The sequence below is a fragment of the Lemur catta genome, chromosome 3 (genome assembly GCF_020740605.2).
Source record: "Lemur catta isolate mLemCat1 chromosome 3, mLemCat1.pri, whole genome shotgun sequence".
NCBI lineage: Eukaryota > Metazoa > Chordata > Mammalia > Primates > Lemuridae > Lemur > Lemur catta.
In genome coordinates, this window is record NC_059130.1 from 67,041,017 (window position 1) to 67,113,105 (window position 72,089).

Here is a 72,089-nt window from a genome sequence, read left to right on the forward strand (position 1 = left end):
TTTCCAACAGATTTTTTTTGTTCATATTTTATCCAGCCTTCCCAGTTGTTTTTGGCAGGAAAGGTTAGTCTTGTACAAGTTAACATACCATCACTGGAATCAGAAACTCTTATTGTGCTTTTCAAATTATAATTTTTGATGTACAAATTTTATCTTTACTACCAGGTGGTAAATTCCTAGAAGGCTGCTATACCTTTTACTTGTAACGCCCTACCCTATATACAGTATATACACATATGTACTGACTGACTGAATTAATGAATTTTTTATTGGGGATCTTCCAATTAAAAAAATGCAAAACTCATTTTCTTCGGGAGTTAAAATTTTACATAAAATGCTATTGAAGAGTCATTGTGATAAATGAATACAGACTCAGAAAAGTGATCCAGATAAACTACATTAAAGTTTTAAAATAATGTCAGAAGAGTCAGATACAGAAATTCTGAGAACTTTTAACTCCCTAGGATTTATTCATTCTGCATGAAATAGGTGTTCTCCCAGTGACACTTTGATCTCACATCTTCGTGTTGTCAGAGTTCAGAAGCCTTAAGGCCTCAAAGTGCTCCTCTGATTTTGATCCAAAACCGTAATCAGGTTTTGATCCATTTCAGAAAAGAGGTCCGATCTCTATAGTACAGCAGTAGCCACAGCACCAGAGAAACCATCATGCCTAGACCAAAAGCCCAGTGAGGGGCAAACAACTGACAGACGTGTTGCTGAAAATGTTTGTCTACTTGATTCTTCCTTCTCTTTGCTTGCTTGGCATAACAATATTTATTTCTTTTTTCTAGTCTTTTGAATTGCCGTTTTTGTTATGCATTGAAGACATATTTTTAGTGTTTATGATGGACTAACTACCATGCAAAAACTAGGGCTGGGTGGATGCCGAGAGGGATATGAAAAGTAGTAAATAGAACCCTTGTTTCCCAAATGGGGAGACAGAGATGTGTGTGTGGGTGGGGGGGGGGGGTGCGCAGAGAGAGAGAGAGAAAGAGAGAGAAAGAAGGAGAGAGAAAGTGAAAGTAAGGATATATATGATGAAGAGGGTAGACAGCCTAGACCGAATGAAACCAGAGTCAGTTTCTAAATTCCAGATTGAAGGCTTGCTATAGAAAATATATGATTATTGAATGAACAAATGGATTTCAAGAAAATTGTTAGAGTGTGGTTTCTGATTGCTGAAAGTGCTTAGGTCTGAGTTGCTTTCAATTGAAGCCACTTGAAGATGGTAAGTTAGGTTTACAGGATGTGGCCAAGATTATTTCAAAATAAAAACACCTCTGAATTTTTGCCTATTTCTGTCAATGCAGAAAGAGATTTTGAAATTCCAACAGATAGGGAGGTTTGGGAACTCACAATTCCCAAAACAGGAGTTTAAATCTAAGTTGGACAGTCTAGGAAAATATGGGCAGGGGAACTCTCCCTGGGGATTGTGAGACTGCAGCCAGGTCCAGAAAAGAGCTCCACACTTCAGCCCACAGCTGACCAGTCAGTCCTGGAAAACTGAGCCATGGGAAAGTCTGACTGCCTTAAATTGAGTGGTTTTAAAACAGTTGAGTGGGTTATTTGATGGGGCTGCTCCATAGATACAATGGCTGACTTAGTCAAGATGGGCTCAATTAACTCCTTAATTGAGTTACCTGGGAAGAATGATGGTGGTAAACACTTCTCTTTCAATTCACTGGCAAAATGGTTCCAACAATATTTTATAGTTGACCCAACTGGGGAATACAAAGTTTTGATAATTAAGAGATAAAATTTTATTAAATTAATCTTTCTTTGTCCTGTATTTCTTTATTGAGAACATAAAATATGCCTACCACCATTATGAGATTCTTGGAAATCATAAATAAAAGATATAAAATACTATTGTGTAGAATAGTTTTGACTTCTACTAATAGAAAACCCCCAAATAATTAGCAGTCCAGGGTTGGTATGTCACCTATTCCCAGGTAATTTCCGCCATCCATATTGTCATGGTCTAAGTAGCTATTCATGTTCCTAAGACAATGTAGAAGAGCAAAAGGTGGTGTCCAGTTTTGACTTTTAGTTATTATTATTTTAGTTTGCATATAATAAAATAACTTTTGTGTTCAGTTTTGAGTTTTAATACATATATAGATTTATGTAACCACTGCCATAAATAAGATACAGAACAATTCCATAATCCCCCCAAATTCCTTCATGTTGCCTCTTTGGAGTCACCGCCCTCCCAACCCAACTCCTGGCAACCACTGAGTGATATTTCATTTTGTGGATGGACCACAATTAATCTATTCTCTTGTTGAAGGACATTTTAGTTCTTTCCAGTTTGGAGTGATTTTGAACAATGTTGATATAAATATTCATATAGGGGTTTTTGTTCTGAACATAAATTATTTTCTTAAATGTACAGGAGTGAGATTGCCAGGCCATAGGGTAAGTGTATACTTAATAATGTAAAAAATGGTCAAACTGGTTTCAGTGTTGTTGTATCGTTTTGTATTTTTTTCTATAATGTATGAGTGTTCAGGTTGCTACACATTCTCATCTACACTTAATATTGTGATATTTTGTTGTTTTGTTGCTTGTTTTTATTTTTTGTTTGTTGGATTTTTTAGACATTCTAATAGATATGAATGTGATGATATTTCAATGTGGTATTAATTTGCATTTCCCTAATGTGTAATAATGTTGAACATCTTTTCAAGTGCTTATTTCAGTCTACATATTTCCATTGGAGAAATGTCTGCCTGTGATGGTTAATTTTATATGTTAATATCTACATTTAGATATTGCTGTAAAAGTATTTTTTAGGTGACATTAATATTTAAATCAGTAGAGTCTGAGTAAAACAAATTACCCTTCATAATGTGAGTGTGCTTTACCCAATCAGTTGAAGGCCTTAAGGAAAAAGATTACTTCCCCTGAGGAGGAGGGAATTCTGCCAGAAGACTGCCTCTGAATTGAGCTGCAACATTGACTCTTCCCTGGGCCTCCAGCCTGCCAGCCTACCCTGCAGATTTTGGAATTGCCAGCCTCCATAATTGCATGAGCCAATACCTTAAAATAAATCTCTGTCTCTCTAAAGAGAGCGATCCTGTTTGTTCTGTTTCTCTGGAGAACCCTAATACACTAATACTTTTGCCCATTTTTACATTGAGATTTTTGCTTCTCATTATTGAGTTTCGAGGTCTTTGTATATTCTAGATAAAAATCCTTTGTTATGTATGTGATATGAAAATATTTTTTCCCCAACCTGTGGCTCATGTTAAAAATTCTCTTAAGAGCATTTTTCTCATAACAAAAGTTTTCAATTTTTATGAAGTTCAAGTTTTCAATGTTTCCTTTTATGGATTGTGCTTTTGGTGTCATATATAATTGCCCAAATGAAGGTCATGAAGATTTTCTCCTAAGAGTTTTATAGATTTAGGTCTATGATCCATTTTGAATTGATTTCTGTATATCCTATGAGGAATGGTTCTTTGTTTTGTTTTGATATGGGGATGTAAATTGTTCCAGCATCATTTATTGGAAAGACTATCCTTTCTATATTAACTTGCCTTTGCACCTTTGACAAAATTCAATTCACCATATCTGTCTGGGTTTATTTTTAGACTCTCAATTTTGTTCCATTGATCTATATTTCTATCCTTTCACCACCAATACCACATCATCATAGCTTTATAGTAAGTTTTAAAATGGGTAATGTATAAGTCCTCCCACTTTTTCTTTTTAAAAATTGTTTTGTTTATTTTAGTTTCTTTGCCTTTCTATGAAGTTTTAGAATTAGCTTGTCTATATATACAAAAAAATCCTGCTGGATTTTTATTTACATTTCTTTAAATATATAAATGTCTTCAAAAGTATAGGTTGGCACAAAGGGCAGCCAGTGCCCTGTTTGCAAGACATACAAGAATGCAAGACAGCCATAAAAAGAAAAGTCTCCCCAAAATTTATGCCTAAGTATTTTTTTGGTAGCTGTTGTGAATGGTCTTTATTTTCCTTTAGCTTTTTTTATGCCCCTTGTCAGCAGGAAATCATTTAGTTTTTACTTGTTCATTGCTGATATATATAAATACAATTGGCTTTTGTATGTCAATTTTCTTTCCTGTGATTGCTAACATCTCTAATTAGTTCTAGAAGTTTTTGGTGGTGGTGTTAGACTTGTTGGTATTTTCTACATAAATAACCCTGCCATATGGTAATAGGGAAAGTTTTAGTCTTCTATTCCCATCTTATGCCTTTTATTTATTTTTCTTGCCTTATTGTATTGGCTACAACTTCTAGTACAATTACAAATAGTAATGGTGAAACCAGACACCCTTTCCTTGTTATCAAATGTAGGAGGAAACATTTAGTCTTTCATCATTCTATATGGCATTAGGTTGTAGGCTTTTTATAGATAACCTTTTTCATACGTAGATTGAAAGGATGCCTTTCTCTACCTTTTTCCTCCCTGTGATTTCTCTTACATACTCTGGCTTTTAGAAGCACCCTTTTCTGGTGCTCTATCCACAAATTCAGATTGTTAGCCTCCCTGGGTTGCTTTGCACTTCTCCCAATTGGGTCCACCTCAAAGTGGAGAATTCAGAGAAAATAAACTGCAGTGCTACTGCTGCCACTACCACTATGGTGATGCAGCTTCATTACTGTGGCTCCATCCTGAGAAGCCTTCCTTTCTGGTCTTTTGTTTGGAGAAAGAGAGAATTTTTCTTGCAGATTTTTTGACCAGGCATGATGCACTACTCTGGAATTTTTGCTGCCCTAGAGGGTAATCCAGGAGATATGAGAAGAAAAAAACCTATAAAACCCCCAAAGCAGGAATTCACTGCTATATGGGATATTCTTCAAATTTTTGTTTGTATCCCCAGTCTGTTATTATTTATTTTTCAGAGTTCTCAGATGGTTCCTTTTATATTTTTGTCTAAGTATTTTAGCTGTAATGAATGGGAAATAGGGTGGATTGTGCCTACTTCCTCTTAAATGAAATTGGAAAACTGCCAGCTATCTCTTAAGGAGGTTCCAGCTTACACAGCACTCATGCTTATACCTCATTGATCAGAACTTAATAATATGATGATATCTACTTGCCATGTGCATGACTATATGTCTGGCCAAATAGTATAGGCTCTGTCATGATGGAAGAATGAAAAAAATAGATATTAAGGGACAGATTAGCACCACTATCCTTCAAAACTCTCAAGGCCTAATAGCGGAGATAGGTGTGCAAACCATCTGTTACATTATTATGTTGTAAGTGCTATACGAGAGATTTAACCTTATGAACATAATTTCTACATTGGGGGTCTCTGGAATTGAGGGTGCTCTAAGGGACGTCATGTAGGTCCCCAAACTAGTATAATATTTAGAGAAACTTTACGAAGTCATATTTACCTTTGATTACATTATAAAAGTTAATAAAGCATTACACTTCTTCCCTTTTGGCTGGAATTCTATCAATTCAATTAGTAATTTTAGTTTTCCCATCCTGATTAAAAGTTTGGAATAGATGTAAAATTTCTCAGTTATTAAAAATGTAAAACAAATATTACTTTTTACTTAATAAATGCAACATAGTAGACAATATCTTTCAAAACATAGAGTCTTCATATTGTTTGTAGATTTTTTAGTCCAGATGTTTTTGACAGCAACTAGCAAGATAACAAAAATCCAATTCAGTTTTTAGACAGTTTGGCACAAAAAAGAGAAGGAGCATTTATTGGCTCATGTAATTGGGAAAAACACACTGAAATAGGCATCAGTCACAATTTGCAGGGGAGAGGGTTTCAAAAATATTCTGCAGCTGGCTTTTTGTCTCTTCACTTCTATGCTGCATGGGCTTTTTTCCCATTAAGGGGCCGATAGCTATTGGCCAGATAGGCTGTTAACATATCTATATAGCAACATCACTGGGAAGAGCTAGTTCCTTTCTCCCAGATTTTATACATCAGTCACAGGAAAGGGATCTGATTGTCCATGCTTGGGATAGATGCCCATTCCAAATCAATCACCGTGGTCAATATGATCTGGTACAAAGTTTGGCCCATTCTGGATTATAGGATCACCCTTATTAGCAGGTCTGTTATTGGATGAAGAGAGAGAGAGAGAAAAGAACGTGTATGCTTGAAGGTGCTGACTCGGGGAGGTGGGGGGTGGGGGGAGGGGATGGAGGTATGACTACATGGTGAGTGCCAGGTGTACTGTCTGGAGAATGGACACGCTTGAGGCTCTGACTCGGGAGGATGGGCGGGACATGGGCAATGTATATAGCCTGAGCTTTTGTGACCCCATGATGAGCTAAAATAAATAAAGAAAGAAAGAAAGAAGAAAAGAGAAATAGCATCTACCCAACGTTAATAAGAAGTGCAATAACAAGTACTACAATTGTGGTTATTTTCCTACTTTTTCTTTTAGTTTGATCTTTTATTTTCTATTCAGTGCCATACCTATATTAGCAACCAAGTTTTTCCTTTGAGAGAGGTCATGAGAGAAGTTCCTGAAATTACTATAGTATATTCTAAACTTAACTTTCTTTTTTCTGTCAAGAATTCTGAATTGTCACTTTGTGTCCATAAGTCAGGAATATTTTCTATCATTAGAGCCAGAAAGGAAATCTTGACTTTATTTTAGCCATAGGTGGTGAAGATCTGAGAACCCTTTATTTTTTTCTTTATCCTTTTGCCACATTCCAGCTGTGATATAGATAACCTAGCACCAGGCTTGTGTGTGAATTTGAAATATTATAGTTTCCTACTTTAAAAAATGTTCCAATAGAAATATTACTTAAACTTTCAGCTCTCACTTAGTAAATATTTGTTAAATGAATAAGTGAATGGTTGGTACCTGATAAATATTATTCATTTGGAATATCAAATATTGAAGATATTTTTGTCTTTTTTTGAGACCTTGCAATTTCCCTTCTGTACACATTTATATGCATGTTTCGCTCTAATTTTAAAATGTCATTTCAGCTTTTTGTTCTCTTTTTTAGCCTGTGGCTCATGCATTTCTGGAAACAGTATTCCTGACATCACATCAATTTTAAAGACTTGAATGCATTTCTCATCGGTTTTGTCTTTCTATTGTCTCAGAACCTATCCAGTGCCAATGTGTCTGGGATTCTCCATTCACAATGTGTCTTTTCCTATTTGGGAAGCCAAATTACAAACAATCCATGCTTAGCAACAGACTTTGATTCCTTAACTCTCAGTAAAGACTGAGTTAATACCCCTTTCTTTCATACCTATTCATTCTGCTATCCTTCCTTTCACCTCCACACTAAACACATAATTAGGTGAAATGCCCGTTATCCAAAATGCCTGGGCCCAGAGTGTTTTGGATTTCAGAATTTTGGGGATTTGGGAATATTTCCATTATACTTACTGGGAGAGCATCCCTAATCTTAAAATACAAAATCCAAAATGCTCCAATGTGTGTTTGATTTGAGCATCATGTTGGTGCTCAAAATGTTTCAAATTTTGGAGCATTTTAGATTTCAGATTTTTGCATTAGACATACTCAACCTATATTTGTTTTACCAGTCATCTGTACATTTTTATACATGTAACTTCTCAAAGTCATTTTCCCTCATTGATCCAAATTTTCCTTGCAAAGCTAACTCCATGGGGTTAATTCTAACTGGATTCATTCTCTCAAGCTATATCCTAGGTTCATTACAACTTTGTATGTTTTGGTCAATTTGATCCATGATAAATTTTGACATAGGAAAATATGAAAATTTTGCTAATAAACATCAAGAGAGAAATGGTGTCATCATTATTCTTCCCTCTTCTTTTTACTGACTATTTAGAATTCACATATCTTCCATTGGATACAAGTATCACAAATTTTTATAGAGGCTTTTTAAAAAATCTCTTCTAGGTAAACATGGTGCTATGGTTTGAATGTGTCCCTCAAATTCATGTGTTGGAAGCTTAATCCCCAATGCAAGAGTGTTGGAATGTGAGGACTAATAAGAGGTGACCAGGTTATGAGAGTGGAGACCTCAGGAGTGGATTAATGTTGTCATAATGGAAGTGGTTTAGGTACTGCAAGAGTGGATTGTAACAAAAGGGGGTTCACCCTCATGCTTTCTCTCTCACCCACTGTCTGCCATGGGATGACCCTTGCCAGATGCTCTTGAACTTTCTGGCCTCCAAAACCATAAACCAAATAAACATCTGTGCTTTCGAAATTACTTAGTCCCAGGTATTCTGTTATAGCAACAGAACATGAACAAAGACAGAAAATTGGTACCAAGAAAAGGATTGTTGCTATAACAAATACCTGAGAATGTGGAAGTGGGTTTGGAACTGGATACTGGGTAGAGGTTGGAAGAATTTTGAGAAACATGCTAGAAAAAAAAGGCTGTATTGCAATGAATGAAGCATTAAAGGCAATTCTGGTTAGGGCTCAGAAGGACTACAGAGCTAGGGAGAGCCGAAATCTTCTTAGACATTACTTAGGTGCTCTTGATTAGAGTGCTGGTAGGAATATGGACAGCAAAGGCCATTCTGATGAGGTCTCTTATGGAAATGAGGAATAAGATGTTAGAAACTGGAGTAAAGTCTTTGCCATAAAGTAGCAAAGACCGTGGTGAATTATGTCTGTGTCCTAGGACTTCATAAAATGCAGAACTTAAGAGTAATGAACTAGGATATCTGGTTGAAGAAAAGCATTCGAGCTGCGGTGTGACTACTTTTGACCACATACAGTGAAATGCAAGAGCACAGGAATGACTTAAAGACAAAATTTATAATTAAAAGGAAAGGAAAGCAGAGCAGAAAAGTTAGGAAAATTCTCAGTTTGGCCATGTAAAGAGTAAAAATGTATGTCGGAGAGAATACTAAGAATTTTTCCAAGTGAACATTTCTTAAAGAGATTAACATAGGTAGAAGGAAGCCAGGTACTATTTATTCATAAAGACAATGGGAGAAAGATCCTGAAGGCATTTCAAAGATCTTTGAAGGTGCCACTCCCATCATAGGCCCAGACCTCTAGGAGGGAAGAATGGTTTCAGGGGACCCTCCATGGGCTCACTGCCCAGGGCCGCCTAGGTACTTACTCCCTGAATTCCAGTACGGTGCATATTGACTGTTTTAGCTGCAGCTCAAGCAGTCTCTGTTGTGCTTCAACCTGCTGCTCTGGAAGGTACAAACTGTAAATCTTGGCAGAATGCATATGGTGCTAATTCTTCAGGCAGAGAATGCAAGGGCTGTATGAGCATGTCTACCCTACCTCCACCTAGATTTCAAAGAATGTTGCAGATAGCCTGAGGGTCCAGGCAGAAATCTGCAACAAGGGCAGAGCTGCCACAGGAGTCTCCAACAGGGCAATGCCCAGAGGATCTGTGGGGTCAGAGCTACCACCAAGACCACAGAACTATAGGGATCCCAGCATGTACCTCTAATCTGTGAGGGCTTCTTGTTGGATTGAGCCCAGAGAAGTCTTAGTATCAGAGTGCCTGAGGCTTTGGGGGCCCAACCACCCTAACGTGTCCAGGATATGGAACATGGAGTCAAAGAAGATTATTCTCCAGCTTTAAGAGTTAATGTTTCCCTATTGGGTTTTAGACTTACTTGGGATGAATTTCCTCTCTTTTCTGGTCAATTTCTCTCTTTTGGAATGGTCGTGTCTATCTTATGCCTGTCCCACCATCATACTTTGGAGCACATAACTTGTTTTGATTTTATAGGATCACAGCTGGAGATAATTTGCTTCAGGGTGAATTGTGCTTTAAGTCTCACTCATACCTTATTTAGATGGGACTTTGGACATTTGAGTTGGTGCTGGAATGAATTAAGACGTTGGGGTTATTGGGATGGAATGAATGTATTTGGCATTGTGAGAAAGACATGAAATTTGGAGGCCAGGGAAGAATGCTATGGTTTGAATGTGTTCCCCAAATTCATGTATTGAAAACTTAATCCCCAATGCAACAGTGTTGTGGGGTGAGGCCAAATAAGTGATTGGGTCATGAGTGGATTAACGTCATCATCAAGGGAATGGGTTAGTTATCATGAGAGGGGGTTGTTACACAAGGGAGTTAGACCTCTGTGCTTTCTTTCTTGCACGTTCACTTCCTCCTTCTTCCTTCAGTCATCGGATGACCTTCGCCAGATGCCAGTGCTGTACTTTTGGACTTCCCAGTCTTCAAAACCATAGCTAAATAAACTTCTGTTCTTTATAATTACCTAATCTTGAGTGTTTTGTTATGGCAACAGAAAACGGACTAAGACAGAGTGGTAGGTAGCTTATACGGTAGTATCCCACCCCACAGTGATCCTGCCTATTGGTCTTGTATAATCCCCTCTTCTTGAAGAAATTGCTTTTGACCAATAGAATACTGCAATTTTCTCTTGCTATAAGCTCTCCTTTGGTGAATTTGATGAAGCAAGCTACTGTGTTGGGAGCTGTCCTATAGAGAGGCCCATGTGGCGAGGAACTAAGAGCAGTCTCCAGCTAACAGCCTTCAAGGAACTGAATATGATCAACAATCACATGAGCTTGAAAGAGAATCCTTCCACAGTTGAGCTTTCAGATGAAATGCCAGCCCTGGTTGACACCTAGAATGCAGCTTTGTTAGAAACCCTAAAGAAGAGGACCTATATAAGCCATGCCTGTATTCCTGACCCACAGAAATTGTGATAAAATGAATATGTGTTGTTTTAAGCAGCTAAATTTGTAGTAATTTTTTGCATAGCAACAGATAACTATAGAGATGGCCACTTATTCCTTTGTGCTTTTATGGCATTTCTGTACATAGTTCTATCATAACACTTATCACATCCTATCCTCCCATTGTGCAGATGACTCCCAACTTTATATCTCTAGGCTAAACCTGCTTCCTGAGCTTCACATATAAAACTTCCCTTCAATGTCCTATACATGCCCCAAATTGACCATGTCTAAAATTTCATGGATCTCCAACTGCTTTTTCTACTATATTTCCTACATCAGATAGTAGTAGCAACATCTGCCTGATTATTCAAGCCAAAAACTTGGTGAATTATACTTGATTTCTTTCCCTTCTGTGTGATCCTTTTAAACTGCAAGTCAGATATAATGCACCTTTGTTTAAAACATTTCCTCACTTTCCATGAATTGCTGTTATAATAAAGCTAAAACTCCTTATTATAGCCTGTAAGACTTATGTGATCTGATCTCTGATTTAAATTGCTTGTTTATTTCCAACCACCATCTTCTACCTCTCACTTTTGTGGTTTTCCTTCAACCATCCATACTAGATTTCATTCAGATTACGGAACTTGTCATGTTTTCTTCATCATGACTTCTTACATTACACTATTCCTTGTCTATGCTTGCCTCTTTCACATCCGTTTTGATCAATTCACTTCCACTCTTCATTCTGATCTCAGTGTAAATTCACTTACTCCAGGAAGGCTGTCTCAACAATCTTGAGTTGTTTGCCTACACAACAGTGTTGGGTTGTCTGACTACCCAACCTCTTATTTATGTTAGGACCTCCTCCATCATATGATACCCCTAAAGCACCTGTATTTCTCCCATCCCAGAACTAATTCCATAGTTTGGAAATATGTAATTACTTGTCTGCATCTCTCACTACACAGTAAACTCCATAAAAGCAAGAATTGTGTTGAAATTTTTCACCAATGAATATCTTATGCTTATAAGAATGTTTAGTTTTAATTTGTATTTCCTGTTCACTCTAGAGTTGAGTATCTTTTCTTGTACTTACTGGCCATTTGTACATTTTCTCTTGTGAAGTGTGTTTTCAAGTTTTTTCCCACTTTTAATTGAGGTATTTGTCTTTTTATTATTGAGTTTTAAGAGCTATGTATGTTTCAGGATACAAAGTCCTTTGTATGCTATGTGTATTGCAAATATTTTCTCCAATCTGTGGCTGGTCTTTTCATTTTCTTAATAGTGTCATTCAAAAAGGAGTTTTTAAATGTGATAAAATCTCATTTATCAATATTTTTTCTTTCATGATTTTTGCTTTTCACATCCTAGGAAATCTTTGACTACCCCAAATCATGGAGATTTTATACTTTGTTTTCTTATAGTTTTATCTTTTATATTTAGATCAATCATCCATTTAAGTTAATTTTTCCATATGGTATAAGGTAAAAGTTGAGATTCACTTTTTTTCCCATACAGATATCTGGTTGTTTCAGCACCAAATGTTGAAAATACTATTTTTTATTCCCCATTGAATTACCTTGGCATTTCTATAAAAAAATCAATTGACCAAATACTTGTGGATCTATTTTTGGATTCTAGGGCACAGCAATGACCAGAGCTCATAAGATCACCTGGGTGGGCCATTCAGCTGATACATAATAGAGAAGAACCATTAGGAAAGGATATAAGATTTCAGCAGAAATTGAGAAGAAACATTGACGAGTATTGCTTTATGATCTTGCAGCTGGCTGTCTCCTCCTTCTTTCCTACCCAGAGTAAATCACCTACCACACAGGATGATAATTTTTCCTGGGACTCAGTGGATCACTTCTAGGAAGACATAAGTAGGTTATTTAGAACATGAAAGCCATTTAATCAAATCAAATAAAAGAGTATGACTCCTCTATTAGATTTTCTTTGGACAACAGGTGATAGTTGGGACAGGTGCATATTATGATTTTTGCTTTCCCAGTCTGTTTCTTAGCCTTGCTGAAGTCTCCAATTAGATGCATATAGCTATCATTACATTAGAACATTTTCATTCAAGCTCTCTAGATAAGTATAGATGACACTGTCATAAGAAAAAGCTTAATAAGGGTAATTCACATTCATGGTAAATCCTAAAGCTGAAGTGAATGCATATCAAGAATAATAACACAAGACTAATTGATCTACATGGATAAAAAGGATAAAATGGGGCCATATTTACACCTACATTGGTTTTATATCCTATGCTATTTGAATTCACAGCTTACTTTGAAATGTCTTTGAAAGGTGCTATTTGTTCAATGAATACATTTAAAAATAGTACCAGAGCTTTGGCTGAACCCTGGAGCCCTCAAGCAGATTCCAAAGATAGGAGAAGAATTCTTAGCATTTTACTATACTATGAGTGCTTTCATTTCATTTTTCAAAAATAACTACTACATTTTTAAATAAATATTGCTTTTCTATAAGACACTGCTATCAGGAAGGCTCATCTTGTGTTAGGTGAAAGCATCCTCATGTCTTGGTGCTAGCTCCTATATTAACCATTTCTGTAAGGCATTGCTAACAGATGTTTAAGATGCAGTTCCTTAGATCCAGCATGTGCTGTGTCACCTTGAGAGTTTGAATCATGCTGTAGGTATATTTGAGCATTACTCACACATATAACGCAATGACAATTTTTATATTCGAATTATTGTTTCCTTATACTCCTTATGCTTCTGTATTACATCTGATTTTGTTTTTGTCTGCATCACTCTTGTGGCCGTTACCTTCCTCTGAGTCATCTTATAATTATTTGGAATTTTGATTTTTTTAATTCTTTGGTAAATTTCAGCCTACCTGTCTCTGTATTCTCCAAAGCCCTAATGAAGTACCACGAATTTGATTATATTCAATGTATATTTGTTGAGATGGTATTTTTTGTATAGCTATTAATAAAAACTAGGACTAATTCCCTAGTAATATACTAATCATATTATGAAGCTTTCACTCTAGTTATGTTGCCAGGAATGCAATTAAGCTCATGGCCTATCCAATTCTCAGTAATGAGAAGACAGGTTTGACAGTGTGGGATGATTAAGATGCTTAATGTTCAATTAGCCTTCTTGGATTAAGTCTAGTAAAGGAAAAGGCAGATAATTCAAAGTTGTATTATGGAGAATATTATTTTACAAAAACCTTAAGAGAGCAATTTGAAAAGGGCATTGATTGCTCAAAACTTAAAATATCCAAGGCATCATTTGAAGCTACAAAGACCAGATAAAAGGGTTATAAATATACTGAAAGTGAATGGTACAGACTAGAAAACTGAAAAATGTAGCAAAACTCGATATGAAGAATTTATTTAATCTAGCAGAAATAGGAAAAGGTGGACAATATAAATGACTCCTAAATCTACAGTGACATCCATTATCATAAATTACCAACATGAGGAATGCTATAATACTAAATGTGATTTTCTTGAGTCATTACATTTCAAAGACATATCATATATATAGCAAGTATATAAGAATATGGATAAAATGTGAACGGATTTACCCTACTGGGAAGCAAAGGAATTTGTACTTTCTTGTGGAGCATTGTGAGAATGAAGTCAGTCATAGGCAGTAGGGGAGCTGGGGTGTGTGTGTGTACCTACCAGTAATTGAATGCACTCCCAGAATTTGGGAACCAACTTTGAATGTGAACTGGGTGAATTTTGTCATCATCAGAGATAATCTGTTTTAAGAGATGGCTTCTGACTATCCTGCTGCTAAGACAAAGGTCATCCAAAGGTTAAACATTCTAGGCTTATTTTTTTCAGAGCTTCAGTGTCAAATCTTGCCTTTGTGCATGGAAGTTGCATCCTAATTCACAGAATGTGTGCTTTGGAAGGGACCTTGGTGGTCTTTGAGTCTAACTTTCCACCTAACTGCATGTACCACTGAAAGGTGGGGTGGTCTGCTCTGTTTGCAAACATTTCATACAATTTCACCCATTTTAAAAGTCCATACTCTAATTTTTGACATCCTCCTTAGTTAAAATCTGAAATTTCATTCATCGGCTCTGGTTCTTTCCAATAGAGTCACAGAATTTAAAAATAATTTTGCACCAACATTAATGTCTTTTAAATATTTGAATTTAGTTCTCCCTACAGCATTCTATTAATATGCCTGTGTTTCCAACTCCTGATGTGATATAATTTCTAGTTCCCTCATGATCCTGGTTGTTCTCAACCTGTTCCCTTTCTTTTAAATGAATTCTCAATTATCTATATCTTTAAAGTGTGGTGACTCCCACTGTAATAGAAAAATGGACAAAACATGGGAAGAGCTAATTCATGAAAGAAGAAATGTAAATTTTCAATAAGCGTGTAAAAAATTTAATTTCCATAGTAATCAATTAAATGTTAATTAAAAGAAGATAAGCCTTTTTGAGTATATAAAGTTGGCAAGGATAAGAAACCTCACTATTTTTGGCAAGGTTTCAGGGAAGCAGGCACCACTGTATGCTAATACAATAAAGGGAAAAAAATCAGAGAAATGTTCAAAAATTCATGAAAAAAACTGTTTACCATACAGAGAAAAGTGATAAGGGGGAAATGGTTAAATAGCTTATGGCACAATGTAGCTATTGAAAATATTTTAAGATAATTTAATGACAGGGGAAAATATAATTTTTATATATACATATATATATGAAATTTTGATTAATATTCCTCAACTCTTTTTTTCCCACGTATCTTAGGGTCATAGTGACCTTTTAAATTGCTACTTCCCCAATTACAGTGTTCTAACACCTCCAAATATTTTTCATGACTACTACTATTAAGTCATGCTCCTGTCTTTTTGAACCTGAGTATCTGGCTTTATTTTTTTGTTCCTGTCAAATTTCATCTGGTTTCATTAAACCCATATGTTGAGCTGTTGAAGGTTTTTAATTTTTTTCTATTGTTCCATACTGACCAGCCACGCACAGCTCTGCATAATCCGCAGATCCATTTGCATGACATTAACGTCTCATCCAACATTAACACCCTTTTATTCATCAAAGATTGTGGAGTATGCCCCCCCCCTTTTTTTCTGTTAGGGATGAAACCCATTGTAATCAGCTTCACCAAAAGATGTATTGGCCAAACCATTTTAATTCAAAGTAAAACTATCACTAAAGATGGAAGACCATTCTAAGTAAATTTCATTTTATGTGTTCTACTTACGGAGAAAGAAGTTTAGCCATTTGGAGGAAAACTATTTTGGAAGATTATATAGATATTTAAGTGAATTTATGATCATGGAAAATAGTATATATGAAAAGTTCTATCAATTATAGCTGCAAGAACACTTAACAATGCATGGTGTAAGGCGCTGCTGGTGTACGCTATCTGATTGCATTTTTCAAGAATTCCAGCCACGGGCTTTGGGATAGTGAAAGCCACCACTCTGATCAAAGTAAACAATTTATCCCTGGAAAGCACCATCAGATACTCTTATCACCAGTTACAACTCTTAGAAAGAGATTCAGACCTACGTCATTTACTAACTTTAGTTTCTTGTCCTTAAAAGAAATTTCACATTGATCTGGAAGAAGGTAAACATTGGCAGATTCTCTTCTCTAATTATTTTGTTTTTAGAGTCTCAACTAATCTCTCTCAATAGACAAACTAAGAAAATTTATATGCTAACATGTACAGCACTTTTCCCAAGACAGCAAATAGTTTCCTATTAGGTGAAAAAGAACTTTAGGATGCAAATGTCTATTAGTATTAAGGGAAAAGGATATATAGAGATCTTAAAGTAAATGATGTCAAACAGTAGAAAGTCTTGGGAAGTGAAGAAAAGTGTGGGAAAGTTAGTTTCAGGTTCTCTATGCATAGGAACATGCTCTGTGACACGGTGATGGCCAGCCTTTTGAAGGCATATTAGTACGTTTTTTCGAGCACGTTCATATACCAATGTTAACAAAGAAAAAGAGGGCTGAGGGAGAGGGAGATATTTGTAATTTTAAGATTTGAGAAACAGCAATTTCATTTTTTTCTTTTAAACGATCATCACAGCACCGCATAGACCCAAAGACCAAAGGGGAATTGAAAAGGGAGGCGGCTAATCTTTGAGACAGCTTGCAATGGAAATAGTAAATAAAGAAGGGGTTGCTCAGAGGTGAGGAGGTAGCAGTCTTACTTTAACCACAGGTCACTAAGACATTAAGAATCATGTTACTTCTCTCGTGGGCAGACTTAAGTCACTTAAAAGTGTTTCTAGCTTACTAATTTCTCCCTTTGTTTCCTTAGGCAAAAGAAATCATATCCTCTCTTCTTGACATAATAGCACCTAGAGCAATATTTTTTCCTTAGTTTATTCTGTTTTGGGTATGGGTATTGACATCCATGTAGAGAATATCTATATGAAACTCATGTTTTAGAGAGAAACAAATCTTATTCTGTTAAGCTACTGAAATTCTGGGGTTCTTGGTTACAACTATTGGGCTTCCCCAACTAGGTGTGGACTCTGGGCCATTTTCCTCCTTTGCCAGCCTTTGTCCAAATCTCATTCCATCATTAGCTTTGTGACCTTGGACAAGCTATTTAACCTCTCTATGCTTCAATTTCCTTATATGTGAAATGGTAATAATAATAACATTATGTACCTCATAGAGTATTTGGGAAATTTAATGAAGTATATAGCCCTTTAATAAAACTGGCATATAAGTAAAAGTTATTGTTATTTATTCCCAAGTAAGAATCTCATTTTGAGATCACATCCAAATATGATTCTCTTATAGAGTTGAACAGAGAACTATAGGCTGATTTGTTAAAAAAAAAACAAAAGAAACTAACCAAATATGACACTCAACTGCAAGAGTATTGAATTTTGTAGAAAGAAAATAAGGGAGAAAAAGAAAGAAGGAAGGAGAGAGAAAAGTAAGGAAGGAGGAAGGGAGAAAGCAAAGAAGGAATGTAACAGAGGGAATGGCCAAAAAAAAAAAAAATGGAAAAAGATGTTTTCTGCTTCTTTAAAACTTCCCCCACTCTTTTTGGGAACTGAGTGAGGCCTGCAATCCCTGCCTCAGGACAGGTGATCTGAGGGACAGGAGAATGTCCTTTGTTCTTTGTGTTACAGGAGATGGCTCAGCTGAACTGTGGCTGTACCCCAGGCGCTGGAACATGGCCAGAGAGGTCTGGGGAGGCTTCCCTGGTGGGTAAAGGACACAGGCTTTGTCTTTGGCAGAGATAGGATGATTAGAATCATTAAAGACAATAGCCTGGAACTGAGGGCCCTCCCTTTAAAAGCTCTGTGTTTCTGCTTATGTACAAGAATTTGGATTTTGAGACAATAGTCTGCCATTTTCCTCCTTTGTCAGCACAATAATAATAAATTTCTCTTTCCTTTTCCTCAAAAGATTTGTTCTTCTTCTTCTGATGTGGCCTCGAGGACAAGTGCGGAGCTTTTAGTAACAAGAAGACTATTTTAGGCAGTTTATGTGGTAACTCAACTTTGTTAATAAGTCTGGCCCAGCAAGGAAGGAAATATAGCTCAGCATCAGATAGTTAATGTGGACAAAACAAATTTTGAAGGCTGACCAACAGTTTCTCTTGTTATTGTCTGCAATAACATCCCAGATATCTTTCTGCTTTGGATATTGAGTATATTAAACATCCCCTGCCCTTTTTTCTTTCAATGACAAATACTCTCTGGCTTTGTTAACATATCCACACTTGTCCTGTTGTAAAAGTAAAACAAATTGAAATATGCCAATAGCCCTTTGCCACTTTGTAAGTTTTATTCTAAGACATAGTGCCTATAATATAAAGCAATATGATGCCCAAAAAAAAGAAAAAAAAAAAAACCTCTTACCAAATGTACCGCTGTGCATTTACAGTTTCTTCTATAAATAGATGAAGATTACAGGTTTTAAAGTGGATGATAGACTACAGCAAAAATTGTGTGAACTCGGAAAAATGAGTGAAGCATAAAATATACTGTATGTAATAGAAATGGGTATTTACTCAGCAGCAGTGACAACAAAGTTAAACACAAGGAAAGTAGTACTTTGTAGGCCGGGGAACAAGGAACTATAAAAAGCCCTGGTTTTTGTCCCTTTGAGGTTTCTTAGAAGAACCTGATCACTATGTAGGCAAATATATGAATTTGGCAGTTGACTATTATTCATCAAGACGTTCTTCACCTTTACGAAAGTGTGCTTCTATTTTTCTGAAGTCTTCAAGGCATGAACAAAAAGAGATGTATCTGCAGAGAAAGAAAAGGTTTTCTACTCCAAAAACAAATTGGGCCTATTCTGAAAAGAAAAAAAAAAGTAGTTAAAAAAAAACTAAATGAGGTTTTCTGCACTCTTGCAATGCCCAAGGACAGTTCTGATTTGGTGCCTTAGCAATTTACATGGAATTTTACTCTAGTGGTTTCTCTAGAGTTCAGCAAAAACAAGTAACAGAACAATATACTATTTCTGAGCCCCAGGAATCATTTTCAGAGCCCAGTGTACATAGTTGCAAAATTCTTCACTTCCAACAGTATCATATAAGCGGACTGTAAAGAAAAAGAAAAACCTTTTCAATCTTGCATGCCAATTGAGTTTTGTGGGACATTTGGGCCTTTTATTTACCTTCCAGAAGGGTATGTGGGATCAAAGATCAGATGCAGTGCAGAGATGAGTGTGAAACCGAGGGGTAGTACGAGTGCTGACAGATCATTTTACTAACCCAAGCAGCTGAGTTGGTTTGAGGATGAGGACACTTAGGCTCTGGGGATAAGTTAACAAAAGGGCCCGCCAGTTTCACCAGGCAACCTCTATCACTCAACAGCTCTTGGTGTAACAATGGCTTGATCATCCTCAATAACAAAGAGGAAGTCAGAAACTCACCTTTATATTCTTTAAAGTAGTCCTAGGATTTCATAATAATAGGACATGGTCTAGTCCTAGCAACATACATAGGGAAGGGAAAATATAGACAACCACTGGGATATGTTCCTTCAATTATGTGAATATTTCTACTCTTCAATGTGGGGAGTTCTTTGATCCTGAGTAGACTCAACACTAATTGGAGCCCCTAGTTTCCATGAATAGATGCTCCGAGAGTCATTTATGCATCTTTTTCCAGCTACTATTCTATGCTAAAAAAGTGTAGTGGGAAAAGTACTAGAGAATGAGATATGAGATAAGAATTTGAGTCTCGGTACTGCCATCAGTCCCATTTTATAGCGAGTCACTTCACCTCTGTAGGTCTGTTTCCTCAACTCCAAGGAGCAGGGATTGGATTGGCTGGTCGTAAAGCCCCTTTCAGATCAAAAAGTCTAGACTATGTGCAAAGGCTAGCACTGGATCCTTTAGTCACTGGATCTATGTACACTGTTAAAAGGAGGAGGTCTTGCCTTTTAAATATGCCCATTAAGAAAAAAGCATTTTTTCCCTCCTGGCTCTAGGAATGTAAATCACTTGTTGTGCTAAGACATGCAAACAATTGACACAGGGCAACATAGTTTATTCTTTGCATTTGTCCTGCCACATTAAATGCTAGATGGGTATGCTGTTAAAAAAAAAAAAAAAGTAAGCCATCTGATTATATTTTCTTGCTTATCAAAATTAAACTGAGCTCATAATTAACATCCAATGAACACCACCAGGTGAAGTACTTTAGCGTTGTCTCCGTTCTAAGTAAGTAAAGAGTGATTCTCTTCTGATGGCTTTGTACTTCTTGGAGGGTCAGTAGGTCCCTATTCAGACTCTTGTTCTCACCTCAGCTGACTCACACCAAATCCTCCTAGAGCAATCTCCTTATATAATTTCCTTTTTTCACAATGGTCACAGTTCTCTAGCTATATAATAAAAATCATGCAAATCTGGATTTTGCTTATGTTAAAGACAGACTTATTTGAATAAGAGGACCAATGTTCATTTACTTCTGCATGAATGAAGCTTGATGCAATGTTTTTCAATGTGACTTCAGCTAAGCTGCAATCAGCAGAGCCTACAATACAGATTGCTGTACTTACAAGTCTGATTGTGACAACTGTGGCACCTAATTGTGTTCTCGGTTCTAGATTTAGAGTTTCTCTAGCTTTATTCTTCTGGCCAGCTATTGAGTATGATTTCATATACTCTTAGCAGTCTATTTAATTTGAATTTTTGCTTGTTTCATCAGGATTCAAAATGAAATCTAACAAATTACAGATGAAGTCTAAAATGGGATATTCTGTGATTCACACACATCAGTGAAGAATACAGTATTATGCGTATGCCTTTATATATAGTTATGAGTATATAGATGTGTATATTTTTGTGTGTGTAGATACACACACACACACACACAAATGGACTCTGTGTATACATACAAACATCCCTCAAAATTGCTTTTTGTTTGACAGATTTGTTATCAATGTAAAATCATGTACTCTAAATGGTTTCTTTTTCACATTACCATCATAACAATGTAAATCATTACCACTTGTCACTTGGTTAACTTAGAAAGGATTCAAGTGTTCATTTTAAAACCCTTTAAAAGTTTCCTTACCTTTTAAAAAAGTCTGCAGAATTCAAAGTAATATTTATTCTATTATTTTTAGCTTGCAAGTTTTTATGCAGATTGCAGAAAAATGGTGGCCAACCCCAATAGGGTGAGGAACCTGAAGCCTTGGGGCCACATGTGGCCCTCCAGGTCCCCAAGTGCGGCCCCTTGATCAAATCCAAACTTCGCAGAACAAATCCCTTTATTAAAAGTACTTGCTCTGTAAAATTTGGGTTCAATCAAAAGGCCACACTCAGGGATCCAGAAGGCCACATGTGGTCCCAAGGATGCAGGTTCCCCACCCTACTGAAATATATTCATCTTTTATAGATAATTTTAATTAACTTCTGGGATACATACACACCAGTGGTAAGTGAATTCAGTTAATTTTTCCAATGTTTAGATGCTGGTTAAAATCTCTTTCAGTTGACCAGAATCTGTGGCATTGATCAGACATCTGCATGACAAAAAACTGCCCTGGAATTGCTCCTTTGCCAAGCTCTTCTCTAACAGTAAATCTTAGATGGAAAATTTCTTCTCAACATGGGAGAAATTAGACTTTGTGTTTCCACTAGCATTAGGAAGCTGGAATAAAGAAGAACAGAAAATCGAAGCAGAGAAAACTAAACTACTGACAAAAAATAAGTCGTGAGATTTCCTCAAAATGCTAATTATACTGGAAATCATTCAATTGGGTCTCCAAATGAGGAAAAATGTGTTTTTTGTGCCTGAGTTTTAGAAAGAAAAGAGACAAAAAACAACAACAAAAACTATAGAGTAGGAATTTAGTTAGTAAAAAGGAAAGAAAGAGGAGAAGAGGAGAGGGAAAGAGAGAGGAGAGGGGAATAAACCCTATCCCCACTCCTCTGAAGAAAACACTGCCCATTTAAATCCACAGGCTACCTATTCCACACACACCAGCTACCACAGAATGAGGAATACAAGGTACTGCGAAAGTCTCCTTCATCAGAAAAAGCTATAGTGAGGCAGGACAGCAAGCAATTTTTCAAAAGTTTTTCAGCAGTAAGGGCTAAAACAAATAGAGATGACCCTTCATTTGTTAGAAAACTAAGTAAATTAGGATATGTCATTCCCCAAAGCATTCTGATTAATCAAGGATTCCTTTTTATTTAAAAGTGGAATGTTTGTATCACAACAGGGGGAAAACAATCTGTATTATCATTTCAGCATTTGTATCTATTTTTCTTTAAGTGGGCATTCTTATCCATCATTAGCTCAAAAATAAAACTAACATTCATAGAACTGAAAATCATATAAGGAAACAAAACAAGAATAACAACTCCCTCCAAGGACAGAACTGGGGCTTGGCAAGTTTTATGGATATAAGTACTGGGGTGCCAAAATGGCAGAAGAGAGCAGCAAAGAGGCTTTTACCCTAGATGACACATTTTAGTGATAACTCATCATGATACTTAGCACTAGTGAAGACCAGAAAGTACTTCTAAAGTAAAATGCATCATTACTTCCAGCCTCCAAAACATTTTGTAAGTTGTACCTGGCTTTTGCTTTCTGGATCATTCTGCAAAGATGTCTTTGAACTCTCAGCTACTTTCTCAGCAAGTCAACTCCCCAATATTTGAAGAGCAATGAGTATATGGAAAACAGAGCTGTCTCAAGCCTGAGACAGGAAACTACATTTCTCTGCTCTCATTCCCTCCTGTTGTCCCTGTTTCTTCATCTTTTCTCCACCTATATAGAACCATTAAAAAAAAAAACAGTCAATCTGTCTCTACCTCTAGTTTAGGACTATTAAAAAAAGGCAAAACTACTCAAGTTCACAGAGGTCCTCATATATGACCAAGATCATTCTTTGTGATACTTTTTACATAATCCTGATATAATATATTGTGTTTGGCCCTGAAATCAGTTGGTTACTAGTCTACATAAATGCTATTCTATACAAGTATTAGCAAGTAGAGCAATCTCGAAGATATCAGAACAATTAACAAATTACAGATCATCTGCTAAAGAGAGGGCAGAATGCACAGGCATTTGCCCAATGAGGTGGTCACGGGCATCACGTTGTCTAGCAGATGTGAAAAGACTCTAAATGACAAAGCACTTTGGACGTTAAGGTCATCATTGTTGTTGTTATTATGGTATAACAACTGATACACTATGGGGAAATTAAACCCCTAGAAGGCAAAAGCTCTGGTCAGATTTAATACAAGGAATCATTTTCTCTCCATGTCTAACAGTTGGCACTTGGCAATGATAATGTAATGTATGGAGAGACACATCTTGGGCCTATAAAATAGAAATTTGAATATACAAATATATATTATGAAGTATGATAGGATACAAATTGATGTAAAAATATGCTTTGCTTTCCCTGTTTCATGATTTTAAAAAGCATATATGTTTGTCTTATTGGATGTTGAAGCAGAGTTAGTAAACCCTTTGGTTATGTTTTAGGAATGTTTTCACAGTATATGTTATTACAGTGTTTAAGTTGGTATCTTACATGTTAAATAGCCTTTTGAAAGATTTAGGAATCAACCAAAAATAACTAAACATTAATATAGATCATTCTAATAACATGTTTAGTTATACTGTTTTGGGAAGTAAGAATGGATGGATGGTAAGAGTGGAAATTCATCAAGATTTGCTAAGTTGGCCCATTTTTAATTAAGTGTTTGAGATAGTCAAGTAATCCTGATGTGTAGGATGTCCGTGATATCTTCATTGTTAATTAGGTGATGGCCTGAGGCTTTAGCTGTAGGAAGTACTGAGGGAAGATGGTATATCAGGAAGAGACACCTTCCCTTCTCCAGGCTAACTACTAACTGTGGTAAGATACTTGCACCCTGATAGCATTTCTAGGGTCAGTGTTTGACAATCAACCATTCTTCAAGATGTTAGAGCTGCTCAGGTTCAGAAAGCCACTGAGTCAATAACCTTGCCTCATGAGGCCAAATCCCATGGCTTTTGGGGGTTACTCACTGTTTAATAATTCTGGGCAGCTATCTTGAAGGAAAATCTTCCCATTTCTTAGGTCACAGTTATCATGTCACTGGCCTTCATTTCAATTCCAGTTAAATTATAAAGTGCAGTATATAGTGTTGAACCTTCAGAAATAACATAATGAGCACAACCACCCTCCACGAAATCCCAAGTTTAAATTACTAGCAGAGTCATCATCCATATCTGAGAATGTACAGGAACTTGATCAGCATCGTTGTTGTCTGTATCATCGCCGTCATCATTGTTAACGGCGTCAGCATCACAGTTGTGGTTTCATGTACCATGATCATGTCAAGTGTTGTGGCAAGACCTTAAAAACCAACATCAAGACACTGTCCAGTTTGGGTGTGTAAATATTATCCTGTGTTTTGTGGCCCATTTAGCAAACACTTTCTTTTCAGTGATAAACCTATGCCCCCCATATGGGGCATGCTCATGAAGAAAATATTCATCACACTCATCTCTTCCTTGTTCATAGTAATGGTAGGGGACTTTTCTATATCCTTCTGTCCTAGAAAAGAAAAAAATGATAATGAAAGAAAGATTGAGATGAAGAATGAAGAATGAAACATTCACTTACAAGAATCCATTATGTGCCCAGTAAATGCATTTACTTGCAAACCCATATATGATTTTTTGTCCATGAACTCAGTTAAAAGCTATTACGCAAGAAAGCTTTTAGGAAGATGTACCAGGTTCTTAGTGCTTTAATAGATCAAATACAGTTTATATATATTAATAATACCAATTACATTCAAACATATGGCTGGCTATCCTTTGTAGGAAGAAATGGTATATAATGAAAGCAGACTTTGGATAGCCTCTTGCAGAACTTGAAGAAACTTTGGGATTTTTCATAGTAAGAAATTGGGTTCATCTGTGCTCCACTGTGCTTATAGTTAGGATAGAAACATTTGTTCATGACGATTGTGGCTGGCTGAGAGTTACCATTTTGACAATATGATTAAAACAGTCTCCAAATTATATTGTGCCAATTGTTGGTAGGGAAATATATTTCATTACCCTGATGAAGCACGGAGGGTTTGTTTTATTATCTAATTAAAAACTATCCCACCAGCGAGGATATACTGTGGATAAACACACTCATTTTAAATAAAGATGTAGTAGATTACTCATTTATTAGTGAAATATAATTTCCAGGAATTCTTGTTAAGCTGTCAGTTTCTCAGAGGCATCAGGACATTTTGCCCTTCATGATCAAATGTAACCATTGAGCAGGTAGCCATCCATCAAACCATCAGAGCAGCAGAACTGACAACCTTGCTTTTGCAAATTAAATAACCACTGAACTTGTTCTGTATTTCCAAGCCACAAGTCCCTGATATGTCACTGATAAGGGAAAAGTGTTCCTTCTGACATTTGACATTAGATTGTGGCAAATATTTTTGTTTTTATCACCCCTAAAAGTCACAACCTGATGCACTGACAATCAAATGTCACGTCAGCAAAGAACACTGGGAAATAATTGTTGCTTTATCTGTTTCACAGATTTCTGGCATTAAAATGAATTATGATATTTTGACAAGATATCAAAATTGGAGCTGCATAAAAATAATTTCCTGTGATCTTACTTGCAGTAGGTGTCATTTATCATCCCGTAGACGTGAATGCCGTAACAGGCGTCCATGGCCAGAATGAAGGTAAACCACCCTGTGCTGAGATAAGAGCCGGACTGGACTCTGGGGAGGGGAACAAAAACAAACAGCAACAAACAAAACAAAATGAACACAGAACAACAATAAAGTATGTGAGAAAAGAACATTTTATCAAAAACACAGCACTTGTTATCAGGAAAAAGCATTAAGAAACTTGACAATATGTCAAAGATACACACTTATCTTCAGTTATCTCTGAATAATTTATAGGAATGCTCCTGCTCTTACTTCCCTAAGCCTCAAAGCTATGTTGTGGGGAAGAGAAGCCATATGGCAAATATCTGAAGTCAAATAATCCTGCTCCCTTCAGGTGAAAAATAATTTAATTTTCCACCAGACACAAATTAGTGCTGTATATCAGAGCACAGGTTTTCTAAAAGTTGCTTGGAGCCCTGATGGGAACTGAATGATAATAGTGTTATCTTGCTTACATGGACATATCACTTTCTTGAAGGCTCCTTGGATTTCTAAGTGCAAATTGGATGCAGTGTGGGTGAATGACTTGGCCTACAAAATCATCTGAAAAGTTTTCCTTAACTGCTTCCCAGGCATCATTAGACCAGATTTTTTCTTTGTAATATCTATGTTACCAACCTTTTCAACACATTTTTATTGAGCACCTACTACGTGATAACCTTTTTCGGGATGCTGGGGATACAGCAGTTATCAAAACAACCAAAATGTTGGTCATCATGGAGACAGAATGGATTTGGAAGTGGCTTTGTTATAATAAAGCTTGGTTAGGGAAGGTCTCTTTGATAATGGGTGCAAAGATCTGAAAAAAGGGGAAGGGGCAAAATGAGAAGAAACTGCATGGACCATGTGGGGGGGGGTCTGCCAAGTTCAAGGGAATGTTCAACAAAAAGCTGGATCTCCACATTTGTCTTTAGCCAAGGTGACTTAATCCATCCAAAACAAATGACTTCCTATCTTCTTAAAACTCTCTCCATAGGGGCATTTGGATCACTCCAAGTTGCCTGACAGCTACGCAGCAGCACCTCTAATAAAAGGCATTTCCTACCTTCCATCTAGACTTCTTGGGCTACAGGAGCACAGCCAGTTCTTCTATAAACTGACACTCAGACACTGATAACCACTCTCTGGGTGCGGCAGGTAGTTGCTCCCCACTGACGTTCAATATTGTTGATGCACATCCCCAGTGCCAAGCCGTCAGTGTGCTATCATTAGAAGTCCTGAATCCTTTGCTGCTGCTGCTGCTTCTTTAAGCAAGCTCTACATAGTGTCAAATTACTTACAACACGCTAGCATTTCAGGAGCAACACAAACTCACAGTGGAGATTTGAAAGGAGAGACAAACTCAGCCCATATGTTAATATATCCTGTCTGATTTCTTGCCCCCAAGTCTGAAATGCCACTACCTAAGTAGCCATTCTTTTACATCTCCTGGTGCATGGAAAATATTCCAGAAACCATACCACATTGAGTTACATCCATTTTCCTCTGTGATAGGAATTGTAGCAGCAATGTGGGTCAGGAATAGGTGCAAAATGGGTGGGAAGATATACCTCAGGGAGGTGAGATACCGTAACGAGCAACTTTGCTTTTTAGAGGACTTAACCTGCAGGCAATCCTGCATCCTGGGGTCTGAGAAGGAGCAGCAATGATGGGAACTGCTTAAAACACCATCTGCTTAAAAAGCCCTTATTTGAAAATTGGGAGAGATCAGAAGAGGCAAAAGTCTAGACAAAATGCTCCCCAATTGAATCTAAAAATTTTGTCTATGCACGGAATTTGTCTGGTTATTATTCCTACTGAATTGCATGCCCTTTTTTTCTCATATGATTTTAATCACCTTTCACTCCCTTTCTATCCTCTCTATCCTTCTTTACTAGGCTGACCAAGCACTAGTAGAGATCACCAAAAATTACACCATTTGTTTATACACAATGGGAAAAAAAACAGGTCTCATTTATTCACTCATTTATTCACTTTTTCAACAAATATTTATTGGAATCCATTATGTGCCACCGACTATGCTAGAAGCTGGTGATGAATACTTTCTCAAAGAGCACATGGTCTAGTCGGGGAGGCATACACGCTAAAACAGTTGGTCCCAACACAGTGCAACAAAGCACAGGCTTTCATCACCTTCTATGGTCAGTCTGTAATTAAGCTTTAAACATCGGGCAGTACCACGCTCCATGCATGTTGTAATTAGCAACAGTGTGAATCAGTCAGATCACATTTAGTGCTCATGTGATGGACATGATGCTAAATGTATGGCGTGTATATAAAAAGGTAAACTGGGTATAAAGTTTTTACCTTGCAATGGTAGTAGCTATAGTCACTAAACTTTTGGGGGATGGAACTTCATGTTTGCCTCCTTCACACTAGTGCTCATGGGAGGTGCTGAAATGGCTGTCCAAGACCAAGGACACACCGAACCATAGTATTGAGGGTAAAGGTGAATTTGAGAGAGAAAAAAAAAAATAAATCGTCTTTAGGGCAAGTTGTCGTTCCTTTTATGTGGTCCCTCCAGAGTTGCTGTCAAGGACCAAGATAATATTATAGCTCTAGGATAAAGGGGAGGACTCTTTGTATGACATATCCACCCCCTACTCTGCAAAACAAGCTCTCATGACTCATTCTGGTCCAGCAGAGAGTTCAACAGTGAGCCTTTGGAACACAGCCTTCACAGGATAAAGAGGACATACTGTCCTAGGGGTTTCTCTATATATCTGTATTCTCTTTACCACCGGAAAATAAGGTCAAGAATTTCAGGGTTTGGCATTTGGTCAAAGACCTTTCCATCTTACCCACTAATAAGGAAACTTTACCACATTTCTGATACTTGATTCCTTTTAGACCTAACCTGATTTATTTTGTTTCTGGGTAGATAGACCACGCTAATTAGCTCAAAAGCTCTTCAAACAAGGTACGTTGCATTCGATTCAGACTGGGGAGACTCATACTGCCCAAGTGCCCTGTCCTACAAACAGCACTTAATTAGACTGTTGCATTTTCTTTCCCTGATGCCTCTGATATATTTGGTACATGAAATCACATGAGGTTTCCTACCCACAGTACATGCTGGGGCTAGCAAAGTGGTTTCTTCTCAAAATATTTAGAGCTGATGTCCACACAGTGATGCTTGCAGTGTAATAACGGCAACTGCTAGATTGATCTAGAAATTCTGAATAAATGCCTTGGTAATCTGGGTCCCTAAAGGAATTTACTGTCTTGGATGATGCTGGCCCTGGGAATTCTTATAGCTGCACCATTTCCGAACTCTCCCATGCTGCTCTATGGGCATACTAGAAATGAGGAAGCATAAATAATACCCAAGTAGACCTTTTAAGGTTCAATAAAAACTACAACAAAAGACTTGACCTGATGTACATGATATTGTTTATGCTTTTCAGCTTGGAAAGACTTAGTGATAACTGGGTCAAATGCCTTAAAAAATTCTTAAAGGGTCTCCTCTGGGGCCAAATATTGCCTTGTAATTTGTCACTCAAGCATGTGGCACTAACTACATGTCAGCTGGCCATCAGCCATAGCACTTTTTATACCTTCCACATTTGGGGATCGATAAAAACAATTATTGTCATCCACAAATAAACAATCAAGATCCCCACAGGGATGATAAGAGAATTTACGCCCTTAATTCAGTGCAATAGAAAAGGCTAAATTAATGCAGCAGAATAATGAGCTGTGCAAGGGAAAATAAAGGCAGGAGTGTGAAGAGAAAACTATCAATCCTTGGTTTCCACTGGTCAGGCTCTGCATCCCACTGCTCCTTGGTCATCAAGATACTTACAACATGGAAACTACTTAAATGTACTTGCTCATCTCTTGGGAAAGTGATGCTGTCAACATCCTGATGTAGCACATGTGAAGGCATATCATTTCAGATGTGATCTTTCAGCTAGTTTATTGCCTATAAAATATAAGCTACTTTACCCCTTGATGTTTGCCCCATTCTTGATGTCTACAGGCCATCACATGGATACCAGGATTCCTTGTCTGTCGAGCTATCCTAATTTTTACCTTTGTCAATATTTTTGGCTGTCAGCATGCTTCATTTGCCTGTGCCTCTGCTTCTGAGCACATTCTCTCCTCTATTCATTTCCTGAAACATCTTGTGAAGCACTTTTCTACTATTGCCTCATAGGCTAGAACCTTCTACTGAGTGACATTTCCCTTTTGGATAATTTCAGAGGAGGAATTGAGGAAACAGACATGGTTACTCTTCAAAAGAAAATTAGATTATGTTGAATTTACTGTCTATTCACAGGATGCTCTGCTAATTATTGAACACCATTAGCTCAGTGAGTTGGGTTCTGGACTCAAGAAGCTTATACTTTATTGGACAAAATAATGGCACTTTCTCTAGACCAGGGTTTCTTAATCTTAGCACTAATGATATTTTGGATGAGATAATTCTTTATTGGGGGGGGGTTGCCCTGTGCAATTCTCTTTCACATTTTACCAGATTCCCCTCTGTTCTGAGTTCACCTGAGTCCTAGATTTCAGGGTGATCTAAAGAACCAGGTTCCCTTTATTTCTAGTTCCTTCTCTGCCCACTCACTGCCCCTCTGGCTCTCCTCATCCAGCCAGGCATCTAACTTCCTTCTCTTTTCTTTACAAGTCTATCCCAAGTCATTCAAGTTTGGCTGGTACTGAGCCATCATCTTACCTTTTCACAATCTTAGGAATCAGCAAATTCGCTTGGCTTAGACCAAAGGGCAAGTCCTAGCCTGCAGTGGGGGAATGCACAATGGGGAATGGAAATAAGTGTCGGATGGGAACAAGGACAAGGAGTTTAGGTGCCTCAGTCTCTGGGCTGTCTCTCTTCATGGAATGGTTCCTTTGGGGGTCTTTGGCTCAGACTTTGCAGCCTCAATTCCACTGTTTCTTACTCATTTCTTCTATGAATGGATGAAAGCCAAACCTGAGGTGCTCAAAGCTAACATTTCAAAAGCATAATAATGATTTATCAAAGCCCAAAGGGGATCAAGACCCTCCCAATAATGGAGGTTTATTGGAGAACACAATATTGGCAGCAGCTTCGGAAATCTGCTATACTCAGGAGTAAAAAAGGAATTAAAAAAAAGAATTAATCAATATTTCATGTCTTGTTTTAACACTATTGGACCTCAGTTCTCTCATCAATAGACTACACTGGCAAGATAAATAAAAATAGCAAAGTAACTTTCCAGATACCTTCCTAGGGAGAAGAAATACCTGACAGAATACAAATTATTCAATTAAAAGCATTCTTTCCCTCATTTTTTTAAAAAGCACATGGATAATGAAAGAATGCATTTAAACAAAGAGTCTTGGCAAGAAAAACAGCTGATGATTATCAGTAGCACCTTGGGATTCAATCTAATATTGCGAACCACTCTAATGGAAGCAGAGCTCAAAGTGTGGAAACAATTTCAGCTGTCCCCAAGTCATATATTTTTGTATATCATTTCGATAGTCAGGAGCTGTGGAAATGTTCTGAAGTTTGCCCATTGTATTAACACTGTATATTTGTACTATCTATCCACAGGACATGCCCAGCAAATTTTTAGGCAGCAAAAACTTTCTGCAAATCAGGCAGCAGAATTTTCAATCTTGTCTTGAATCATTTGCAAATGGACATAAACTTTTTAAATGGATAAAAACATCATCCTACGGATGGTAATTCTTAAGAGAATGCACCAAGTGAAAGGAATCCAGGCCTGGAAAATAATGAAAAATGGTAAATGGAGAAAGCAGTAAATCTTAGAGGAAGACTGTTCTGCTATTCCAATCAGCTAATGCAAAATACCTGCGCTAATCAGTAGGCACTTGGACTGTGAGTATAACAAATAGTTTTCCTGCCATAGAATCAACAGGACCCTTTGACTAGTGATGAATGCAATGGAATTGTACAAAAGAAGCATAATAAAAAACGACTGTGTTCTTTTCAAAATGTACATTTGAAAGTAAAATTGTACAGCTCCCAAAGGTATGATTTATGGCTGCTATAGAAATAGAAGATACCACTCACAAAAGTTACATTGTTCATTCATCTCAGAAATTAAAAGGTTATTTTGTTCTTGTCTTTAGGCTTTTATGCCTCTTCGATTGGAAATGTTGATTTCTGAGATTTCATTCACTTTCTTAACTGAACAATGGAACCCCAGAAATGGCAGGAATGGATGATAGTGACCTCCTTGGTCCACTTCATTTTCCAGTGGCCAGTTCCTAAACCACTCAATATGGATGGGTGCTATGGGCTGAAATGAATCCCCTCAAAAATCATATGTTGAAGCCCTAATCCCCAGTGTGATGGCATTTGGTATTTTGTGATGGAGCTGTTGGGAGATAATTAGCTATAGATGAGGTTATGAGGGTAGATCATCAGATGATGAGGTTACAAAGATATTAGTTTCCCTATTAAAAGAGGAAGAGACACCAGAGCTCTCCCTCTTGCCACCATGTGAAAACACAGCAAGAAGGCAGCCATCCACAAGCCAGGCAGAGAGCCCTCACCAGAAACCAATCATGCTGGCACCCTGATCTTGGACTTCTGCCTCCAGAACTGTGAGAAAATAAATTTCTGTTGTTTAAGTCATGCAGTCTATGGTATTTTGACATATGACAACCAGAGAAGACTAAGACAATGGGTGTCCCTCAAGGCCCTCTCCCAACAAACTTAAACTCCACACTGAGTTTCCCAAGACTTCTTTTCCCGAACCTCCTTCCAGAGGAGCAACTGGTCTGGTCACATGGGCTCCTTTATTGCTCTTTAAACACAACTCGTGCATGTCAGACTCTGTCTTTTTACTCTACCCTTCTGTATACTTTCCCTCTTCATGAAATGCTCTCCCCCAGATCCTCTCCAGTTTCTAATCTTATCAAGTGGCAATTCTGCCTACTCTCATCCATTCAAGAAAGACTTGTTGAGCACCTTGTGGGTGTGAGGCACTGTGTTGGGCACTAAAAATGCCAAGTTACCCAGATCTCAACTCAAGGTCAAGTCAAGGAGACAGAATCAATGACTATTTTAAAAAATAGGGCTATTAAGGAGGTAATTCCCTGCATGTGCTATGGGAATACTGAAGGAAAGGCAAAAATCACAGGTGGGGGAACTGGAGAAGGCAATTCTTTCTCCAATAGGGGGTAAGAGCTAAGCTGCAGATTAAGGCTGAGTAGGAACATTAGGCAGCAAAAGGAAAAGGAGAGCCTTTCTGGCAGAAGGAATGGCCTGTGCAGTTGTACTGAGGTGTGAAATTAATGGGAATACAGAATAGGTCTGATCTGTCCTCTAATCTGGAATGGACCTCAAAGCATCACTGGTGTTTATTTCCATAGCAGATTGTTGGTTAGAGGGAGGATGCATAAGTAACACTGATTTATTTTTCTTTTGTACATTATGTTTTAAAATATTAGAGATATCTTGATGTTCTGTATAGTTATTTTTCAGATGAAAAAAATTTATGCATCTAGAGAAAAGTATACAGAGCAAAACTGGCAGAATTATGTTTTTTTCTCCCTCATTAAAGTCCTCATTAATTCAGAATTGAGAACAAATGTAAACAACATATGACTAAGAATAAAAACAATTAAAAATGTGTAATGATAAAGGATGCACCTAGTAGTGCTCATCTGCATTATAAACTAAGTTACAAATCATGAACAAATTCATCTGATCTCCCCTTACCACCACACAGGTTTCCTCAATATACACCTGGAGGCTCTCGACCTGTTCCATGTATAAGGGAAACAGTTTTTACATAAACATTCAATTCACTGAGTTTTTTTGATGAATGGAATTGCAAACAGATACCACTACCACTCTAAGAATGTAAACCCTTTTAAATATCATTCAGGTCTGGAAATGCTGAACTGAATGACCTCTAAAGAAATGTCTCCTCTACCTAGTGAAGCTTCTGGGAGAAGGGATGACTCTATGTACCCTTATATCCAATCTGTACCCTAAGTAACTCTGTTACTTTCCCTGGATCTCTGGTTTTTCTAAATGGTCCATAATTTTGAAGACATGAGGTATTACACATAGCCTACGTGGGTTCTAGTTGCAGAGTATTTAAGCTGTTCTAGAGATCCTTGTCTCAGTGACCACCGATTTTCTTGCAGACTGCCTGTGCTATATTGCATTTTTCATTCCCTCCCTGAATGTGGATTGCTGGTGGGTGCAATTAGCTTTTCTGCCTCATTGACTTTGGGCTTGGTTGGTCAAATAACATGCTGTGACCCATGAAATATGAGCAGAAGTGAACATTATGATAGTTCCCAGTAGCGATTTTAAGAAGCATCACATGGTTCCCATTTCTTACACACCTCTCCTCCATCATGAAAACAACACATCCAAGGTAGGGAGTATTCCTTCTGCCTGGGTCTTGGGATGAGGAAACCATGGAACAGACATGAGCCTAAGGGTCAAGTCCAGCTAAGCTTAGCGAAGCTATAGCTGATTACAGAATTATGAATAGGAAATAAAAATATTCTTATAAGTCATTGTGTTTCAGCGTTGTTTGTTACACAGCATAAAAGCTGACTAATGTTTTCCAATTGAGAACTGCTATTGTTTTTACTGTGTTTGTATGTACTAGACATTGTGTTAATAACTGTTTTTTTCATCTCATTTAATCCCCCCAACAACCCCATCCTATGGGAGTATCAATATCCTTGTTATACAAATGAAGGTTCAGGGAGTTATAACGTGTTTGACCCCAAACAGTCTGATGCCAGAGAACTCAGGTTCTTAACTAAGTTCTTTCTTGGTCACTGTTTTCACTATTGCACAAGACATCACATGTCTGATAGAGCAGCCACCAAAAGATCTTACTTCTTCTGGCTCTACTATTACCCTCTGGGAAATCTTGGACATGCCACCTCTTCCTGGGCTACAGTTTCTCTGATGGTAGAATAAGATAATTGGCCTAGGTAGGCTTAGTGTCTGTAACCATTAACTGCAATTCTGTAACTGCAGTTAGAGTAACAGAGTCCATGTTAGAGAATTATAGATACACACTTGTAAATACACACACTTATAAATTTGTGCTTATAACTTCAGGATTCAAAATACTTTTTAGAACTTCAGCTGTGGTCATGTACAAACAATAGCTTTATGCTACTGATGAGGACATATGCCTCAATTTTAAAAGAATTAAAGGAGTAAATCCTGAAATAAAGATCAAGTTCCTGGGTTCCCTTCATTCCCCAGGCCTGGCTTCCTTTTGGTCCTTAGTTTCTGCAACTTTTTAATGAATTCCCTTCTTTGGCTAATGTCGGCTAGAGGAGGAGGCATCTGTTGCTTACAACCAAAGATTGAAGCTGGATTGCTTGACCTCTAAGATCTTTTGTGGCACAATTGAATCTATTAAATACTCTAGGTATAATTAGGGACTTTACTTCCGACTAATCCTTGACTCTTATTAACAATCCCTCTTTGATCTGATCCTACTTTTATACTTATGCTTAAAAAAGTTGCTTCTTTCCGACTTGTCCTTCAACTTATCTTGAAATCATGCCCTTTCTAAATTGATGTGGGCTCCAGTATTCTGAATACTAATCACCTTTCTCCACCTAAGGCATAGGTGCCTGTTTCCTTGCTAACCTGATAAAGGTAATTAAAGATTTTGGCTTGCTCCTCTAGTTCTCCTATCAGCCATTCCTTCTGCATATACTTGCTTTATGACTTAAAAAAAAAAAAAGGAAAAGATTGTAATCAGGTCAGAAAATATCTAAGCAGATAAAAGAACTTTTCCTGCCACTTTACTTTTTTAGAAGAGAAATGAAATGACTTACTTTCTCTTAGCTGTTTGACTTAACTGGAGCTTGAATTAAACCAAGGTTTTCCTTTAGAAATAGTTCTTAGCACGGCATCAGACTCAAACTTGTTCTGATAAAAATGCTTTCTGAGTTTCTACTCTCTTTCAAAATGAAAATTTACATTTACAAACAACTTTTAAACAATCAAAAATTTTAACAAGTATTTAAGACAGTGATTTGAGGTGATTTTAGGGAAGGAGGTTGAGTATCTAAGCCTTTTTGTAAAGGTCTTCAGTACCGGTGAGATCTGCATTAAACCAGATCCAGCCAGAGCCCACGAAATCAGCCACACAGAGAAGAGAAATTTAAAAAATACAAAGCAGCTCTGACCTTCTGGTTAAGAAAGACTAATTTTGCAGCCACTTCCTATGTATTTGAAGCCATCGTCATTTATTGAGCCATTGTCACTTTGGCTCAATAAGTCCTGAAATAAATGATTTGGAAGGGAATATTTATTTTCAATAGGAAAAGCTAAGCTAGATCCCACTTCTCTCATCTATTAAAATTGTTTTTTCTGTCTTACTAAAGGAGGCTGATTCAGTTAGAAAAGGTCAGAAGCAACAAATGACATATGGGTCTTCAGGCATTTGGAATTTTAGAGTCTCTAATCTAAGGAATCAGCTGTAAAGCCTGTCATTTTTCCAGTAGGCTGACATCAACTGACTTCCTTATGCATAATAGCTTTCCAAAATAAGAGGTTATCAACAGCACATCAAGGCAGGTGCTGGTCTAGTTCTTCTCCAGTATGGGCAAATTCCTAAAACAGAGACTATGTCTGCTTCATCAGAACACCTAAAGTCAAATACTTGGTTATGGAATCTTCCTTGAAACAGTCAAAATTAATGGATTCTTACCTATTAAACAAGCTGTTTTCCCACTATGGGTAGAATGCTGTTCCAAGTAAATTTGCCTAGGAATTTCAGTTGTAAAGAAACAAAATCCATTTTTCTTTCTATTTTTGAAATGGGATGGGATTTGAGAGAAACTTATTCCATTGAGGTCCATCCAGATTTTCCAACTGAACTCAATTCCTTGCTTTGTGAGGGGAAGAATTTCTTTTGTGGAAATGGTGTCTTTCTTATGGTGTTGCTACACAGCTTGGCCAACAATCTATGTGGAAAAGACCTACGTGTGTGTTGCTAACAGTAAATCTGTACCTGGGAACAAGTCCTGTGCCCACCCTCCCCATTCCAGAACCTCCAGAAATCTGCAGAACCAAGGAATTCCCTGCTCTTTTCACAATAATTTATTCTGCCCACATCAGGAAAAAAAAATCAGGAATATCTATGACTGTCAAGAAAAGAGATAAATTTCAACACTTTAAGGACCATCTCTCTCAGAGAGAAGATAACAGCAATAATTCCCTTCCTTCAAGCAGAAGAGATGACTTTCATGTGTCTCTGGAATTCTTCCAGCACAGTATTTTTGTTGATTCAGAGCAGCCAAAATGCCATAAAGAGGAAACTAGAACACAGAGCCAAAACAATATATTCTAGAAAATTCCAGAAAAAAATACAGAGAAGAACTTAGAAAATGCCCCTTATCTGAGAGCCACTGCTTAAAATATGAAAACATTATACCTCCACAGATTTTCCTACATTGCAAGTCATAGAATGTCAGAAAAGGAAATCTCCATGCCCAGCTATAAGAGGGAGAAAAACCCGGTGAAACAGTCAGGGAGATCCTCCGCCAGGCGTATTTGCTTTCACCAGTTGAGGATAACACTTTAGACCCATGTTTCTGTACCCCAAAATTCTGACTGCAGGGATTACAAGGAAGTGACCTGAAATCAGATTTACTGAGTGCTGAAGGCTGTTAGAGTCTGGCAGGAGATGAACAGAATTACCTGCCTGCTCTTATTTTTGGAGCCCTCTTAGTGGATTCCCTCCATTCTCCTCTCCTTCCCCTTACCTCTGCTGAGTCTTAAGGGCCCACAATCGTGCCAAGAGGATGAAAAGGAGGGAAATAGGAAGCATAAAATTTTGTGAAAGCCTTGCCCCCAAATAAAGTAGATTGAAGGTAACTTGTTTCATTCCTCATGAACTAACTGGACCAAAGGAAACTGGTGAGTGATGTTAAACAATTAAGTTCTTATCAGCTCCCTCTCCATGGTTGCAGCACCAACCCTTGTGCTCCTGGAGCTGAATATTCCAACCTTGCCATCATGTTCCTACTCCTGAAAAACACTTTACTGTCAAAAGACCAAAATCTCTTTCATAGGGTGCAAGCCCTCAGTCCAGCTCCTTCTCCCAGGGGCATCCTTTGGTGCTATTCTAGCTATCAATGCTATAACAACCAGACCCCAGCCTCCAACCCCGGAAGCCCTGGCCTCTACCTTCCAGTCACAGCCCTGATCTCCCCAGAAGCATTGCTTCCAAGTCCCCCCCTTTCCCAAGCTCCATTCCCACCACTGCTGTGGTCCTGGGAGTGTAGCCTGGATATTGATACTTATTACATTTTTTTAAAGCCTTCCTAGGTGATTATAGCGTGGTGTGCAGCAGCCAGGGTTAAAAATCACTGTTGTAGTTAGGTTTGAGAATTTTAATTAGATGCTGAGTTCCAGTTTATTATGAATTAAGTTAGCTTCTGAGGATTGGCCTGAGAATCTAACCACTATTTTAAAATTTGTTTCTTTGGGAAAATGTATCCGAATTTATAAATAGCTGACTTGCAAACTGACTGGTAACTTGCCAGTAAAGGGATGCTGGTTGGCAAAGGTGCCCCATCTATCTAAGTCAACTATGTCTGGCACATAGTAGACACTCAATTTGTCCAACTTAGTTGAATAATTTTTGGAATGCAGCCTGTTCCTAAGTAGGAAACTGCCAACATATTTTTTTTCTCGAGGAATTTTAAACATTTTGCTGATGTTTTCTCAATGAGGATGTAGCAGACAGACTCACACCAGGGATATGTCAGGGATACAACCCAATTACCGTTCAAGTTCCACAAGGCTCACGTACAGCCTTTAGTCATTTACTTCCAGATTCAGGTTTTAACGTCCTTTTCCTAATCAGTTGACCCATAACTCAGCCCAAATTCTGTATTTGTCTAGGAGGACCAAAATGTGCTGCCTGCTTTTTATAAATAACAAATTGTAGCAAGGGCTGGCCACGTAGGGTATGCCACAGAAAGGAGAATCAACGAAGACAGAGCTCCAAAAGTTGGGAAGATGTGTTTCTGTAATTTATGAGGCCGGCAGAAGATACATCAACATCAAGAAGCTTATTCAGTGTTAAATCCCTGAAATCATGAGGGAAAATATCAATTTAACTAAATTAGTTTCAATATCTTAAACCTTTACTGCAATGTAAATTCTCAGAAAATTGGGAGTGTCACTTGTACCATGCTGAAGATGTAATGCACACACCTAATGGAATCTCATGGCAATTAACGTCTCAGGTCATCCTACAGACACAAGCAAGACTCCATCCTTGGGCCTTTGGCTGCCTCTGTGTACCCCTCTTACAGCCTCTGCCTCCAGTTTCACAATCAGCAAAGCCCAGACAGTGACATTTGCATACTAGTCTTCCATAAGAAAGCTTCCTTCCTTCCGCCTCAGCGCAGAGCTCTTTCAATTATGTTCAGCCTCAAAAGCGTTACTTTACTTATCAGAAGGCCACTTTCCAGTTTTTTAATGGCCCCAGACCTGCCACTTCTTTGAGTAGCACTGACCGTGAGGGCAGTTGTCGTTCACACCCCAGGCTGGTCGGTAGCAGCTCTGCAGAGCTCATGCTGTTAACAGGACTTGTGCACTCAGGATGGTGCCCAGATTTATTGAGGGGTTTTTAAAAGTACAACTGTTGATTTGTACGTTTTTAGAGGAAAAAACCCACATCTGTTTCCTTCTGCTCATGGTTCAGGAATTAATGGTGATATTAATACAGCCAAGGGATATGTCAGAGAGTGGATGGCTATAGCTCCTGAGTCATTTTAGTTTATTATATTAATTAATCAATTTCTTCGATGGTGATGCCATTGTTCTCCAGGAGTTGGATGTCACTCTTGACTTTTCCCTCTTTCTAATCCTTCATGCCCCATTAGGTACTGAGTCATGTTCATTCTTTCTTCATGTTGTCTTTCAAATCTGTTCCTTTGCTCCCCATGCTCCTGTAAGACCCTGATCACAAGGTGGCTTGGGTGCAGCCTCAGATTAGCACATCCTCTCATGTTGTGCACCTGTGGAATCGGTGGTCACCCTTAACAGAGGGTAACGAGGTGGTGGCCGGGCTGGTGACAACAGTGAACCTGGTTCCAGGGAACCATCATTATCACCCAAGATGTCCCTTCGCAATATTGGCATGGTTTTGAAAACTCACAAAAATGGGAGGCAGGGAAAAGGACAAAATGAAAAGAGAAAGAAAAACACTCAAGCATTGCTATGGCAAAAGATATGTTTTCTCATCTCCCTGCCCAATACTTTTACCTAGTCACAGTTGTCTTTATTGTGGAAATGGCCTTATTTGTTGCCCACTGAGGTGCTGGAACTGACAAAGTACAAGCTGGGTTAGACACAAAATCAATATTGTTTGATTCAGCCTCGACAATTCATCGTGGCACGCACCTTCCCACATCATCACTTTCAAAAAAGCAATGCAATAAGAAAATTAGATTTTTCTCTCATCAAAGGTAAGGAGTGATTTTTTAGCTTTGTGAGAATTAAGAAACTTCAAAGAACTCAGTGTTGGTTAAAATAGTACAGCTATTCAAATCCTGATTTCATACTGCAACATACCACCAAAATCTTCTTTTAGTTATTGTTATTAATTTTTTATATTGTACACCACTAGAGCAAAAGCACTATTTAATAAGCACATTAAAAATAAGTCTACAGCTATTAAGTGGAGGGATCCTTGGATGGATGGACGGACTACCAGTTTCTCCCAACAATTTATCTACAGGAATATGCTTCTTTGAAGAGAAGGGAGGGGCACAGAGAGGGAGGGAAACACTTTCCTATTGATCACTATTTTCCTCGAACACATAATACATGGTTTTTATCTTGCCATCCATCAAATTACAGAGAATAACTCAGGGATATGGAATCTCAGCAGTTTTTTTTTTTTCTATCTTGAAAGAAATACATCCACTATTTTGTTAAAGAATTGTATCATGTGCAATTTTTGTTTTAGACAGAAGTATATCATTTTTATTTTTAGGCTACCCAGCTTATGAAGAATCAAATAGAAAAAACTGGTACCTTATCAGCTTCTTTAGAAAAAATACTTTTGAATATTAGTATGTTAATATTAAAAATTTCATATAATATATTGAAATAGCTGAGACCATTATTACACTTTGAGAGTACCAGGATAAGGAGAGGTAAAAGTTAAAGTTTCAATGCTCAGAAATACGTCAAGTAAAGAAGGATAAAAATCACATTTAGCCCCTACGGAGTTATTTTGTGTGTGTGTTTGTGTGTGTGTGTGTGTGTGTGTATGACATAGAAAAAAGGATTCATTTCTCTCAATTTAATTTAGTCCAACCTTCTAGGAGTACTCTACTGCATAAAAACAGGGGAAGATAACACATAGGCCTCTATTTGACTAATACCATGCACTTATTCCCAAACACTAAGCCATAGCAAAGTGCCTGCTCTGAGGTTGGCACTGCACAGCTAAGGTATTTTTCTTTTTAATGTTGAGTAATTCCTGTGTCAGTAAAGAAGTCCTATGAACATCTTTGTATGTTTTTATGCCTAAGTCCTTAGAAGATGCGTGAAGTATTTTGTCTATAATAATATGGCATCTCTCTGAAGACAGGGTTCTGTGGCGTGGGGAAGGATTGGTCTCAAAAGTGAACTTAACACCCCATCTCTCCCCTTACAGACCGTAAATGTCCAACATCCTCTCGATGCTGCTTCAAAGAAAGTGTTTTAAAAACAGGATCAATACTCTTTGACCCTCTTCTTGGGATTTGAGACCTCACAATTCACCCGGCTCTGTTGCCTCCCTCCCTCCAGACCTTCATGCTTGTCACCTCACTTTGTTCCCAGCCTCAGGGACAACATGCTCATGGAGAAGTTTGATTCTCCTGCCTGGGATTCTATCATTTCCTGCTTCCCCGACCTGACTTCGATGCCTCCCTGTTCTGCGGTGAACTGGAGTGACAAGAGCAAGGAGTGATTGCTTCTTAGCAGAGTAGGCTGTCTGCACTGTTAAACCTCTGGAGCAAAGAGCAATCGTGTTTACCCACAGTGGAAAAAAAAATGGAGACACTTGAAGTCTCATCAGTAAAAAAAACATAAAGCTAACAGGGGGATTTAATTACAAGCTCTCTGACAACCAGTTAGCACTGTGTTTGGGTTCATTTCTCTTTTGGCTATTTTATAGAAAATATTTCAAATTAAGAAAATAAAATCCTATGATAATTCCCATGCTACATAAATTGTTCCTGAGCCCAGAAAAATATGGAGCATTTCCCAATTCATATTACCAATCCAGCAACACACTGGTACGGAAATCCAAGAAAGAGCCAAAAGGGGTAGAGAAAAAAATGACAGTACCATCCCATTTATAATTAAAGACTCAAAAATCCTCAGTAAAAACCTAACCAACTGATCTTAGCACTAAATTAAAAAGCCATACTCTATGGCCAAGGAGTTTCTATTCCAGGAGTGCAAGGATGATTTAATATAAGGGAAGCTATTTATATAACACTTCTCAAGTATGTTAGATTGAACCCAAGTCAATGGGACGCTAACAGGTGTTACATGAAGGAGACGGGACAGGTAATGTTTGGAAATGAAGAGCTTAACAAAGTTAACTGAATTTCTTAGCTGTTGGATTGCTCAGCATTTCTTATATGTTAATGAGCTAGTGAATCTCCATGAAGAGAATATGCTATCTAGCATTTCCCCAAATTATTGACCAGACAATAATCTCCACTGACACCTCCCTTAAATTTTTTCCATGGATCAGCCTACGGAAAAAGTGTCCTCTGGGATATTTTTCTGATAGATCCTATATTAATTTAATTCATTCTATCAGTCATTTAAAGGAGAAATACATTGTCATTTCTTCAACAGATGCTAAAAAGAATTTGACAAAATGCAACAGTCAATCCAAGTGTTTTAACTTATGACAAAAGGGATACTTCTTCAATACCTAATAAAGAACACTTTTGTTAAACTAAAGGCCAGCATCACAAGTAATGTTAAAATTCTAGAGGTGTATGTCATTGAAATCAGGAACAAGAAAAATGTTCATGGTGTTATTTTTTTTAACATTGTTCTGGAAATTTTAGTAAGTAGAATTAGGACATGAAATGCTAATGATGAGAAGAAACGGAAATCCTATATTTAGACAAAATAATTATTTACAAATAGTGAAAGGAAATACAAAACTATTCAAATTAGAGAGTTTGAGAAAATGATTAAATACAAAAAATATAAATTTAAAAACTAATAGTTTTCTCTTATAAGAAAAACCAACAGTTAGAAAATATAATGTACCAAAATAATACTAAATTCATGATAACAACAAAAATATAACAAAATACTAAATAATAATCTTCATAAAAATTTGTAAGACTTTCAAGACTGGATTACCAATTTTACTAAATGGGAAGACTGAAGACTACAGACATGTCAATTCTCCCCAAATTAATTAATAAGCTTGAGTACAATTGATCAAAATTCCACTGGTACAAAAATAATCACAAAGGAAAAATACATTGACAAAGTAGGGAGAAAACTGTTGGTAATGTGGAATTTAAAGGGTTAATGCTCATGATACAAAATTCCTCTTTCAAACTGATTGAAAAGAGACAAACACTGAAGGAAGGAGGAATGGGCACACACACACACACACACACACACACACACACACACACACTCATTTCTAGCTCAGGGCCTTTGGTTTCCTTCCTAGCAAGTTTTCTCCTGTCCACCCTAAATCAAATATAAATGCTCCCAGCCCTCACTGGGACATTCCCTAGTCTTCTCATCCAACTTTTCTTTGCTCCACAGCATTTTTTTTTAAATTTCAGAATAATACAGGGGTACAAATGTTTAGGTTACATATATTGCCTTTGCACCGCCTGAGTCAGAGCTACACGTGCGCCCATCTCCCAGACAGTGTGCACCTCACCCATTAGGTTGAACACACCCATCCCCTCCTTCCCTCTCCCATCTGTCCCATGCCCCATGAGTGTTGATCAATTAGTATATGTGCACATAAGTGTTGATCAATTAGTACCAATCTGATGTGAGTATATGTATCATCCCCTGACATAGTAGAGACTTTTAAGAATTTATTGTCTTTCTCCTCCTCCTAGAATACAAATGTCATGCATGTTGTTTATTTGGTTCATCTCTATTTTCTCAGGATCTAGAGTAATATTCATCATACAATAGAGGCTCAATAAATATTTGTTGATTAAATGAATAAATACCATTTAGTCTCCTCTATTTATTCAAGGTATTTCCTAAATCCGTTGGACACTTTGACTAATTTATTTTATGTGTTACTGTCATTTACATTCATATCAGCATGTTCATGCCCTAGGTTTATGTCTTAGGGATACCTCATTGGCTTGGGAAAGGCTTGCTATTTTTGTAATGAAATCATACTTCATATGAAGCAGGGCACTAAAACTTTGGGTAAAAACCACATCTTAATTGGAGTCCATCATAGGCCTATGAAAACTCTTATTTGTGTTGACCTCTTGGCTCATCTAAGTATTTGAAGAGAAATGTTAAAAGATTCCAAGGAGAGTTAGGCAAATGCTACGTTTGGTTGGGGCAAAGAAGAGGCTATATAAGGTGCAGGACTGCTGAGTCAAATCAGAGCCACGGGTTATGGCTGTGCAACTTGTCCCCTACTTGAGTGTCCTGGGCTGAGGTTGGGTGAATGCTGAGAGTATGGGGGCCTGAAATCCCACCTGTACTCTACTATCAAGATTAGTACTTTAGTTCTGGCTGCATCAGCACAGAGGAAGAAATACTATGATGTTGTGATGTAATAAGAAATAAATGTTTACTTTGCCCCTAGTCCCTGGGACAGTTCCTAAAATCCCTCAGTGATAGGGATGATAGGAACATCTTTTGTTGTAATATTTGGTCTTAGTCCCCAGTTCCTGATACAAGAGGTTCTAAGATTTTTGGAATCTCCAAAGTGATATGAGTGCTTGGTGGCTGGGGTCCCTATATAGCTTCAGGATAGGGGCTGATTGCCGAGGGAACTAATCATGTGACCTCAGGGGAGTGAAGAGGAAATCAAGATTGAATTCAATCACCAATGACCATTGATCTAATTAATCATGCCTACCTAAATGGAACTGCCACAAAACCCCTAAACAACAGGATTCAGAGAGGTTCTGAGTTGGTGAGCACATGCTGGTTCTGGGAGGGTGGCAGGCCCAGAGAGGGCATGGAAGCTCCACGCCCCTTCTCACATACCTTACCCTATCTCTCTTGTCCATTTGGCTGTTCCTGAGTTGTATCCTTTATAATAAACTGGCAGTACTAAGTAAACAGTTTTCCTAAATTCTGTGAGCTGTTCTAGCAAATTACTGGACCCAAAGAGGGAGTTATAGACACTCTCAGTTTATAGCTGGTTGGTCAGAAGTATGGGAAGCCTGGAATTGCAATTGGCATCTGAAGTGCAGGAAATCTTGTGGGACAGAGACCTTAACCTGTGGGGTCTGTGCTAACTCTGGGTAGTTAGTCTCAGAATTGAACTGACTTGTAGGCCACCCAGGAGGTGTCAGAGAATTGGTTGTTTGGGGAAAAAACCCACACATTTGGTGTAAAAAGAAGTATTGTAAGTATAGAGAAATACGTTGTTTTCTTTAGATGCTTTTCAGTAATCCCTCACCTGGAAGGGTCACATTTTCTATTGTACACAAATGCTGGGAGTAAGATAGCATTGGGCTTTAGCATAATCCAGACTTTCTTTAGTAAATTAACCACTATCTCAGAGGCAGAGAGCAAGGAAAATCATCAGAGATTCCACAGCTAGAAACTTTGTTGTCACTGAAGGGAAAAGAAAAGTCTTGGTAAGAGCCACTGCTAATTAGCTGTTAGGAGAGCAAAATATCTCTAATAAATCTTAATGAGCTTAATATTTTTTATTAAACAAAGACACCAAAGTGAGAAGAATCTTGATAACATAACCTTAAGAAAGACTCTGAATAAGTTTAAACCCAAAATTAAGTCAACTAAAATTGATGTAAGAAATGTTACAGAAGTACCATCAATTCTGTTCATTAATTTATACATTTAATGAGATTCTTCGAAGTGCCAGTGGGCTATGGGAAAATACAAGGAGGCTGGAATTTTAGATGAGGAGAGGGTACAATGGGTTAGGTAATACATGGAGAACCAACAGATTTTTGGTAACTTAGAAAAGGAAGTGACATCTTTTATTGGGCATGCTGGAGAAGGTGTTGATATAAGGTGATATTCCCTGGTATTAAAGAATGAGTAGGAGTCTGCCTGTTGGATTAAGACAGAGAAAGCATTCCCAACAAAGGGATGACTATATGATAAAAGGCAGAGATGTTAAACTCTGGCACACTAGAGAGATGATGCGTTTAACATAACCACACCATAGGGTATATATGATGGAGTAGCAGGAAATGAGGCTAAAGAGATAGATTTTGAAATGTTGGACTACACAGGGGCCTTCTTTGCTAAGTCTGTGTGTTTGTATTGTATCTTTTAAGCTGTGGAGTGCCAGCAGACTCTCCATAATAGGAGAAATAACATAACATATTCATTTCTTATTAATACGATTTTTATGATAATAATCTATATGGATTGTGAACTGCATTTGGGAAACATTGGTGATATAATGACAAGACAGAAGTCCCATTTAAGACATCATAAAGCTGAAGACTAAGGTGTGACAAAGGATTAGAGAGAAGAGAGGCCATAGCTAAGAAACATTCCTTAAAAATAGCAAAATGGATGCAGGAAGATGCAGCAAATAATCAAACTGAAGGAATTTGTAATTTGAAAACTAGGTGGGATGATTACACCACCATGGAAATGGAGAATCCGGAGGCCAAGTTATTTTAGGATGTGAGATGACAGAATCTGGTTTGGATGTGTTAAATTTGAGATTCCTCTGGGATCACAGCTTGGGAAATTCCAAGATGAGTGTAGAACATGAGTCTGGACAAGTCAGATCTGGATAGAGAGAGATCTTGAAATGATCAGGTTATAGATTGTCAGGGACAAATAGGGATCAAAAAGAGAAGAGGAACAAGCATGAGTTTTTAAGGAACATCTATGACCAGAGAGTAAGGGATGGAAAAGACACTGTCAGACATGTCATTTCATCCATAATTCCTTAGACTTTGCAAGAGACTTCATTTACAGTCTCTCTCCATCTCTCATAGAGAATTGTTTTTCATTAACTTTTTAAAGTAGAAAAAATTCCTAATCTAGCAACCAAATTAGGTGTTTACTTATATGTCCAGCATTTCCTGAGCACATTTGATTACAGGACCTCTAACATCTGGTGTTTCATAGAGCATGTTCTGGAAAATACTACACTACACACTTTTAGTAATCTTGTGTCCTTTATGTACAGAAGTTAAGTTGACAGGTTCATTATAATAAAGTACTTCTTACCTATTAAAAATGAAACACCGAATTGATTTTTCCCCATTATTCAAATATTCAACTATTTTTTCAAAGAACTGTGACTTTGCAAGGCCCAGTGAATTCTTTATGTGGTTCAGAGTGAAGGTCATAAAGATTTATATATTTAAACCAAATGTGTATATTTATAGATCAACATCAAATTTTCTTCCCCATAAGCTTGGATTTTCAATTCTTATTTAATTTTTGCCCAGATTTTCATTTGTTATTATCATTGAAATTTTTCATACACATGAAGAAAAATAAGTAATGTATTCATAGGTCCATAGAATAATAAAGCTTAAGAAGTAGAGTGTTAGCAATTCAGATACTTCTATTCCAATCCCTTGTCTCTCTGGTAGGAGTAATTGTTATTTTAATTTTTGGATTTATTACTCAAGATTTTAGTATAGTTTTACCATACATGTATGTGGCCATGAAGAAAATATTATTTGGTTTTCTGAGTTTTTCACTTTTACCTATATGGCATCATTTTGTATATATTCCTGTGACTTGTATTTTTCATTCAATATTTTCTTTGTGAGAGATAACTCTGTTAAAGTTTGTGGCTGCAGTTCATTCATTTTTTTACTATCATAGTAAAATCCATTTATGCATACATAACAATTTATTTACCCATTCTTCTGTGAATGGATATTTGAGATGTTTCCAGTTTTCTTTTTCCTCTTGCAAATATTACCACTATGAACATTCACACACCTGTCCTAGTGTGTCTCTAGGGAAATATCTAAGAGTAGGATCGTTGGGTAGAAAGGTAAGCAAATGTTAAACTACTAGGTAATTCCAAATTGTTTTCCAAGGGATTGTCACCAATTTATTCTCTTATCAACAGCATATAAGAGCTCCTGCTGTTCTTCATCTTCAGTAATACATATATTTTCAGACTTTAAAATTTTTGCCAATCTGGTGAGTGTAAAATGATATTCAATTTTGGTTTGAATTTGCATTGCCCTGATTACTAATGAGGTTGAGAATGTTTTCACATGTTTATTAGCTATTCATGTTTCTTCTTCTGTGAAATGCCTGTTCAAGTTATTGCTTATTTTTTCTGATGGATTGTTTGTCTTTTCCTTAATAGTTTTTTTAGGAGTGCTTTATGTTACTGCTGTTTGTATGTGTTATAAATATCTTCTCCTACCATGGCTTGTCTTTCTACTTTTTTATCTTTGAAACTACATTCTAACTAAAAACTAATCAGTTAGTTAAATTGATTAAATTTTTAAAAATAAAAGCCAATACATTAATTTATTAATTAATAAAATTAATAAAAATAAATTAATAAATGTAATCCAATGTATCAATCTTTCCTTTTATAGTTTGTGCTTTTGGGGGCTGTTTTTAAAAAAATCAGTCTTCAATTTGATATCAAATTTAAGATTGTTTTTTTAAAGCACATTTGCTTTGTCTGTCTAACAACTTAAAATTACAAATGTATTACCATATTAACTTAGATTCCTTATACTGTACTAACAACCTACAAAAAAATGGTTTGGGAGGTCTCAAGTTTCCTTTTGTGCCTCCTGCCATTCCCCTTCCTGGTCCCACCTTAGATTTAGCCACTTTAACACTTTTCCCACCCACCTTCACTTACGACCTTCTTCTATATGCACATGCACACGTGTATACACACACGCACACACAAATGCGTGCACTGCCTGTCCCTTTTCTTCCCCCTCCACACTCGTGTCCAGGTGTGCCTCCCCACTGACACGTTCCCCATTTGTAACTTGGGTGAACTAGCACCATCAGACTTTCACACTTAAACTTGCTCCTATGTGCTGCAGGTGATCCTTAACCGAGCTGTCTGTGGTTAGGATTCTCTTTCATTTTCCTCATCCTTTTTTTCTCTTTCTTGAAGCCTCATTAACATCCTCTCTCTCTCATGTGATGACCTCATCTCTTACTTGGCAAAGCAATAAGACACTATTTGAAGGTCTCTGAATGTCTTCTTCCTCTGTCTTCCCCACCCTGAACTTTTCAGCATCTGTTATCTGTTTTCATTCATTTGGATAGGAGAAGAATATCTCCCACCCCATCCAGGACCCAGGGTTCAATCTTGCCCTGCCTGCTTCCAGCTAGACTTCCTCTTACTGCTCTGAAATCTCTCCTTTCCTCCCTCTCAACTCTTCCTCAACTGGTCACTTTCGGCACTGTCTGCACTAATCTCTTTATTTCCTTCCTCATTCCGTCTTCAGTACAGTGCAAACTAGCTTTTCTCCCCTTCTCAGTCTCTAGATCATGGACTCCAAATGGTTTTCCTTAGGAGACGGAAGTTGGATCCTGGCTTGGCCACTGACTGGTTGTTCCAATCTTAGAAAGAAAGGCAAGGAATCTCTTTCAGCCACATTGGCCTTGTAAATGGGAATAATTATCCCTACTTCAATAGTTTGTTGTGGGAGTTAAATAAAACATAGAAGTTGAAACTGAGCTTCATGCCATTTCTATCTGTATAAATTCTCTTTATCCTTTAATTTAATTTTCTCTTCTTTAATATTCTCTTTCAATTTTGAAAAATAAATTCCTATTGCTTCTTAAACTAATGATTTAAATACTTTCACTGTATAATTATCTCTTTTTCAACTGAGACCCAATGTCCTAAATCCTTTATTCATCTGAAAATAACTATACACTTCCCTCAAATTACCTTACTCATTTAATTTAATTCTTACTATTCAACAAGTTATATTCCAAACAATACTAGAAAATAAAAAGCAAAAAGAAATGAAATTAGTGAACTATGCTGTTTTCCTGAAAGAGAAGACTTTTTAGGTGGTATCTTGGCCTCAATACATCTTGTCTACTTCCAGGAAATTTTTCAGTGAAATGGCATTTGGAAAATACATTAGATAAATGGCTTTTGAACTAGTGTTCTAATCTAATTATTAAAGCCAATCCATATTCATAAGTTGAAAGCTGGCAAAAAATATTGCTTTGATGCATTTATTTTATAATAACCTTGACATGTTTTAAACGTGCCAGACAGACATCTTTAAGACATAGCACAATGCACTTCTCAGCACAGTGAAACAGCCACAAGATTGGAATAGATTTATATACTGCATGAGGTAGAGACAGGCATGTACTCAGATCCAAGACGCTTTTGGAGGGGAAGGGGCAGAGGAAACTGAGCAGGGACCCTGTCTTATGAGTTCTGTGTCCCTATCTCCTAGCAGAATGTATGTACTCAGAGAAGGGTGGACTGAATACTAGAGGTAGGGTTGGAATATGAAGGTGACCTCATTGCCAGACTAGTCTAATTGTCTTAGTCAATACAGGTTGATATAATAAAATATCATAACAAAGTGGCTTATAAACAACAGAAATTTATTTCTCACAGTTATGGAGACTGGAAGTCTGACATGAGGGTTCCAGCGTGGTTGGGTTCTGGTGAGGGCCCTCTTTTGTGTGGAGACTGTGGACTTCTCACGGAGTCCTCCCATGGCAGAGAGCAGAGAGGGGAAGCAAGCTCTCTCCCCACTCTCATGGCACCAATCCCAATCTTGAGCACTTCACTCTTACGATCTCATCTAATCCTAACTACCTCCCAAAGGCCCCACTACAGTGAGGTGGTAGGGTTCCATCATAAGAATATTGGGGGGTTCACAAACAGTCCATCTACTTTAAAACTAACCTTTGTTCTAAAATAGATTTTAGGGGCTATTTCTTTCTTTCCACTAGGTCAGTTTGTCAGCTATAGAGAATAAACATAGCATATAGGATATAATATTATATGTTCTGAAAATTATGTGTTAATGATCATAATCTCATTGATGTGCATCACCCCAAATATGATGGAGAATGGAAGTTTTTATTTGTACTCTCTTAGCAACACTCTTCCCACCACATACACTCACACACACACACATTCACACACATACACAGATACACACACACATATGCACACACACATGGGCTAAAGAATGGGGGCGGAGAATAAAATAATAAAACAACTCATTTTATCATAATTACTTGGATATTCCTTCTAGATTGAATTATACTTGATTTTTTTACATGTGGGTGCAACACTTAGATCCCTTTCACAATGAAATGTTTAATTAATCTACAATAGTTCCTTTACAATAAGCTCATACTCTAAAAGTAAAAAAAAAAAATTACATAAACATTTCAATTATTTGTATGCATAAGAGAATTACAAAAGATAATTTATTTTAATGTGAATAGATAATGAAAAATAAATGAGAAGTATTAATGGTATTCTATTAAATTTTTGGAAATCAACAATTATAAAAATATCTGTAAGAAGAAAAGCAATATGATGAACCCACAAGCATCAAAAAAGCACATAATACTAATAAAATTGATTACTTTTGAAAAATAAGTATTTCAATACTTGTAGGTTTCATCAAGTTATTTTCTGTTTCCATGAAAACCACAGAAATGCAGTGAGAATTAGCTAGATATGTTTAGATTTTACATATTTGTGTCAAAGAAATGCCCTAATCAGTCGTCACTTAAACACTTAGTGAAAAGAATCCTTCTCTTTCTAACAGAGGCTTATAATTTATTTTTTAATTTGTGAAGCATTTATGATGAGAATGAGCAGTGCAGATTTATGCTTGTCTACAAAGCACACCTGAATCATGAGTATAGAAGAGATCAGTAGAAAGATTAGTAAAGATTTGAAATGGTATTTTACTTTTTCCCATCATTGAATACAGTGGGATAGATAAAAAAGATTTTTTGATCCAGAAAGATTGAAATAGAATTAGAATTCATATTTCTCTCCCAAGGCTTCACTGTCAATTTAAATTCTGAATCTGTAAGTAACATTTTGGCAAAACATTTCTACCTGTCAGCTGAATTCCAGTCCTTGCTTTGATACTGTGGGGCAGCTTCTGGAAGCCATGGATGCTGTGGGCTGGACAGCACATGGGATCCCTGCTCTCCCGGAGTCAGACTGTCACCTCCGCAGGAAGAATCGAACACCTTGGTTGAGAAAGCATTTGGTTGTGGCTATGGACTGAATGTTTTTATCACCCCCGAGACTGATATATTGAAATCTAGTCTCTAATGTGATGGTATCTGGAGGTGGGGCTTTTGGGAGGTGATAGGTCATGAGTGTATCCTTCATGAATGGGATTAGTGCCCTTATGAAAGACACCCCTGAGAGCCCTCTCACCCCTTCTGTCATGCAAGGACACAGCAAAAAGGCACCATTTGTGCACCAGGAAGTCAGTCCTCACCAGACAGAGAATCTGCAGGCAACTTGATCATCTTGGTATTCCCAGCCTCCAGAACTGTGAGACATAACTTTTTGTTGTTGATGCCACCCAGTCTATAATATTTTTGTCTCAATGCCCTGAACAAACTGAGGCAGTTATGAGCACTTGAACTGAGCCTGGCTGACTGGGGTGAGGAGGCATGCCAGGCAGAGCAGAGAGCATGAGCCAAGGCTCCACATTGGGAATGGCTCCGTGGAGAGAACACAGACTCCAGAGCTCCAATCCCAGCTCTGACCCTCACTAGCAATTTGGCTTTGAGTCCATCACTCCATCTCTTTGTGTCTCAGTGTCTTCATTAGTAAATTGACAATGAAAATACAGTAGCCCTCTACTTACTAATAGTTTGGTTTTCAAAAGCCATCCAGAGGTCAATTTGCTTGTTAAGTCCAAAGTAATCTGTTTTTGAATTTCTTTCAAAATGGCAGTCTAAGCTGCTACTTCAAAATTTAAAACCAGGAGTACTCTTTTCTTATTATTGGTATATGTTATTTTCTTTTTTAAAAAATAGAGTCCTTTTGCATATCGAAACTTTGAAGAGGAAGGTAAATAACTTTATGATGCCTTCCCACCATGAATGATCCAAGGAGCACTGCCAGCTCTCTTGTCTACTGCTCAATGCCTAGCCCACTTCTTCACATGGTGCAGAATTGAGTAGTCTATGATCTTATAGAATCATCCTTGGCACAGGAGAACAGTGTTTTCAGGAGCTACTTCCCCATGCTTCTCAAACCATGCTTGACCGCTCCTGGATTAATGTGCAGTGGAGTGGAATCTCAGGACACAAAATCAGATATCTAAGACATATACATTTTTTAATTTTTATTTTGAGTTTCCATTTGTCCACGTGGTACAAAGGTAACTGGAATCAATTCAGGGTCTTTTCAGTCAACAAAGGGTCTCATTCTTGGGGCTGTATATTTATTCTTGGAGACTTAAGGGGTAGTCTCTGCTTCTCAGTTGTCCTCATGTGTCATGCTGGCATCCACCCAGATATCCTGGTTCCTATTGTCTCTCATCATCAATCTGTGCAATTCCTATCAAAGAAATTCTGCATCCTATTCTTTCTTAGCTACTTTTGAGCATGTCTTGGGTTCATGTCTGCTTCTCATACCACATGGAGTGCAGGGAAGCCTGCATGGCTGTCTTAGGTTTCTCCACCCACTCACCCCTTTCAATCATCGCTATCATTTCCAATTTTTATCAGAATGCTTGCTGCAAAGTGGCTGAAACATTCCTTTTCAAGATTCTATTGTTAACCTGTTTAGGTAGGTAGAGAGTATGGAATGTTCTTCCCTGGGGCCTGCAGGATTGCCATCATCTATGCACAGTAGTTCATTGCTTACTGGAGGTTGTTATATCATGAAGGCTGCCTGCCCTGATCTTTCACTTGCTAGCTGACTTCATTCTCTGGTGTATTTTAATAGGATGGGGCATTACATTTGAAAAATCCCCCGTTAATGTGGCTTCTGGGAAAGTTAATTCATTTTGTGGTCTTTGGACCAGAATTCCTGGGCTCAACTCCCAGCTTTTCTCCTTACTATGTGGCCATGGTTTCTCTGTGCCTCAGTTTCCTCATATGTAAACAGGGATAATAATAATAATAGCAATGTGGGAGCATAAAGCCATTAGGAAGATAAATTAAATTAATTTATCTATAGATCAGGCACAGTGGCTCACACCTGTAATCTTAGCACTTTGGGAGGCCGAGCTGAGAGGATTGCTTGAGGCCAGGAGTTCAAGACCAGCCTAGGCAACATAGCAAGACCCTGTCTCTAAAAAATATATATAGAAAAGTTATCCTGGGGTGGTGGCATGCACCTGTAATCCCAGCTACTTGGGAGGCTGAGGCAGGAGGATTGCTTGAGCCCAGGAACTTGAGGTTGCAGTGAGCTATGATCACACTATTGCACTCTAGCCCTGACAACAGAGCAAAAACATGTCTCAAAAAAAAAAAAAAAGAATTAAGTTGTCTATAGTACTTAGAACAGCACGTACAACATAGTATCTGCCATTTGGCAATTATTTTTTTTCTTGTAGCAATCACTGGATGAATCTTACTCTAAGAAAAGCTCTAAGGAAATGGTGGAAAGGACAAATCATCTTGCATTGGAGGTGAGATGGGCAGTGGCAGAAACATTGACTTGCACATATAATATTATCTAGGGTGAGCAAAAGAACACGTGTGTATGGGAGGAGGGTTGGTGGCACTCTGGATCCTTCAAGAGTTCTGGTGTCCTTTGTCAAGAGAGAAGTATGGAATGAGGCAGGAGAGAGTTCAAGATGAACTTCGTATTTTACAATTTGGAAAAAGTGCCATGAAAAGGCAAAGATCATGGTTTACATGCCTTTCTCCTCTTAAAGAGAAATCAGATGGTTCAGACAAGCTGGCCATCACTGGGCTGCATATGGTAGAAGTGAAGTAAAATCGTGTGTGTGTGTGTGTGTGTGTGTGTGTGTGTGTGTGTGTGTGTGTGTGTATCAGGCTGATGTAACAAAATGCCATAGCCTGGGTGGCTTGTAAACAACAGAAATTTATTTTTCACAGCTCTGGAGGCTGGGAAGTCCAAGATCAAGGTGCTGGCAGATTCAGTGTCTGGTGAGGGGCCCTCCTCCTCTTAGAAGGTAGTCTTCTACATGGCAGAGGGGGTGAGGGGTCTCTCTCAGGCCTCTTTCCTAAGGGCATGAGTTCTGTTGATGAAGGCTCTGCCCTCATGACCTAATTACCTCCCAAGGCCCCACCATCACCTTGGGGGTTAGGATTTCAACTAATAAATTTTGGGGGGACATAAACATTTAGACCACCACATTGTGTGTATGTCTGGGCTCTGTGTAGGAGAATCTTCAGTTACTAGGTGGCCAGAGCTTCCCACTGAAAGGGAAGGAAACTCATCACTGTCCTCACCAGCACCCAGCACGTGGTAAGCAAGCAACATATATTTACTGAATAAATAAATAAGATGACTCAAAATGGATGATAAGTCAAACTGGAATTCGTAGGCTCTCAGCTGCTTTGCAGAGCTTCTCCCTACTCCCCAGAAGTTCTGGGCAGGAGTGTCTTCGGCAGGCCTCCTGCAGTGATCACAGGGGCAACTGCTCCGCAGGAAGCTGCCCAGCATCCCCTTTGCTTTATGCCTTAGACTCAGACTAAACTATGGATTTCCCTGCCTTTTATTAATGTCCCCAGAAATCTTTTAGGCTAGTAAATCTTTCTGAAGACACAGGAGTAGTTAGTACAAAAGGAAAAAAGAAACCTTTAAAACCGTCTCTTAAAATAAACTCAAGGATAATTATAAGCTCACAAGTATAAACACCTTCAATCAAAATTGAATTCAGGTCTAAAGAGAGTAACTAACAGCATCCCATCCACGTTGTGTGTGGAACCCGAGACAACCCCAGCTGGCCACATGCAGAATCCATTGATAGTAACAGTCACAACGAATGTTCTGACATAGGGAGAACAGGGAAAACTCCTGGGCTGATATTATTTCAGTTTTATTGTGGATTAATGGAGCTAGTCATTCACCTGTTAGCAATCCCTATCTCAATATATGTTGCTTTATTTTCTGACATGAGAGGTAGGGCTAAATTCTTTGAATAAAAAATTTGATGGTTGCCATATTTCTGATAAATACCAGTAACAATAGAAGAAAATATGGTTTTGTCTATATTGGATTTCTTGGAATTCAGAGTGTCCAAGGAGATTTTGTTCAGTTGATACTAAAGTCTTTATCTTTCTTCAGAATGACACCCACCTTCCCTTCCTAGGACAGGTCTCGGGCAACTACTCTGTGCCAGAATTGTGTTAAAACCAGGACGTGGTCTTCACCTCAGAAACTGACTAACTGGGGTGACAGGCACTGAAGAAATAATTATAATTCCACATGGTAAGTAACATAAAATAGGCAGGCATAAGTTATTAGGAGGTAGTAATTAATTCTGCTTGGGCGGCAAAGGGGAAACAAAGCTAAAGCATGAGGTCCTTGAAGAATTTTCCAGGAGTCTTCCAGACTTCATGTTAATAAACAAAGCCCACATTTCATATGTTTATATGAATTAAAAAGATAAACTCTGTATTTTCCAATGTAGAGGCTCTCAGTCTTGACTGTGCATTAGAGTCATCTGGGGAGCTGGTGAAAAATGGGGATGTGGGAATTGCACCGATCAATTACATCAGCATCCCCGGAGTGAGCCTGTCACTGGTACTGGAAAACAGCTTCCCCAGCTGATTCTAATCATGCTGCCCAGCCCAACAACAACGTCTTATAGTAACCAACTCTGAGAGACCTTCTTTGCCTTAAGTCCTAGGGACAATTATTTTGGGGGAGGGTGATAGATGGAGCAGAACTATATATATCTTTGAAAAGAAAGTATGAAAAATATGCAAAGGATTAAAATCTACAACTTCACTTTTATACACTTAACTATAGTCGGTGTAAAAATCAAATCCAAAGTGGCCCAGTGTGTGTGTGCGTGTGTCTGTGATGTTTATTGATAGTTACTAACAGGGCATTGAAAATTACACATCAGTACATTGACCTAAAGACTCTTATATGCTAAAGAATTTGGGTGTTAAGTACTTGAAATGATTCCTGCCTCAATTAAACTATCCTGAGTGGTTTCTAAACATTTTAAGTGTGCAACAGATTAAGCATAGAATATATTACCAATTAAAAGTCTCTCCTTTTTTGAAAGACCCAAGTAATTTGAATAAACTATGGACTCTTGTTAATAATAATGTAATATATAAATATTAGCTCATTAATTGTGACAAATGAAAAATATTAAAGTAAGATGCTAATAATAGGCGATACTGTGGGTGTATGTAACACTCTCTGTACTGCAATCTTTGCAATATATTGTACATCTAAACCTATTCAAAATTTTGTTTTTAAAAAGTCTCTCCTTTCTGTTTTTAAAGCTGATATACATCATTCAATTGTTGGGAGCGGTCTCTGATTACGGGTGAGCACATAGCCAATAGAATCATTGCTGGGAGCCCTGTCAGGGCCCTCTACCAATCACTTCCTGCCACGACTACCTGCAATGGTATATAAGCCCACTGTCCTTCCTGTTCAGGGTCTCTCGCCATGTAACTAGACTAGATGCCTCATTAAACTGCTGTTGGAAGAACTCCAGTTTGTTGCGTCGTCCTTGCAGGCGAGTGCGGCGCGACAAGTGGTGCCGAAACCCGGGAACTTCTCGCACCGGCGGAGATGACCTCTTTGGAGGTGAGTTCAGAACCACAGCAGCTGGGGCGGCTTTATTTTGGACCCCTGCCCTCTTCTGACGCCGGCACCGGGTGCTTGTGACCTACCCCATGGGGAACTCTCCTAGTTGTCACCTGTTGCGGGCCCTGCGGGGTCTTCTGGCCGCCCGGGAGCTTCGTATCCCTGACCGTGTCCTGCGCCATTTTGTGCAGGACGTGGACCGGGTGGCCCCATGGTTTCTCCACTCAGGGTCTTTAACGATTCCGAGTTGGGATAAGCTAGAGCAGGACCTTCGCCGTGCCCGAGAGTCTGGTCCCCTTTGGGAGTGTGTTCTCCCTGTGTGGGCACTGGTGCGCTCCTGTTTAGAGGACGACCGTTGCAGCGGTCCGGTCCGGGAAGGTCAGCAAGTACTCAGTGATTATCAAGATAGTATGTCTGAGAGAGGCAAAGTGGGTCCAGCTCGGCCGGGGCGGCCGAGGAAAAGGCCGGAAAGGAAACGTAAGTCCGCGGGTAAACAGGAACGGTGGGGACGCCCGCCGCCTGAAAGGGACATGGAGGAGGTGGCTCTCAAAATGGCCTCCCTCCACATGTCGGCTTCCTCTTCTTCCTCTCGTCCTTCTTCTTCCTGTTCTTCTTCATTGTCTCGCTCTTCTTCCCGTTCGCGTTCTCGCGAGGCGGAGGAGGGGCTGTCTCCGCAGGAGAAGGTGGAGCTGGAGGAGGTGGCGGCTAGATATGAGGCGGAGCGTAATCGCCCGCCCCCGTACGCTACTGCCCCTCCTTTTCCCGTTGCGGGATCCGCCCCTCTAAATATGGAGGGCGGAACCTCGTTTGTGCCTCCCCGAGCTAGAAAGAAGATACAGAGGGAGTTTGCTTTCCCCGTCTTTGAGGACGCTAATCAACATCGCTTTCACGAACACCTAGATTACAAGCAACTAAAAGCTTTGGTTGAAGCTGTCAAGGCTTATGGGTGCAATGCCGCTTACACCCGTGGCCTACTGGAACGGCTAAGTGCGCATGCCATGACCCCCAGTGATTGGGCTGGTACCGCGCGGGCCTGTCTATCCATGGGGCAATATTTAGATTGGAAATCCATATATCAAGAAGCCTATATTAATCAAGCTCGGCAGAACGCGCAGCAGGGCCAGCCTGCCTGGGATGCCGATATGCTCTTAGGACAGGGTCATTGGCAGAATAATCAGCTTAATTGGTTCTCCGAACCGTGCCAGAGCCCCTTAATATAATCTCTGATTCTGCTTATGTTGTTCAGGCTGTCTGTCACTTGGAAACAGCCCATTCTCTTAACTCTCGCAGCACGGTGTTCTCCTTATTCTGTGCTATCCGTGCTGCCATCCATTCGCGCCGGTCCCCATTTTTTATAACGCACATTCGGGCCCATTCCCTTTTGCCGGGCCCCATGGCGCGCGGCAATGCCCTGGCGGATCATGCCACTCACGCTTATTGGGTTGGCTCTCCATTGGAGGCAGCTCGCCAGTTTCATTCTCTATACCATACTCCTTCACTGACGTTACGTCTCAAATTTGGCCTCTCGCGAGCAGCCGCACGCGATATTGTGCTGCAGTGCGCGGCCTGTGCACCTTTTCGTCCAGCACCTCATGTAGGTGTCAATCCTTGTGGTCTTCGGCCACTCCACTTGTGGCAAATGGACGTCACTCATTACTCCTCCTTTGGCACTCTTTCTTATGTCCATGTTTCTGTTGATACCTGCTCTGGCATAATTCATGCCACTCCCTTGACAGGTGAAAAGGTAAGTCATGTCATCACCCACTGCTTAGAGGCTTGGGCTGCCTGGGGTAAACCTCAGGTTATCAAAACTGACAATGGCCCTGCCTATACCTCACAAGCTTTTCGTCAATTCTGCACACACCTAGGCGTGGAGCACCGCACAGGCCTTCCCTACAACCCCCAGGCCCAGGGTATCATAGAGCGTGCCCATGGCACCTTAAAGGCCTATCTCAAAAAACAAAAGGGGGAGACGGGGATGAGCCCTTTGGGCTTACGTACCCCTAAGCCTGTGCTCTCTCTCACCTTGTTCACTTTAAATTTTCTTTTGCTGGATGATCAGGGGCGCTCTGCTGCGGACCGCCACGCCAACCCCGGTTCCCCTTTATCAGAGCAGGTCTTGTGGAAGGATGTCCTGCTTAACAAATGGAAAGGCCCGGATCCAGTTGTGAGCCGGTCCAGGGGAGCTGTCTGTGTTTTCCCGCAGGACACTCCTGATCCAGTGTGGGTCCCGGCACGCTTAACGCGGCGAGTGCAGCGGTTGGCGGATGTGGAGGATGCAGATGATGGGGCGTCCGCTGCCGGGGATGCTGCTGCTCCTGACCTTTCTGCTGCTGGCCGCATCGGTGACGACGGACCGGCGCTGGGCCATCCTGTCGGTGTTCCCAAGACCGATGCCGGTGACCCATGATGCCCAGATCTTCCCCCGGCTGTTCGCTACTAATGCCTCTTTGGGCCTTGCCAATCTTACATGGAACTCCTCCTCAACATTTGAGACGTCGGTCCACGCTATTCAGCAGCGTAATCTGTCTTTCCCCTCCACACCTGTTTGCCTCTGGCCCCCTTTTATCTGGATCACTGCTACTTCCTCTGGTCCTGGTGTTCTCAATTGCTCCACGGCAAACTGCTCCTATGCCCGTTGCTGGAATGCCTCCAGCCAGTCCATGGCAATTGTTGCCCGTATGCCTCGGCATATTCCTTGGCCGGTGGAGGCTCCTAGCTTCTTGACCCTTTTCCGACAGCGAAGAGATTTTGGCGTTACTGCAGCTGTAATTTCCACATTGGCAGTGACTGCCGCACTGGCAGCCGCTACGGCTGCAGCGGTAGGCTCTGTTCAGACAGCACAGACGCTGAACAACCTATCGGCATCTGTGGCTACAGCTCTGGACACACAATCCGCCGTCAACGCGCATCTGAAGGGTGATATCATGATACTGAACCAACGTGTGGACTTGGTCCAGGAGCAAATAGATGCCTTATGGCAGCTGGCACAGCTGGGCTGCGAATGGCGTTTCACAGGACTATGCATTACCGCGGTACCGTTTGATAATGCTTCCGCCGCGGCCAACAAGTCTCGTCAATTATCTGTTATGTTGACAGGACACTGGTCTAGTTAATTTACCGCCTTGACCCGGCAGTTGCAATTGGAGATCACCCACATTAACTCCACACGCCTGGACTTGACAGTGACCAATGGTCTCTTTCCTACATTTCAGTCAATAGTCCGAGGACTTCGGGACTGGGCTGGCCTGGGGTCCCTAGGGTTCATGGGGATCCTGGGAGCAGGTTTCGTGATCTGGGGGTTCCTGCGCGTTCGTGCACAGCGCCGCAGGGACCGAGTGGTGGTTACCCAAGCCCTAGCCGCCCTCGAGTGTGGTCAATCCCCTGGCATCTGGCTACAAATGTTACGCTCCAAAGGTCAAGACCGCCTCCCCTCTCGCACAGCGTGACATGGCCCATGCACTCTGAGGGGTTTCCCCATTGCACCAGATTGTGGCATGTCACCCCCTTACCAGCCGTTGCACCTCCCAGAGTCTCTGCTCATTGCACGGGAGACGGTGGCCTTTGCACCTGCTTCAGGGACTCCACCCCCTGGATCCGGACCTTGAGGTTGGAGTCCCCAAAGCTTGTGTTGCAAAACAAAAGGGGGAGCTGTTGGGAGCGGTCTCTGATTACGGGTGAGCACATAGCCAATAGAATCATTGCTGGGAGCCTTGTCAGGGCCCTCTACCAATCACTTCCCGCCACGACTACCTGCAATGGTATATAAGCCCACTGTCCTTCCTGTTCGGGGTCTCTCGCCATGTAACTAGACTAGATGCCTCATTAAACTGCTGTTGGAAGAACTCCAGTTTGTTGCGTCGTCCTTGCAGGCGAGTGCGGCGCGACATTCAATGACACCCTTCCCCTCCTGTGTGAGAATTTGACCTTCAGTTAACTTTCTAGCTCTCTTCCCCTGTAACCTAATAAAATAGAATATCAACTATGTTACTAGGCCAACATTGCTTATGATAAAAATGACACTAGGTTGATAAATTGCATCTGAGCTGGAAGAAATATAAACACCTAACATGAAGCCATAGCTTCAGGCTTTTTTGAGTGTGGGAACTACTTCTAATTGGCATAATCCTTGTGGGGGACTTGGAGGCTCTCCCTGTGGAGTTACAGGAGATATTGGCTCCTATGAGGCATGAGGTTTTTTAATCCAAGGCAGCTCCCACACCTGCCTGACATAAAGCTCATTTCCTTGAACTTGAATTGTCACCTGGATGCCAAGAGATTCATTTCTGGAGAACTGCATGGATTTTTCAGGTGTTCCCCAAAGAGGGAAGCCTGATGCTACCCTGATTCTGCCTTAGAGTTTTCTGAGTAACCAAATCACTTAAATGTGGCCCATGGGAGACCTGTGAGTCTGTTAGAGGAATTCTACCTGATGGATATTGACTACCTATATCATTACCTCCTTAGAGAGGCTGTAGATAGATGAGAAATGGTGTATTATTTTCTCTCATATTTCCAACATTTCTATTGAGTAGTCATATAAATCAATTCAATGATCAGTAGTGACATAGGGACTTGTTCAGGCTGATTAGGTGCTATCATAGTTTATTCAAAGATGATCAAAGAGTGTATCTATCTATGCATCCATCTACATACCCATCCAACCATCCATCCATCCATCCATCCATCTATTTATCTGTTATTATTGAGGGTTTCTTTATGGGGGACAATATCAGAATGTAGTTAAGGATAATTTATGACAAAGTTTAATTCGGTAACACAGGTTTCCTGAAAAGTACAGGATGGTATTAGGAACTTTGGTAGTTTGAAAGTATTTTGGAAGTCAAGAAAAATATTGAGACCAGGGACAAATATGTTTCTTTCTAAGATGAGGGCATAACCTTTAAAGAGTTGGTAGATGAGGCATGTTCTTTTCTGCTTACCCATGAATAATATTACAGATGAAAATCATGAGACATCACATTTGTAATACTGACTGATAGGATTGCTGGGCCTCTAATGTTAAAAAAATAGTTCTGGATGTGTACAGATAGCTTTATTTTTTAATAGCTTCATTTTTATGGTAGTTTTATTTTACTCTTTACACTTCTCAGAAAAATATATTTATTTCTAAGAGCCACAATTAAAATCACATGGTCATATGACTGGATTTCAGTAGCCACTGAAAATTATCTTCCAACCCATGTTCAGAGCCCTGTTCAAAGCCAGTCTAGGAACTCCTTCTGGATGAAATAGGGGAGAAGGGCAGCACGAGGGCCCCCTCCCACCCTGGGCCCTTAAAGATGCTACTCGTGATGAGCTCCGTGTGAAACTCAGGGATTCCCACAGGTGAGCAGGTAGCTTATTCCAAGTGAGTTAAGTCCCCTCCCCAACTGCCCCATTCCTAGGACCTACCACATCCACATGCTTATTACATCAGAGTGAAACCATGTGTTTACAGGCCTGTGGTTCCCACTAGACCGAAGTGTGAGTGTTTTGAGAGCAGAGATTAGGTCTCGTTTATCTTTGACTTTCCAACAAATATCACAAGTAGTAGGCACTCAATGATTAATTATTGGAATGAAAACAAACTTCAGGGTAAGTAGAGCAAACAGTCTCAGATAAAGTGTCTGAGAGGCAATTCTAAAACTCCAGACAGCGCTTGGTACATTCTTCACCAAAGAAGAATGTATAAAAGTAGTTTAGAAAAATGCTTGATAAAACCTCTTTTCATTCTACCACATTCAATTTCTCAAAACTGTGCCCTGTCCAAGGCTATCAGAGCCTGATGAGTCTCTTTTCTATCTTAGACAAATGCTTATTTCCAAATGTTCACCATGCCAAGATTTTGTTATCTAATGTGGGCACTCAGAACTCTAGGTAGGCGCTAATAACCTTGTTGCTATTAAGGATACCAGATTAAAAATTAACAATGCAACCACATAAAATTCTAGAGATAACATCACAATTAGGACTGCAAAACAACACAGTTCTTTACAGAATCTTCCTGTGCTTCTAATACTGGATTTTGTCTGATAAGCACTTGCCAACAAAGACATCATACTAATTACCATTTGTTATACAAAGGGCAAGAAAACTGATAAATGATTCATTGATTATTTTCCTTCTGAAATGATTCTTCTGTTCTTGTCCTCAAGTTACATTTGGATAATAAATGGAGGCCTTAAGTGCTTTCCCAAGGAGTTATTTAGAAGAAATCATGTTGACGGTATTAATTCTTAGCAACTGTGTGTGCATACACATTAAAAAAAAAAGGAGTAAAGGAGGACAGAATAAATATGCTGTGTTCTTTGTGCATGGAAAAGCATTGCCTTTTTAAAAGTAGATCCATGCTGTAAAATGTTCTTTGGCTTCTCCGTAAGATTCCTCAATCCCTACCATCCCAAGTTAGGTAAGGAGCAACTTCCTCTCCCCCATATCCCCTGATAGCTGTTCCAGAAAGGCAAGATGTCTCTCAGTATTTATTCTGGTTTTCTTGTCTTGAAAAGGTCAACACACGATAGGTAATTTGTCTGGAGAATGGCTGGGCAAGAGCAGGAGCTCGGGGAGAGGGGGAGTGTGGGCCAGTTCACAAGGTCTTCAGGGACTGGGGAGGAGTGGCCGGCAGGTTCAAGGTGAAGAAGGGTAATGGCGATGGAGCAAGAGTCAGGGCCCCAAAGCTTCCGTTGATGCCTTCTCTTCCCTAACTGTCCTCTTGGGAAGCAAGTTTGCCATTCCCAAGTCTACACCAGAGTCCCAGAGTGCTCTCCATCTGGACCTCTCCCTCGCCCATACACCACGCGCCTCATCTGTAGCAGGCCCCGGAGTGGCCTTTACGTGTTTTCTCAAGCCTTTTCCCATGTCTGTGTCCCTATCTCAGTGAACGATATCAGCAGTTATTTTGGCCAGAAACATTTCCTCAGCAAACTCGTCTCTTGGTTCTTCCTTAACCCCACATATTAGTGCTGGGTTTTACTTTAGAATGTTTCTCAAATTCATTCCTTCCATCTTCCTTCACTTAGAACCTCCTTGTCACTGTTCTGGAAAACTATAATCGCTTCTTGACTCGCTTCTTGACTGGTCTCTCTGCCCTCAGTCTTTTCTCTCACTTGTTCATTTCCTAAATAGTTCATTTTCTTTAATGCAAAGCTGATTATATCATTCCCCTTGATTGAAATACTAAAATATTGCTTTCCACTACCTATATTAGAGAATAAAATCTAGGATTCTTCACCATGCATAAGAACATCTTTACAACTTTGTGTTTGCATTTCTGGCCTCTTATCTGCAGGCTGAGTCTCTGCTTGCATGGTATGTTTGACCCACTCAGAGTAATGCACAGCACTCCTTACTGTGCCTTTTGTAAATTAGATTTTTAGTGTTTAGGTATGATGTGCCAAGCATTCTTCTAGACCCTGGGGCTAGATGTGGTGTCCCAGCACATATTTTTCTGGAATGTCCTTCCTTTAAAACTCTGCTCACATATCACCTCCTCTGTGTAGTCTTCACTGACCCTCCCAGGTAGAGGCAGCCAGGCCATTTTCCACGCTTTCAGAATTTATGGACCTCACATACACTGCTCTGCTATAGCATATTATATATATATGTGCCTTGGTATTTCTTTCCTTCACTAAAATGAAGACTAAAGTCCTTGAAGATGGAGGCTGTGTCTCATTCATTTCTGTATCCTCAGTGTTTAGGGTAGTGCCTGGTATGGAGTAGGTGCCTGATACATATTTTCTGAATGAATGACATTGTGCACCTACCATGTACATCCAGGATAAATCTGCTTCACGTACACTTGTCCTGTACTCTTTATAAAATACAGGCACATCAGACCCTCCACCACACACACACCTATGTCAAAGTAATTCCTCAAATTTCTGGATCAAAATAAAATTTATTTTGCCAAAAATTAAAAATAAACATAACTGAGAAGGAGGTTAACAGTGGTTGCCTCAGAGTGGTGGGCTTCCAGAGGGCACCTGGGCATATGCTGTTCTCTCAGCCTGAAATGTTCACCCCACACCTCACCCCCACACTCTCTAGTTAACTCTTACTAATCCTTCATATCCCGTGTGCGTTTCTTTAGAGAACCTTCCCCCATCACCTTAAACTCCTCCCCCCAAATTAAGTGAAGTCCCCTGTCATGTATTTATTCATTATAGCATCAAATCTTTCTTATTGCAGTCTTTATGTACCTGTAACTATAGTTATTTATGTACCTGTAACTATAGTTATTTATGTAATTATTTGATTAAATTCTATTTATTCTCCCAAATCATAAATTCAACAGGGCAGGCTCCATGTCTGTTACATAGGAGATGCTCAATATATATCGGTTGAATAATAAATGAATAATCTACTATTCTCGTAATAACTAGACAAGGTAAGCACTATTTATCATATGCATTTTCCAGAGAAAATGGACACTGAGTACAATTAAGTAACCTGCCCAAGGTTAAACAGTCAGGGATGAGACCCTAAGACAGTTGCAGAATTCTTTAGACTAACTTCTTGTATCACAGAGAACTAAATTAGAGTTATCTTAAAACTTTAAATAAATGAGCTCAGCTTTATTATTCACTGTTGAATGCCTAAGAAAATTATTAATTTTAAACATGAGTTAAAAAAAATATGAGTAGATCCACAGAGGATTTGTCTTTTTTTATCTCTCAGCTCTGATTGGAAATAAGTCAGTAATAACAATGTTGCTACAATCTCCGCCATGAAGATCCATGTGCCTGGCATTTAACAGTAGAAAAGGTAAGCCTATTCCCTTCTATTATGTATGGTTCTTGCATAAATCCCAGTGTGAGTTTGAAATAATTTTAAAATGTAATGTGATATTTGCAACTTAGTGAAACATATCTGACAACTGGGTATTTTAGAATTTATTGTTGCATTATTTTATAGCCTTCCTAAAACCCTGATCCTATTTCTATCACAGAATGGATGTATTCTTTCCTATTAAAAAACACTGAAAAGTAATGGGAGATGAGATGTGGTCACATTGAGCAGCTACTCAGGACCTCAGTAAAGTACGGGTCTTGATTGCAAAGAGAGTTCTACAGACCCCAGCGAATGGGAGCAGAAACACAAGTCTATCTTATGTACGGAGGTACCACATGGGTATGACTTGACTACACTGAGCACAGTTTCCTAGGCCGCTTTCTGAACCTGCTCTTAGCTGCCACTGGACCCAGCCAGAGTTGACTAAGATACATTCCCAGTTTGTAATACTTAGCCCAGTGGAAAGGAAGGTGACATTGAATATAAAACAGATTACAAGAGCATAACTGGAGCCCACCTCCCCACCCCTCAGAGAGAAAGTAAGGACTATTGTTGCCACACATTTCCCAGATTTGGTATGGACAAAAACTGTATGCATGAAGAGGTGCTGATTGGCAAGGAAGACTTGGCTTCTAACTCATTAGGTATCTGAAGAACCAGTTCATCTGCTTCTAGAGGTATCTTGCTATTTTCAAAGCTACAATTAAGCTCCCCTTACAACAAGTCAGTATTTCTATTCCTTTTCTTTCAGATGGACGCTCTTAACATTACTCAAGCAGCCAAGCAGCGAGGCAGAGAGCTCTGAGGCCTCAGCTCCCCGACCTGACATGTTGCATCATATTAATGGTGAATTTCAGACATGAATTATTTTAATGGCCCATTTTATAAGCCATTTATTGTCTGAATTCTTACAAGAATTAGCAAGCTTTATTCTTTAACCACTTAATAAAATTCTTTCCAGCTTTTCCAGCTCAGAAGGGGACAGTGGAAAGCTGGTCAGGGCACATTTGTCCTGTGGGGCAGCAGATTTCTTTACACCGGGGTGCGGGCAGGTCTTCTGGTGGTAGGAAATGGACTGGATGTCAGAGTGAAGGGAAAATTTCATTCAAGGTTGTTTTGCTAACCTGGGAAAGTGCATAATCTTGCAAAATACTGTAAAAAGTACTTGATTGTCACGTGAAATAGTTTAGCCCTAATGAAAAATCCCCAGAATAACAAATAGGGAGATATTTGTAAACGGCATGAAATATCAGAGACCAAAGCAGTGTTTTGCTGTGATGGAATGTCTTAGCACATTATTTATGCATTTTTGTTTTTATTCAGAGCTCTGTAGACACATATCTGCTTAAATACATTAACTTTCCCATTCTACTGTCTTATTGGGCAGAAATAGATTCAAATCACTATGTGTAGTGTATTAATCAGGATCTATATGGGAAATATAAACAACTCTAAGTACTTCAAATAGAGAAAATTTAATACCTGAAATGGGTTACTCAGATGATAAAAGACCTGAAATGCTAATCAGGGAAGGAGGAGGCAACCCAAAGATATGGAACAGCAGGAAGCCACTACACCTAGGAGGTGGTATTTCCAGAAACCGGTACACTCAGGCTGGAACAAGTTCCACAGTGGAGTCTGCCCAGCCAAAGCTGGGAACATGGAAGGAGGAGATGACTAGTAGGAGTGGAGCCAGAGGAGACATAGTTTCTGCTGGAAATGCCTCCTTAAGGCAGAGGGAGAAATACGTTGACTTCTCCTCTTTTCTCATCTTCCAATTTTCTGTTAGAACCCCATGGTTGTCAAAACTACATGGAAACTAGTTGTCAAGGGAACCCCTAAAATAGTGTTTTCTTTGATTGCTAGCAGAATAGAGGAAGGGAGGGACATCGATTTAGGAACAAGCAGGCAGAGGGCCACCCGGCACACACGTGCTGACCTACAACATCCCACCCATGGCAAACAGCAAGTATGTTACTTTTGTGCTATCAGTTTTGAAATTCAGTTCACTTTTTCTTTCCTTTGGTTTAAATTTATGAGTGACTTTTATTGACTCATCTCTTGCATCCTGTGTAACACTCAGATGCTGGAGTTTGCTGTGGTAGGAAAACAGAGATCAGGAGGCTGTGCAAAGGGAGAAAACTGGCGGGGAAGGCATTGTATGCTTTATGTGGATATGGCTATGTCTAAAAAAAAACTGGAAGGAATGCTTTATTTTTTCAAGTTGTATTTCTTTGGACAGACCCTATATTAAAAAAAAGAACGTATCCATAACTACTGAGCATTCCCTGGGTCTGTCATTCCTTTTTAGGATGGCTTTAGGGTCACACGGAGAACAAAGGGAATGGGCTCTAGCCTGTCTGCTCTGGCCAGGAGCAGCGTGGCTGTGGGTGAAAAAGGGAAAGGGGGCAAATTGTGTTCCACGTATCCATCATCCCTGCTTCCTACCCCATCTTCTTTGGGGCTATGCCAGGTTTCTGGGGGCATATCTCTTCCAGTGCCCTCCTCACATTCCTCGCTCAGGTGGATCCTCACTGGGGGACGCTTGCTGGGAGCTGGTGGCACCACAGCCAGCAGTGGCATCTGTCCCTCACTTACCCCAGCCTCCAGGCTTCAACACCCACATGCCACTTCTCTTGTCCCACTGGGACTCATTAGACTTGAACTGAACTGCCTGAGGTCAGACTCTCCTTATAATTTCCATTTATCAAGACCCCCTAATGTGCCCAGAACTTGACCAGATTATCACATTTAATCCTCATGCCAAAAGCAGGTTACAGATGAAGAGACAGATTTAGAGATTAAATAATTTGCCCAGGTCGCCCAACCAGTAAGCCGTAGAAGTGGGGCTTGAACCAGATTCTTGGTGGGCAAGCGTGCACGGCATTACAGTGGCTCCCACAGCCCAGGGCAAACAGCAGGTTCCTCCTCATTCATCCGCGTTCGTCAGCATCCAGAGGACTTTGCCCTTTTGCCAGGCATCTCAAAGCCATAGTCAATTCGGGACACACTGGATGGGCAGAAATGTCCCCAGGGGGACCAGCCAGCCAGAGAGAGTGTGCACGCTCACTGTGTGCTGACCAGGACTCCGGCAATGTGCTCTGCCAGGCCCTGGACTCCAAATTAGCCTGCCTTCTCCCGGACGGAATCGGTGTCAGGTGATCAAACACATTTCTTCCCTTGTCTCTTCTCATTTAGGGGGCTGTATCTACTTCCTACAGCTTATTCTGTACTGCTTATCAGGACTAATATAAAATCATTCTAATAATAATCCACCCAAACTGGCCTTCATATCTGGCGTCTGAAGTATAACAGAAATCTTTTCATTTCAGTTTTAAAGCATTGCTTCATCCAACCAGCTGACTGCAAACTGACACATAGTCTAACCTAAAGGTTATGGATCAGTAGGTAAATGCAGAAATTCTATTAGTTTTCAGACCTGGGGTTGATGCCATTCATTTTAAATGAAATCGAAATCCTATACAGGAATAGGAAAAGCACCGTGGATAGATTCATTTTTAACAGCATCCACTTACCTACTATGCAAGGGCCAAGAAGGCAGTAGTTTCTATATCATGCAGATACTCTGTTCATTGACTTTGACAAAGACAGTAAATAGCATGGAGAGAATAGATACATTTTGAAGAAATATTAAAACACTGATTAATGTAACATTAAGAAACTTAAAGTCCCTTGGGTAGAGAGAGAGAAAAATTAAAATGCCATTGGTCCTTAATGAAACTGCACCAGGCTTATATAAATCTAAATTCCTTGCTTTAACCTGAGTTTAAAATAACGGGCTAACTTGACAGTGCTTTACAAATCCTAGCAATGAACATTATCATTTATTACCAGAATGAGTGATAATAGGAGTAGCAGAGAGATAGTGTATATTGGGAAGTGTCCAAAGAGTTTAGCAAGACAATATTTCTTTTTCACAATATAAAGATAAGACAATCGTAAACTGAGAGTTCATTTCATTCACTTGGAGGAGAAGGGAAGGTGGGTGTTCTGGTTAAACAGATTGCAACCCTCTCCTATAGGAGCATAAAGGAGAATGAACAAACACAAGAAGTAATATTCACTCCACGGTGCAAGAAGGTACATGGACTTAAAGTCCATCACAGTGATTAAATTTCAATGTTGACACAGTACATCTCACCATTCAGAGTTCTAAATATAGTTTATACAGTGCCTGTGAGCAAAATGCAATGCACATGAATATTTATCTCAGTAGTGAAGATTCTTCTGCCACATGCTCAGAAAAGGAGGGTTGAGATTAGGACAGACCAAAACAGGGTCCACAGAATTTGATGATAATCATTTCAAAATAGTTGAAATGAGCTTGTGGCCTCATCTGAGGCAGTGATTTTTCAAGCATTTTTGGTTGCAGAACCCTTTGTACAAATGAAATATAATGAGAGGCAAATATTTGAAATAGATTGGCATGAAATAGGTCAGTTGATTTTTGAAGGGGGCAGGGTGCTCTAGACCCCTCACTTCTCAATGCCACACTAGACTTTGAGAGGAACAACCTACAGCTACTCTTTTAACCCATAAATAAGTAAAATAAAAATTCCATTTGGTATTCGATTGATTTTAAGGTACTGTAGTGATTTGGAGGTAGTGACAGATGGTAGCGAGCTATATATTTCAAAAGAAGGACTTATGAAATTGGTTGATTATGATAGTGAGGAAACAATACGATTAGAAGAAGTAAATGTTATTTACTTTCTGCCACATGAAGATGCTATCTTCTTTCATATTATTCCCAGGCCCTCAATGGTGGACCTGGTTCCACTCTGTGTCTACCCCTAGACCCAGTCCATCCAGCTGTGCCCTCAGAGATGGTGTCTGTGCTCAGGCTCTCCCCTTCCTGGCAATGCATGGGGCTGAAAGCTATTGTCCTTCCTCTTATGCCCAGTATGTTCTTCCAGCATTAGCCCAGATTTTCTTACGCATATTCATAGTTTCTTAGTCTGCTTAGGTTAAACATACTGTGGTAACAAATAACCCCAATTCCTCAGTGACTTATAACATTTTACTTCTTGCTAGTATTGAATGACCATAATGGGTTGGCTGGATGTCTTTTTCACTGTGGGATCCAAGCTAATGAGACATTGCTGGCCCTGTGACAGAGAAAAAGCCATGTGGCTGATACCACATAAAGCCTCTGAAAGCTTCTGCTTGAAAGTAGCACACATCACTTCTTCTCACATACCTTTGGACAAAATAAATCACTTGGCCTTTGAGAAAACTCAACTCAACCATCTCAGCTTGGTTTCTTTTGTCCTGTGATTTCAATGGTGGATACCATATTTCTCTAGAGCTGCTGGCGTGACTCATGCCAGTTTCCATTGAGAGCTAGAAGTAGAATTTCTTATGTTTCTCTTTTACAGCTTGTTTCTTCTTTTAGGACTGAGATCTAAATAATTTCATGTCTGAGGCTGCTGCTAGCCTCTAAGGTATTTGGAAAGCAGAGATACCTAATATTAATACAACCTGAACAAAAAAAATTGCTATGCCTTAGTGCTCCTGACTCTGTGAAGAGCATCCTATAATTATGAAATCATAGCTTAAAAAATATTTTCAGTATACATTAAGAGTGTCAGACATGATTTGCATCAG

At 39.1% G+C, this 72,089-nt stretch overlaps 1 long non-coding RNA gene across 1 annotated transcript; it reads right to left on the bottom strand.

Annotated features, from left to right (window-relative positions):
- Positions 1-22,235: 22,235 nt before the first annotated feature.
- Positions 22,236-25,821, bottom strand: LOC123635501. The gene is made up of 2 exons (XR_006734141.1): positions 25,711-25,821; positions 22,236-24,629 (listed from the first exon to the last, which is right to left on the bottom strand). It is a non-coding gene; the product is annotated as an uncharacterized LOC123635501 (long non-coding RNA).
- Positions 25,822-72,089: the final 46,268 nt, after the last annotated feature.